General features: G+C 45.3%; 1 protein-coding gene across 1 annotated transcript; it reads right to left on the minus strand.

The window, feature by feature from the left end:
• Positions 1 to 8,350: 8,350 nt before the first annotated feature.
• Positions 8,351 to 44,380, minus strand: LOC148151801 (BTB/POZ domain-containing protein 9-like). Its single transcript, XM_087984839.1, has 3 exons — positions 44,212 to 44,380; positions 32,838 to 33,041; positions 8,351 to 14,966 (listed from the first exon to the last, which is right to left on the minus strand). Exons 2-3 carry the CDS (start codon positions 33,020 to 33,022, stop codon positions 14,594 to 14,596), a joined length of 558 nt encoding a protein of 185 aa, XP_087840965.1. The 5' UTR covers positions 33,023 to 33,041; positions 44,212 to 44,380; the 3' UTR covers positions 8,351 to 14,593.
• Between the last annotated feature and the right edge of the window lie 27,709 nt (positions 44,381 to 72,089).

Genomic DNA, 72,089 nt, shown 5'->3' on the forward strand with positions numbered 1-72,089 from the left:
AAGACACACACACACACCAGACACACACACACACACCCCAGACACACACCAGACACACACACACACACACCAGACACACACACACACAAGACACACACACACACAAGACACACACACACACACACCAGACACACACACACACACCAGACACACACACACACCAGACACACACACACACCAGACACACACACACACACACACACCAGACACACACACACACACCCCAGACACACACCAGACACACACACACACACCCCAGACACACCCCAGACACACACACACACACCCCAGACACACACACACACACACCCCAGACACACACACACACACACACCAGACACACACACACACACACACCAGACACACACACACACACCAGACACACACACACACACACACCAGACACACACACACACACACACCAGACACACACACACACACCAGACACACACACACACACACACCAGACACACACACACACACACACCAGACACACACACACACACACCAGACACACACACACACACCAGACACACACACACACACCAGACACACACACACACACACACCAGACACACACACACACACACCAGACACACACACACACACACACCAGACACACACACACACACACACCAGACACACACACACACACACCAGACACACACACACACACCAGACACACACACACACACCAGACACACACCAGACACACACACACACACACCAGACACACACACACACACACACACACCAGACACACACACACACACCAGACACACACACACACACACACCAGACACACACACACACACACACCAGACACACACACACCAGACACACACACACCAGACACACACACACACACACACCAGACACACACACACACACACACCAGACACACACACACACCAGACACACACACACACCAGACACACACACACACCAGACACACACACACACACCAGACACACACACACACACACACCAGACACACACACACACACACACCAGACACACACACACACACCAGACACACACACACACACCAGACACACACACACACACCAGACACACACACACACAAGACACACACACACACCAGACACACACACACACACCCCAGACACACACCAGACACACACACACACACACCAGACACACACACACACAAGACACACACACACACAAGACACACACACACACACACCAGACACACACACACACACCAGACACACACACACACCAGACACACACACACACCAGACACACACACACACACACACACCAGACACACACACACACACCCCAGACACACACCAGACACACACACACACACCCCAGACACACACCAGACACACACACACACCCCAGACACACCCCAGACACACACCCCAGACACACCCCAGACACACACCCCAGACACACACACACACACACCCCAGACACACACACACACACACACCAGACACACACACACACACCAGACACACACACACACACACACCAGACACACACACACACACACACCAGACACACACACACACACACACCAGACACACACACACACACACCAGACACACACACACACACACCAGACACACACACACACACACACACCAGACACACACACACACACACACACACCAGACACACACACACACACACACACCAGACACACACACACACACACACCAGACACACACACACACCAGACACACACACACACCAGACACACACACACACCAGACACACACACACACACACCAGACACACACACACACACCAGACACACACACACACACACCAGACACACACACACACACACCAGACACACACACACACACACCAGACACACACACACACACACCAGACACACACACACACACACCAGACACACACACACACACACCAGACACACACACACACCAGACACACACACACACCAGACACACACCAGACACACACACACACACCAGACACACACACACACACCAGACACACACCAGACACACACACACACACACACCAGACACACACACACACCAGACACACACACACACACACACCAGACACACACACACACACACACCAGACACACACACACACACACACCAGACACACACACACACACACACCAGACACACACACACACACCAGACACACACACACACAAGACACACACACACACCAGACACACACACACACACCCCAGACACACACCAGACACACACACACACACACCAGACACACACACACACAAGACACACACACACACACACCAGACACACACACACACACCAGACACACACACACACCAGACACACACACACACCAGACACACACACACACACCCCAGACACACACCAGACACACACACACACACCCCAGACACACCCCAGACACACACACACACACCCCAGACACACACACACACACACCCCAGACACACACACACACACACCCCAGACACACACACACACACACACCAGACACACACACACACACACACCAGACACACACACACACACCAGACACACACACACACACACACACCAGACACACACACACACACACACCAGACACACACACACACACACCAGACACACACACACACACACCAGACACACACACACACACACACCAGACACACACACACACACACCAGACACACACACACACACACACCAGACACACACACACACACACACCAGACACACACACACACACACCAGACACACACACACACACCAGACACACACACACACACCAGACACACACCAGACACACACACACACACACCAGACACACACACACACACCAGACACACACACACACACACACCAGACACACACACACCAGACACACACACACACACACACCAGACACACACACACACCAGACACACACACACACCAGACACACACACACACCAGACACACACACACACCAGACACACACACACACCAGACACACACACACACACCAGACACACACACACACACACACCAGACACACACACACACACACACCAGACACACACACACACCAGACACACACACACACCAGACACACACACACACCAGACACACACACACACCAGACACACACACACACCAGACACACACACACACACCAGACACACACACACACACCAGACACACACACACACACACCAGACACACACACACACACACACACACCAGACACACACACACACACACACCAGACACACACACACCAGACACACACACACACACACCAGACACACACACACACACCAGACACACACACACACACACCAGACACACACACACACACACACACCCGACACACACACACACCCGACACACACACACACCCGACACACACACACACCCGACACACACACACACCCGACACACACACACACCCGACACACACACACACCCGACACACACACACACCCGACACACACACACACCCGACACACACACACACCCGACACACACACACACCCGACACACACACACACCCGACACACACACACACCCGACACACACACACACCCGACACACACACACACCCGACACACACACACACCCGACACACACACACACCCGACACACACACACACCCGACACACACACACACCCGACACACACACACACCCGACACACACACACACCCGACACACACACACACCCGACACACACACACACCCGACACACACACACACCCGACACACACACACACCCGACACACACACACACCCGACACACACACACAGACACACACGGATAATTGGTGTTCGGATAATTGCATTCCTCTGTACTTGGGTAGTACAAATGGCTGGAACAGCAGATGAAGAATAGGAAGATTCCACAATCATCAAACTTTCCTTGCCATTGGAAATGGATCGTCCTTCTGTTCAGGACTATGTGCCTGCTGATGTGTGACAGCATTCCCACATTAATAGCTGTCCTGCATAGGGTATTTATTTAGATAAATTCAAACCCCCCCCCTACACACAATTGGCAAGAGGTGATGGGGACAGGATTAAGAGATCTAGAAATGCCTAGCTTCGGACCAGTATGTAGATGATGGAATTTGATTCCATCATTTCGCTGTTGAATTAGGAACAGGACAGCGTTACACAGAACATTACAGCACAGTACAGGCCCTTCGGCCCTCGATGTTGTGCCGACCTGTGAAACCAATCTGAAGCCCATCTAACCTACACTATTCTATTGTCCATATGCCTATTCAATGACCATGTCAATGCCCTGAAAGTTGGTGAGCCTGCTCCTGTTATCGACAGATGGCAGTAACTTGGCAGTTATGGCCAGCTTTCTTCACGACAGAGCAGCCCTTTTCAGGATCCATTCCACTCACCCCGCAGGGAAAGGGGCAAGGAAAGGTGCCCAAAAAGACACTATTCCATCATCAACCTGGCTGAAAAACTGCAACCAGCAGGGCTCATCTGCCTGCAGTCTGAAAACCAAAGTCAAATTCAATCTCAGAACCTGGAATGCACATGGACAATGAGCAAAACAATCATCTGGAATGGAGAATTGCCCTTGTTCCCGTGAACTCAAGTACTTAATATTGACACCTCTGATCTACAGACGACTCAAGGTGCAGGCAATAGGCAGCTGAAAGAAGACCATAGAAAGGTACAGCACAGAACAGGCCCTTAGGCCCACGATGTTGTGCCGAGATTTAATCCTCATGTAAAATATAGTAACTTAACCTACACACCCCTCAACTCACTGCTATCCATGTGCATATCCAACAGTCACTTAAATGTCCCCAATGACTCTGCTTCCACCACCACCGCTGGCACCGCATTCCATGTATTCACAACTCTCTGCGTAAAGAACCTTCCTCCTAATATCTTCAAACTATGACCCCTCGTACCAGTCAATCCTGCCCTGGGGAAAAGTCTCTGGCTATTGACTCTATCCATCCCTCTCATTACCTTGTATACCTTGATCAGGTCTCCTCTCTTCCTCCTTCTCTCCAGAGAGAAAAGTCTGAGCTTAGTCAACCTTTCTTCATAAGGCAAGTCCTCCAGTCCAGGCAGCATCCTGGTAAACCTTCTTTGCACCCTCTCCAAAGCCTCTGTATCTTTCCTATAGTAGGGCGACCAGAACTGGACACAATATTCCAAGTGTGGTCTCACCAGGGACTTGTAGAGCTGCAGCAAAACCTCGCGGCTCTTAAACTCAATCCCCCTGTTAATGAAAGCCAAAACACCATATGCTTTCTTAACAACCCTATCCACTTGGGTGGCAACTTTGAGGGATCTATGTACTTGCACACCCAGATCCCTCTGTTCCTCCACACTGTCAAGAATCCTGTCTTTAATCCTATATTCAGCATTCGAGTTCAATCTTCCAAAATGCATCACTTTGCATTTATCCAGGTTGAACTACATCTGCCATTTCTCAGCCCAGCTTTGCATCCTGTCTATGTCACGCTGCAGCCTGCAATAGCCCTCTATACTATCGATGACACCTCCAACCTTTGTGTGATCTGCAAATTTCCTAACCCACCCCTCAACCTCCTCATCCAAGTCATTTATAAAAACTACAAAGAGCAGAGGCCCAAGAACAGAGCCCTGCGGGACCCCACTCAACACTGACCTCCAGGCAGAACACTTTCCATCTACAACCACTGTCAGCCAGCCAATTCTGAATCTAAGGTGGTTACATCTGGTTACATCCCCTTCTGGAGAGGAAAACCCAAGATCAACCCGAAACGTTTGAATTGGACTCTCCATCAAGAAAAACAATTCGCCAACCGACTCCTGAGGCTCCCTGCTGGCATCAACAATCGTCTCATGATTCACTGTCTACAACTTGCCAAGAACCAGCAGGTAACAGTCAGGAATACCCATGCTCCAACCCTAGATGCTACAGCTGAGTCCAAAACTCACCTTGGACACCATCCTCACCAACATCCCTAAGGAAGATGAAATTATCCTCCTTGGAACTTCAATGCAAAGGTTTGAAAGAATGTCAAATGCTGAAAATGAATCGTCAGAAAGGAAGGTGTTGGGAATCGCAACTCCAACGGGATTCTCTTGCTCATCAAATCTACGCAATAATTGTTAGTCATGAACATGCAACCTAAAAGACACGGTCATGACTTATTGGAGGGATCTATGAACAAAGCACTAGCACATGATCAGCTATGACATCACTTGATCCCCCAAGACCAAGACAGGATTCCAGAGAATTTCAAACTTGAAGAAGCAGAGCTTACCCATCATCTCTATCATTCTTTCCTCATAAATTTGGGACAAAGAAGAAATTTCTGCTAATCATCCCCATCTTCAAGAAAGGAGACAATGTGGAATATGGAAACTACTGATGAACCTCCCTATTCTCCGCTGCCAGGAAGATCATTGCCCAAATCCTCATTAGGTGCCTTCTCTCAGTCTCTGAGAAAATCATTCCTGAAAGCCAGTGTGGCTTTCAACCAAACTGTGGAATTACACTCATAATTTCCACTGCTTGGCAGCTGTAAGAGAAACACCAGTAACAACAACCATTCTCCCTGACCTTCATCGATCTGACCGAGGCTTTTGTTCAGTCAGATATGGAGGATCCTGTCAAAGGCCAGCTATCCAACAAAACTCATCAACATCCTCCATCTCCTCTACATATGTTGATGATGACTCTAACCAATGGGAATATGATTGAATCACTTGAAGTCAAGGCAGGATACATCATTGCCCCATCACTTTACAGAGTCAGACAGCACAGAAACAGACTCTTCAATCCAACCAGTCCACGCTAACGTTCCAAACTGAACTAGTCCCACCTGCCTGCACTTGGCATATATCGCTCCATGTACATTTGTTATTCTGTACTTATCTAAATGTCTTTTAAATGTTGTAACTGTACCCATACCCACCATTTCCAATGCAGGTTCATTCCATTCATGAACCACTCTCTATGTACAGTAATAAAAAACTGCCCCTCATGTCTTTTTAAAATCTTTCTCCTCTCACCTTAAAAATATGCCGCCTCATCTTGAAACCGCCGACTCGAGGGAAATGACACCTGCCATTCACCTTTACTATACCACCACAATTATTTTAGAAACCTCTACAAGGTCTACTCTCAACCTCCCAAGCTCCAGTGAAAGACGTCCCAGCCTATCCAGCTTCTCCTTATAACTTAAACCCTCCATTCCCAGCAACATCCTGGCAAACATCTTCTGAACCCGCTCCAACTTAATAACATTCTTCCTATAATGGTGACCAGAACTGGACCAGTACTCCAGAAGAGGCCTAAACAACCACCTACAGCTTATCAAGAACAAGCTTCCCAATAGTTTTGACATTATTTACTGGATGGACAGAAACGTTATCAACTTCAAGCATTTGGATTCCAAGAAGTAAATAACACCAACTTCACTTGTACAACTTCAGGACTTGGATGATAATGTCATCGCCATTCTCTCAGAAAAAAAATCTTCCAAACCTAGCTTAGCACCTTCGCAGAGGTGTACCAAAGAATTGTTCTTAGTCTCAATCTGAAGAACACTCACCAGCGACTCACCTGAGGAACCCATTACCAACCTATCCCAGGTCAAGCTGAAAATGTGTTGCTGGAAAAGCGCAGGTCAGGCAGCATCTAAGGAGCAGGAGAATCGACGTTTCAGGCTTAAGCCCTTCTTCAGGTTTCCTGAAGAAGGGCTTATGCCCGAAACGTCGATTCTCCTGTTCCCTGGATGCTGCCTGACCTGCTGCGCTTTTCCAGCAACACATTTTCAGCTCTGATCTCCAGCATCTGCAGACCTCACTTTCTCCTATCCCAGGTCAAGTTCTAGTCTATCCCTCCATTAAGATCAATGGAGAAAACTTCCCAACATGCAACATTCCCCTTACCTGGGAAGCTACCTTTCATCTAAAGATGACATTGATGTAGAGATTTAACATTGCATCCAATCTGCAAGCACCACCTTCGGATGCCGAAAAACTAGAGTCTTCAACAACGGGGACATCCATGCCAATACCTTGTCATAGAGATGACTCCAAACTTTGACCTATCTATAGACATCACCTCAAGACCCTTGAAGTACCATCAATGCGGTTTGAGATGGATTCTCTGCATCAGCTGGGAGAACAGATATACCTAACATCGGTGTCTTTGAAGCAGATAACAGTACTAGCTATTATAATCATCCCATATCATCCATTTTGGGAAAGCAAATCTTAGCAGGACTTATACACTTCATGGGAAGGTCCTAGGGAGTGTTGCTGAACAAAGAGACCTTGGAGTGCAGGTTCATAGCTCCTTGAAAGTGGAGTTGCAGGTAGATAGGATAGTGAAGAAGGCGTTTGGTATGCTTTCCATTATTGGTCAGAGTATTGAGTATAGGAGTTGGGAGGTCATGTTACGGCTGTACAGGACATTGGCTAGGCCACTGTTGGAATATTGCGTGCAATTCTGGTCTCCTTCCTATCGGAAAGATGTTGTGAAACTTGAAAGGGTTCTGAAAAGATTTACAAGGATGTTGCCAGGGTTGGAGGATCTGAGCTACAGGGAGAGGCTGAACAGGCTAGGGCTGTTATCCCTGGAGCGTCGGAGGCTGAGGGGTGACCTTATAGAGATTTACAAAATTATGAGGGGCATGGATAGGATAAATAGACAAAGTCTTTTCCCTGGGGTCAGGGAGTCCAGAACTAGAGGGCATAGGTTTAGGGTGAGAGGGGAAAGATATAAAAGAGACCTAAGGAGCAACTGTTTCACACAGAGGGTGGTGTGTGTATGGAATGAGCTGCCAGAGGATGTGGTGGAGGCTGGTACAATTGCAACATTTAAGAGGCATTTGGATGGGTATATGAGTAGGAAGAGTTTGGAGGGATATGGGCCGGGTGCTGGCAGGTGGGACTAGACTTGGCGGCACGGTGGCACAGTGGTTAGCACTGCTGCCTCGCAGCGCCAGAGACCCGGGTTCAATTCCCGACTCAGGCGACTGACTGTGTGGAGTTTGCACGTTCTCCCCGTGTCTGCGTGGGTTTCCTCCGGGGGCTCCTGTTTCCTCCCACAGTCCAAAGATGTGCAAGTCAGGTGAATTGGCCATGCTAAATTGCCCGTAGTGTTAGGTAAAGGGGTAAATGTAGGGGTATGGGTGGGTTACGCTTCGGCGGGTCGGTGTGGACTTGTTGGGCCGAAGGGCCTGTTTCCACACTGTAAGTAATCTAATCTAATCTAATCTAATCTAGATTGAGTTGGGATATCTGGTCAGCATGGACGGGTTGGACCGAAGGGTCTGTTTCCGTGCTGTACATCCCTATGACTCTATATGCCACTGGCTTAGGAAGCCGGAGTTCCAACTGTCAAAAAAATCTTCCTCACCCAACTCAAGGAAGGCACTTGAATGAGAGGAAGACAAAGGAAGCATTTCGATGACTCCTTCAAGGTGACCCTCAAGAAATGTAATATAGATATAAATGTATGGAAGACCTTCCTTCACGAGAAGCCAACTTGGAGTAAACCCTTGTATAAAGGAACACAATTCTTTGAAAACAACCATTGGCAAGAGGAAATACAGAACAGGAGAAAGAAACGCCAACAGTCTCAAAACCAAGGACCATTTCCACCTCACGGGAAATACCTGCTAAATATATGATCAGAGATGTGGCTTTAGAATCAGGTTCATCAGCCATGCAAGGACCTACAGAACCCAAGATCAGTGACAGTTTTTAATTCATTCATGGGATGCGGGAGTCAGTGCCCATCGCTAATTGCCCAGAGGGTAGTTAAGAGTCAGTCACATTGCTGTGGTCTGGAGTCACATGTAGGCCAGACCAGGTAAAGTTGACAGTTTCCTTCCTAAATAGACATTAGAGAACCAGATTTTTTTTTTTATCTCTCTGACAATCGACAATGGATTTATGGTCAATTGGACTCTTAACTTTAAATTTTTACTGAATTCAAATTCCACCCTCTGCAGTGACAGGATTTGAACTCAGATCCCCAGGACATTACCTGAGTTTCTGGATCAATAGCCTAGGGATAATACCACTCGGCTACCGCCTCCCCTTTCTATGTGGACAATCGCACTCGATAGTGAACAGTTGCGAACAACATTACAAAGGGAGCAAAGTAACAGAGGCCCTTACAGGAATATTGAAAGTGCACAGTGATATTAAAGAATGCAATTATGAGGGAAACAGCAGTCATGAAAATATACTAGTAGACAAGATTAGGGAGAATCCTGAGACATTCTCCAAGTACATCAAGGGGGAGAGAATAACCAGAGAAGGAGTAGGGCCCATTAGGGACCAAGAGGGAAATCTGTGTGTGAATTCAGAAGACATGGTACGGTTTCAAATGAATACTTCACATCTGTCTTGACTCGGAAAAAGGAGGATGCCAGTACAGAATTCAAGACAATAAACTGGAAAGTTATTGAGCAAAATGAGAAAAGATGCACAGTGGCTCAGTGGTTAGCACTGCTGCCTCACAGCGCCAGGGACCCAGGTTCAATTTCAGCCTCAGGCAAACGTCTGTGTGGAGTTTGCACATTCTCCCCGTGTCTGCGTGGGTTTCCCCGGGTGCTCTGGTTTCCTCCCACAGTCACAAAGATGTGTAGGTCAGGTGAATTGACCATGCTAAATTACCCCATAGTGTCAGGGATGTGTAGGTTAGGTGCATTAGTCAGGGGAAATGTGGAGTAATAGGGCAGGAGAATGGGTCTGGGTGGGTTTGTCTTTGGAGGGGCGGTGTAGACTGAAGGGCCTATATCGACAATGTAGAGATTCTATATTAAAAAAAGCAGAAGTATTCGAGGTTTTGGTAGGTTTAAAGTGGACAAGTCCCCAGATCTGGACGAGTTGTATTGCAAGCTATTGTAGGAGATGAAGGAAAAAATACTAGGGACCCTGAGCCAGATTTTTAAAGCATCTCTAGCCATAGGGAAGGTGCACAGAGGACTGGAGGACAGTTAATGAGGTTCTACTTTACAATAAAGTTGGTGGAGATAGACCAGTGAGTCTCACATCAGTGGTAGGGAAACCATTGGAGAAAATACTGAATGCGAAAATTAATCTCCATTTAGACAGTCAAGGTTTGATCAGGGATAGTCAGCATGGCTTTGGCAGTAGGTCATGCCGAATAAATCTGGTTGAATTTTTCAAGAAGGTGACCAAGTGTTTGGCTGAAGATAGCCCAGCTGATATATTCTATATGGATTACAGTAAAGTCCCACATGGAATCCAGGGTAACTTGGCAAGTTTGATCCAAAATTAACTTTGTGACAAGAGACAGAGGGTAGTGGTAGAAGATTGAGAGACTAGAGTCTGGTGTGCTGTGGCAGATCACAGGGATCGGTTCTGGGTCCTTTCTTCTTTGTGATATTCATAAATGATGGAGCTGAGAATGTGGGGAAGATAATACATAAGGAGGCACTTGGGGCCTGCAAGCTAGAAATTCAGAAATTGACGTAAAGAGCGGTCTGGCATGTTGACCTCTACATTGTGGAGGCTGAGGGCCAATTCTCAGATACCTCTTCACATCTCCCCTGGACCGTAACCCCACAAAGGAATACCAGGCCATTGTGTCCACAGTGGTCATTAACCTAATTTCATCCAGTGATCTCTACCCCCACTGCCTCCAAGTTCATAATCCCCCAACCTCGCACAGTCCACTTCTACCTCCTTCCCAAAATCAAACAGAACTGCTCAGACAGACCCATCGTTTCTGCCTGGTTCTGTAGAACAAAACTCGTCTCTTCCTGACACTTTTTTTGTTTTCCCTTGTCTAATGCCTTACTACTTACATTCGTAATTACTCTAACACTTTATATCAGTTTCAGAATCCCAGGTCATGGGCCCAGGCCTCTGCCTCTTTATCAAAGACATACAATCCCTTTACACATCAGGATGGACCAGGGTTGTCTGCTTCACCCTGGAAAAAAGGCCTGAACCATACCCCATCACGGTCACCTTCCTCAGCTTGGCCAAGCTCGTCATCATTTTGAACAACTTGTTTAACTCATCTCAATTCCTTCAGGTCAAAGGGATGGTCATGGGTGCCTGCATGGTCCAGTTATGCCCACCTCATTGTGGGAAAACTGGTACATTCCTTGATCCAATCCTACTCCACTCCCCACTCACAACACGTTCTGCAGTACATCAACGACATCATCGGTGCTGCTTCCCTCTCTCGGCTGGAATTGGAAAAATGCATCAATTTTGCTTCCAATTTCCACACCACTCCCACCTTTGTCTGACTCATCTTTGACTCCTCCTTTCCCTTCCTCAACATCTGTGTTTCCAGTTACCTCAATTGTACATCTTTGCACCCTGCTTCCTGGAGAAACTACTCCATTCTCCCGATCCGCCGATTCCATCTCAGCTGTTCTGATGATGCCACGTTCGTCAAGGGGGCCTTTGAAATGTCCACTGAGGATTTCCCCAGTACCGTAGTTGACAGCGCCCTCATCCAGGTCTGCCCCATCTCCTATACTTCGGTCCTCACCCTCTTTTGCTCCTACCACAACAGCGATAGGGGCTCCCTTGCCCTCACCTACCATCCTATCCGCATCCGCATCCGCATCCAAAAGATCATAAGTCACCATTTCCACCACCTCCAGTGAGATGCCATCACCAGACACATTCCCCTGCCCTCCTTTCCTTGTCAGACTTCTGCAGAAACCATTCCCTCCAGGACACCCTTGTCTGCAACTCCTCCACTCCTAATGCTTCCGCCACATCCCAACATCACCTTTACACACATTTGCACCTGCCTGTTTGCTTCCTCTCTCCTCACTATCCAACACTGCAGTCATACATTCCAGGTGAAGCAGCAATTTACCTGCACTTCACTCAATCTAGTCTACTGTGTTCGCTGTTCAAACTATGGTCTCCTCTTTGCTGGTGAGAAGTGCAGACTGGCTGACCACTTTGGTAAACACCTATATTCTGTCTCCAAAAATGACCCTGAATTTCTGGTTGCCTGCCATTTCAATACGGGGTGGAAATGTGTTGCTGGAAAAGCGCAGCAGGTCAGGCAGCATCCAGGGAACAGGAGAATCGACGTTTCGGGCATAAGCCCTTCTTCAGGAATGCCATTTCAATACACCATTGTATTCCATGGACAACATCTCTGTTACAGACTTGCTGCAGTGCTCCAGAGAGACTCAATACAAACTGGAAGCTCATTTCCCAATTGGGAACCCTGCAACCTTCTGAACCCGATATTGAGTTCAATAATTTTATGGCTTGACCATCTTTTCCCACGTCCTTATGCCAACCCCCATATACCTGACCTTGTCATATCAGTTGCTACCACAAACAACCCATTGTCAGCCACTAACGGCTATTCATTCATCCACTCCTTTATCTGACCAACTGCTTCTCTTTCCTTCTGGGCTCCATCTCTACCTATCGTTTACGCCTTTCCCATTCCTCTGCCCCTTTTCCTGTATATACACACACCAACGTTTTCCTAGTTACAATCAATTCTAAAGGGAGGTCACTGGACCTGAAAAATCAACTCTGCTTTCTCTCCACAGATGCTGCCAGGCCTGCTGAATTTTCCAGGGTCCCTCTGATCCTCAGTGCTGTGAAATCTGTAGAATATCCCAGAACATGGTGGACCTGGACACAGCTTACATTTAGGAGGATATGGACAGATTTTTAATTATTAAAGGTTGAAAGGTTATGGAAAGAAGGCAGGAAAGAGGCCAAGATAAGAACTGCTATGATCATATCAAATGGAGGAGCAGAATGGAGGGCTCCTAGCTCTTATGAAAATGCTCTTGTGGAGAGCCAGTACAGAAATGAGTGGTTGAATGGCCTCCTCCTGGACGATAACACTTTCTGATTCTATGTCTCCAGTGATAACAGTGCATGTGATTCCCTGGCCATGCCTGGTAGTCATTAATAGTGAGGAGGATTGTTATGCTACAGAAGTTCTGGTTGCCATACAATTGGAATCATAGGACTGCAGAGGAGGTTAACCAGCCCAAGATGGAAAGTTTTAGTTATGAGGAGAGACTGGATAGGCTGGGTTTGTTTTCCTTGAAGCAGAGAAGGCTGAGGCGGGATATGATTGAGGGATGCAAAATGAGAGGCATAGACAGGATAGGTTGTGTAAAAGTTTTCCCCATTGCAAACTTGCTTGAGGTGGCTAAGTGGTGTTTAGAGAAGACCTGAGGAAACATGTTTTTACTCAGAAGGTGGTAGAAGTGCATAGCGTGCTGCCTCAGGGGGTGGTAGAGGCAGGTACTCTCACAGCTTTGAAGATGCATCTGGATGAGCACTTAACATACCAGGGCATGATATGGTTGTGGATCAAGTGCAGGAAAATGGGATTAGGGTAATTTTGTGTTTGTTGGTCAGCTGTAAGGTACCTGTTTCTATTCTGTATGACTCTAGGTAATGTTACTGACAGAAAGTTTCATTTGGTAAATTTGGTAAAAGTTCAAGCAGCTCCAGTGATTCAATGACAACATGAAGGTGAAAGTTTTGAAACAGACTCTCCTCAGCATTTTCAGCGAGAGTCTGAAATTCCAATATGAGTACTATTTAGCAGACACATGGGAGATTTAGGGTTTGATCAAAACTGAAATATAATTTTACTGCTCATTAGCTTACCTTAGAGAGAGATAGGAAGCCCTCACTACTGAGAACTGCCTTTGCATTCCTGTCCATGTACAGACAGCAGGTACTGGAAAGTTTGTGTAGACAGTAAAGACTGGCCACATCATAAACCATACAGACATTATTAATACTGAGGATGGTACACAGATACTCTGATGTGGCATCTTCCAGCTCTGGGAATCCATATTTATGGGCAAGACTGAGGAAGTCCAACAATATTTCTTCTTTTTCATTACTGAGTGTGACTTGGCCTGTGTAAATATACTTCAGGAGCATTGTAAATGCCTCTGCTGGGGTATCCTCCAATGGGATTTCAGCCTGCGAATGTGCCTCACGCATTCCACCATATAATAACGCCCTAGACAGAGAGAGGTGCAAGGTCAGCTGCAAAGACACTTGCGTCATTAAACACTATTATGTAACCAAAACAACAGCTTATATTGATACAGTAAAACAACATTAGCAAGCAAGGAATGAGACTGAGCCATTAGATAAAATTAAGGCAAGTTACCGAAAACATGGCCAAAGAGGGAGGCTTTAAGGAGCATCTTAGAGAAGGAAAGTGGCTTAAAAATGTGGAGAAGTATACGGAGTGAATGTCAGAGCATCGAAATGAGGAAAGTGAAAGCACAGACACCAACACCCAAGAGGTCAGAATTAGGAAAGCACATTATTCTCAAGAGGCTTGCACTGCCTGGAGGAGAGGGAGGGGCGAGACACATTGAAAGCAAGGATAAAAATTTTAAAGCGTTTTTTTCTAAATTCATTCATGAGATGAGGGCATCACCAACAATTGCCCTAAGAGTAAACCACATTGCTGTGGATTTGGAGTCACAGTAGGCCAGATAAGACCATAACATATAGCAGCATATGTTAGGCTACTGTATCATGACTGATAAGTTTCGCAATCCCATTCTTCCACTTCCTCCCTGTAACCCTTTATCCCCTTGACAATCAAGAACCTATCTATCTCAGTCTCAAGTACACTCAATCACCTGGCCACCACAGCCTTCTGTGACAATGAATTCCATAGATTCACCATTCTCTGGCTGAACAAGTTTCTCCTTATCTCCGTTCAGAAGGCATGCAGTATGCTTTCCTTTATTGGTCAGAGTATTGAGTACAGGAGTTGGGAGGACATGTTGCGGCTGTACAGGACATTGGTTAGGCCACTGTTGGAATATTGTGTACAATTCTGGTCTCCTTCCTATCGGGAAAGACGTTGTAAAACGTGAAAGGGTTCAGAAAAGATTTACAAGGATGTTGCCAGGGTTGGAGGATTTTAGCGATATAGAGAGACTGAACAAGCTGGGGCTGTTTTCCCTGGAGCGTTGGAGGCTGAGGGGTGACCTTATAGAGGTTTACAAAATTATGAGGACCATGGATAGGATAAACAGGCAAGTCTTTTCCCTGGGGTCGGGGAGTCCAGAACTAGAGGGCATAGGTTTAGGGTGAGAGGGGAAAGATATAAAAGAGACCTAAGGGGCAACTGTTTCACACAGAGGGTGGTACGGGTATAGAATGAGCTGTCAGAGGATGTGGTGGAGACTGGTACAATTGCAACATTTAAGAGGCATTTGGATGGGTATATGAATAGGAAGGGTTTGGAGGGATATGGGCCGGGTGCTGGCGGGTGGGACTAGATTGGGTTGGGATATCTGGTCGGCATGGACGGGTTGGACTGAAGGGTCTGTTTCTGTTTCTTTTACCTTACTCCCTTTTTAAACAGGGCTGTCACACTAGTGACTTTCCTGTCCTCTGGGACCCTCCCTGATTCTAGCGATTACTGAAAGATCACCACTAACGCCTCCACTATCTCGTCAGCTATCTCCTTTACACTCCTATGGAGTGAAATCCATCTGGTCCAGGTAATTTATCCACCTTCAGGCCATTCAGTTTTTCTAGCACCTTCTCCTTGGTGATGGTCATATTCAACTCTGTCCCTTCACTCTTGAATTTTTGGGATATTACTCATGTCTTCCACCGCGAAGACTGAAGCAAAGCTCCTCAGCCATTTCCTTGTTCCTCACTGTCTCTCCTGCATCATTTCCCAGCAGCCCAATGTCCACTTTTGTTTCTCTTTTGCCCTTTATATACTAAAAGAAACTCTTGCAGTCTTCCTTTATATTACTGGCTAGCTTACCCTCACATTTAATCTTCTCCCTCTTTATTTCTTGTCTTGTTGCCCTCTGTTGATCTTTGGCTTCCTACTGCCCTGCACCACATTATACTCTTTCTCTTTTGTTTTTATACTATCCCTGACTTCCCGAGTCAGCCGGGGTTACCCCATCCTCCCTGTACCATGCTTCCTTTTCCTCGGAATGAAGCTCTGCTGTGTCTCCTGAATTACTCTCAGAAACCCCTGCCAGTGCTGTTCCACTGTCCTTCCTGCTAGGCTCCTCTCCCAGTCAATTCTCCCCAGCTCCTCCCTCATGCCTCTGTAGTTGCCTTTATTCAGCTGTAATACTGTTACCTCTGATTTGATCTTCTTCTCTCAAATTGAAGAGTAAATTCAATCATATTCATCTTAAACTCCCTTATCAGTCTGCCTATTGCACAACACTAAATCCAGTATTGCCTGTTCCCTAATGGGCTCCAACACAAGCTGCTCCAGAAAGCCATCTCATAGACATTACGTAAATTCCTTTCCTTGCAATCCACTACCAACCTGATTTTCCAAGTCCACCTACATGTTGAAATCCCCCATGATCACTATAGCTTAGCCTTTTTTATCTCCTGGTGTATCGCACGCCCCAGCCCCAGCCCCAGCCTGTACAGAACTCCATTTATGGTTTCTTTACCTTTGCGATTTCTCAATTCGACACAGACAGATTCTACGTCATCTGACCCCACTTTGTTTCTTAATATTGATTTAATTTCATTTCTTACTAATAAGTCAACCCCAGCCACTCTGTCAACCTGCCTGTCTTTACAATAGGATGTGAATATTCAGCTCTCAATCCTAATCCCATTGCAGCCACATCTCCATGATTCCGACCATGTCATACCTACCAATTTCAACCTGCACCACCAGCCCAGTTACTTTATTCCTTACACTGCGTGCATTCAGATACAACACCTTCAGTCCTGGGTCAATCGTCCCTCTTCTCATTGCCATACGTTTGTCCAGTGTGTTTGAAGTTTGATTGCTAACCTTTTCCATACACGCTGTCCTATTTGTGTCCATGCTTAATAACCTCTCCTGAGTTCTGAACTCTAAACACCCTTCCGTGCCCCATTTAGTTTAAAGCTCTGTCTATGGCCCTAGTTATGCGATTTGCTCAGACTTTGGTCCCAGCACGGTTCAGATGAAGACCGTGCCATTGGAACAGGTCCCTTCTTCCCCAGTACTGGTGCCAATGTCCCACAAATCCATGGTGAATAATAGGGCTGTAAGGAGTGTCATGGAACCGAGTGATCTTGGACTTCAGCATCACAGTTCTCTGAACGTAGAGTCACATGTAGACAGGGCAGTGAAGAAGGCTTTTGACACACTGGCCTTCATCAGTCAGGGCATTGAGAATAGTTGGGAAGTTATATTGCAGTTGTACAGGATGTTGGTGAGGCCGCACTTGACGTATTGTGCTCAGTTTTGGTCAACTGGCTATAAGAAGGATATTATTAAACTGGAAAGAGTGCAGAAGAAATTTACAAGAATGTTGCCGAGACTCAAGGATGTGAGTTAGAATAGAATAGATTGTTCCAGCACAGTACAGGCCCTTTGGCCCTCGATGTTGCACCAACCTGTGAAACCAATCTGAAGCCCATCTAACCTACACTATTCTATTCTCGTCCATATGCCTATTCAATGACGATTTAAATGCCCTTAAAGTTAGCGAGTCTACTACTGTTACAGGCAGTGCGTTCCACGCCCCTACTACTCGCTGAGTAAAGAAACTACATCTGACATCACACAAAGGCGGCCTTTGTGAGGAGCTGAAGGAGATGGGGCAGACACTGAGCATTTTGCATCAGTATTTACTGTGGAAAAGGACATGGAAAATATAGACTGTAGGGAAATAGATGGTGACATCTTGAAAAATGTCAGATTACAGAGGAGTAAGTGCTGGATGTCTTAAACGCATAAAAGCAGATAAATCCCCAGGACCTGATCAGGTGTACCCAAGAACTCTGTGGGAAGCTAGAGAAGTGATTGCTGGGCCTCTTGCTGAGATATTTGTATCAGCGATAGTCACAGGTGAGGTGCCGGAAGACTGGAGGTTGGCTAACGTGGTGCCACTGTTTAAGAAGGGTGGTAAGGACAAGTCAGGGAACTACAGATCGGTGAGCCTGACCTCGGTGGTGGGCAAGTTGTTGGATGGAATCCTGAGGGACAGGATGTACATGTATTTGGAAAGGCAAGTACTGATTAGAGATAGTCAACATGGCTTTGTGCGTGGGAAATCATGTCTCACAAACTTCATTGACTTTTTTGAAGAAGTAACAAAGAGGATGATAAGGGCAGAGCGGTAGATGTCTTCTATGTGGTCTTCAGTAAGGTGTTCGACAAGGTTCCCCATGGGAGACTGGTTAGCAAGGTTAGATCTCACGGAATACAGGGAGAACTGGTTCAAAGGTGGAAGACAGAGGGTGATGGTGGAGAGTTGATTTTCAGACTGGAGGCCTGTGACCAGTGGAGTGCCACAAGGATCGGTGCTGTGTCCACTACTTTTCATCATTTATATAAATGATTTGGATGCGAGCATAAGAGGCATAATTAATAAGTTTGCAGATGACACCAAAATTGGAGGTGTAGTGGACAACGAAGAGGATTACCTCAGATTACAACAGGATCTGGACCAGATGGGCCAATGGGCTGAGAAGTGGCAGATGGAGTTTAATTCAGATAAATGCGAGGTGCTGCATTTTGGGAAAGCAAATCTTAGCAGGATTTATACACTTAATGGGAAGGTCCCAGTGAGTGTTGCTGAACAAAGAGACCTTGGAGTGCAGGTTCATAGCTCCTTGAAAGTGGAGTCGCAGGTAGATAGGAAAGTGAAGAAGGTGTTTGGTATGCTTTCCTTTATTGGTCAGAGTATTGAGTACATGAGTTGGGAGGTCATGTTACAGCATGTACAGGATATTGGTTAGGCCATTGTTGGAATATTGCGTGCAATTCTGGTCTCCTTCCTATCAGAAAAATGTTGTGAAACTTGAAAGGGTTCAGAACAGATATGCAAGGATGTTGCCAGGGTTGGAGGGTTTGAGGTATCGGGAGAGGTTGAACAGGCTGGGGCTGTTTTCCCTGGAGCGTCAGAGGCTGAGGGGTGATCTTATAGAGGTTTATAAAATTATGAGGAGCATGGATGGGATAAATAGACAAAGTCTTTTCCCTGGGGTGGGGGAGTCCAGAACTAGAGGGCATAGGTTTAGGATAAGAGGGGAAAGATATAAAAGAGACCCAAGGGGCAACATTTTCACTTAGAGGATGGTACGTGTATGGAATGAGCTGCCAGAGGATGTGGTGGAGGCTTGGACAATTGCAATATTTAAGAGGCATTTGGATGGATATATAACTAGGAAGGGTTTGGAGGGATATGGGCCGGGCACTGGCAGGTGGGACTAGATTGGGTTGGAATATCTAGTCAGCATGGACGGGTTGGACCGAAGGGTCTGTTTCCGTGCTGTACATCTCTATGACTCCATGATATCTATCACCCCTCAATTTAAAGCTCTGTCCCCTTGTACTAGCCATCACCATCTGAGGAAAAAGGCTTTCACTGTCCACCCTAGCTAACGCTCTGATTATCTTATATGTCTCAATTAAGTCACCTCTCAACATTCATCTCTCTAAGAAAAACAGCCTGAAGTTCCTCAGCCTTACCTCGTAAAACCTTCCCTCCATACCAGGCAACATCCTTGTAAATCTCCTCTGAATGCTTTCCAAAGCTTCCACATCCTTCTTATAGTGCGCTGACCAGAACTGTATGCAATACTCCAAGTGCGGCCGCACCAGAGTTTTGTACAGCAGCAGCATGATCTCATGGTTCCGAAACTCAATCCTTCTACCAATAAAAGCTAACACACCGTATGCCTTCTTAAAAACCCTATCAACCTAGGTGGCAACTTTCAGGGATCTGTGTACCTGAACACCGAGATCTCTCTGCTCATCTACACTGCCAAGAATCTTACCATTTGTCCAGTACTCTGCATTCCTGTTACTCCTTCCAAAGTCAATCACCTCACACTTTTTCGCATTAAACTCCATTTGCCACCTCTCGGCCCAGCTCTGCAACTTATCTATGTCCCCCAGAGGCCTGCAACATCCTTCCACACTGTTCACAACTCCACCGATCTTAGTGTCATCTGCAAACTTACTAACCCATCTTTCTATGCCCTCATCCAGGTCGTTTATAAAAATGACAAACAGCAGTGGCCCCAAAACAGATCCTTGTGGTACACCACTAGTAAGTGATCTCTAGGATGAACATTTCCCATCAGCCACCACCCTCTGTCTTCTTTCAGCTAGCCAATTTCTGATCCAAACCGCTAAATCATCCTCAATCCTATGCCTCCGTATTTTGTGCAATAGCCTACCATGGGGAACCTTATCAACATCTTACTGAAATCCATATACACAACATCAACCGCTTTACCTTCGTCTACCTGTTTTGTCACCTTCTCAAAGAACTTAATGAGGTTTGAGGCATGACCTACCCTTCACAAAACCGTGTTGACTATCCCTAATCAAATTATTCCTCTCTAGATGATTATAAATCCTATTTCATATAACCGTTTCCAACAGTTTACCCTCAACTGAAGTAAGACTCACTGGTCTATAATTTCCAGGGCTGTCTCTACTCCCCTTATTGAACAGGGGAACCACATTTGCTGTCATCCAGTCTTCTGGTACTGTTCCTGTAGACAATGTCGATGTAAAGATCAAAGCCAAAGGCTCGGCAATCTCCTCCCTGGCTTCCCAGGGAATGCTAAGATAAATCCAATCCAGGCCAGGGGACTTATCTATTTTCACACTTTCACGAATTGCTAACACATCTCCCTTGTGAACCTAATTTACTGTAGTCATTCTTTTATTCCTGATATACCTGTAGAAAGCCTTAGGGTTTTCCTTGATCCTATCCGCCAACAACTTCTCATGTCCCCTCCTGGCTCTTCTTAGCTCTCTCTTTAGGTCTTTCCTGGCTAACGTGTAACTTTCAAGCACCCTATCTGAGCCATCACATCTCATCCTAACCACGGTTCCCACGCTCAACAACTTCCTCCCTGCCTGACAGGTACACACTTATCAATGATCCACAGTGCCTGTTCCTTGAATAAGGTCTACATTTCAATTGTGCCCAACCCCTGCAGTTTCCTTCCCCATCCTATGCATCCTAAATCTTACCTAATCGCATCATAATTGCCTTTCCCCAAGCTGTAACTCTTGTCCTGTGGTATATACCTATCCCTTTCCGTCGCAAAAGTAAACATAACAGAATTGTGATCACTATCACCAAAGTGCTCACCAACCACCAAATTTAATACCTGGCCTGGTTCATTACCCATTACCAAATCTAAAGTGGCTTCACCCCTTGTTGGTCTGGCTACATACGGTGTCAGGAAAACCTCCTGCACACATCGGACAAAAACTGACCCATCTAAAGTACTTGAACTATCATATTTCCAGTCAATATTTGGAAAAGTTAAAGTCCCCTGTAACAACTACCCTGTCACTCTCGCTCCTATCCAGGAACATCTTTGCGATCCTTTCCTCTACATCTCTGGAAATATTCAGAGGCTTATAGAAAACTCCCAACAGGGTGACCTCTCCTTTCCTGTTTCTAACCTCAGTAGACGAGTCCACAAACATCCTTTTTGCAACTGTAATACTGTCCTTGACTAACATTGCACCCCCTGCCCCATTTTACCATTTTCTCTATTCTTACTGAAACATCTAAATCCTAGAACCTACAATTATCATTCCTGGTTATGGGAGAGGTTGGATAAGCTATGATATTTTTCTTTAGAGCGTAGGAGAGGGTGGACCTCAGAGAGGTGTATAAGATCATGAGAGGCATGGACAGGATGAATGCACTCAGTAATTTTCCCAGGCTGGGGAATTAAGGACTTGAGGGCATCAGTCTAAGGTTAGAGGGGAAAGAATAAAGGGGGACCTGAGGGGCAATCTTTTTACACAGAGGGTGGTACGCATATGGAATAAGCTGCCAGCAGAAGTGGTTGAGGCAGGTACATTCACTACATTTAAAAGGCATTTGGACAAATACATAGATAGGATTAGAAGGAAATGGGCCAAGTGCAGTCAACTGGTTACCGTGGATGGATATTTTGGTAGGCATGGACCAGTTTGGGCCAAAGGGCCTGTCTCTGTGCTGGAGGACTCTATGATTCTCTACGACTTCAAACCCATTCCTCCCACACCGTTCTTTGAGCCACACATTTACCTTCCAATCTTATTGACCCTGTGCCAATTAGCTCGTGGGTCAGGTAGTAATCCAGAAATTACTTCCTTTTGGTTCTGCTTTTAAATTTAGCCCAGTGTGACAGAAATATGGAATGCGCTGCCTGAAGTGATAGTGGAGGCAAGTACTCTCACAACATTTAATAAGCATTTGAACAAGAACTTAAAATGTTGGGACATAGTACGTTATGGATGAAGGTAAATGGGATTAGTAAATTTGGAGTTTGTTGTTTAACAGAAGGATTGGGTTTTTTTAAATACTGTATGACTGTGACTTTTTTACTTTTAAAAGGGCTGCTGGAAGGGACACCTGAAGGCTTTTGTACACAAATATTCAACAGTGAGAGTACAGTTGAACAAAACACAGGAAATGGGAGCAGGCCACTCAGCCCATCAAGCTTGTTCCACCATTCGGTAAGATCATGGCTGATCATTATGGCTCAGTTTCACCATCCTCCCTGTCCTCCATTGTCCACAACTCTCTCTTGATCAAAATTCTATTCCGGTCAGCATTGAATATAGTGAACAACTCTGCTTCATCTAATGATCGCCAGAAATATCCTTTGCTTCATTCCTTCACAGTATTAGTGCTGTAAACAGATAAAATCCAGCACAGAAGACCACAAAATATAAGAGCAGAATTTGGCCACTGAGCCATTCGACCCATCAAGTCTATACCAACCCTCTGAAGAGTATCCTGCTCAGACCCACCCCCTACCCTATCCCTGTAACCCTGCATTTATCATAGCTAATCCACCCTGACCTGCACATCTTTGGACTGTGGGAGGAAACCCATGCAGACACGGGGAGAATGTGCAAACTCCACACAGGGAGTTGTCAGAGGGTGAAATCAAACCTGGGTCCCTGACGCTGTGAAGAAACCGTGCAAACCACTGTGCCACCCTATGCCAGTACCTTGCACCCAAGTTTACGGGCTCTTATCTTGTTTAGGAACCTACGCTGCTGCATGCTGTTGAAGGCCTTCTGGAAATGCAAACAAATCCGTGTCCACTGGCTCTCCTTTGTCTAACCTGCTCGATACCTCCTCAAAAAATTCAAAGAATTTGTCAGACATGACCTCCCTTTGATGAAGCCATGTTAACTCAGCCCTACTTTACCATGCACCTCCAAGTACCCTGAATCCTGTTGCCCTCCACTAATGCCACCTTGCTGAACCAAACATGACTCATTTATACCTCATTCCTGTTTAGTTAACCAATCCTCTATCAATGACAATATGGTACACAACACTGAAGTTTGTGTAGTAACCTTTTACGTTGCTCTTTATTGAATGCCTTTTGAAATTCAATAGACAATAGACAATAGACAATAGGTGCAGGAGTAGGCCATTCGGCCCTTCGAGCCTGCACCGCCATTCAATATAATTATGGCTGATCATTCCTAATCAGTATCCTGTTCCTGCCTTATCTCCATAACCCTTGATTCCACTATCTTTGAGAGCTCTATCCAACTCTTTCTTAAATGAATCCAGAGAGTGGGCCTCCACTGCCCCCTGTGGCATTCCACACAGCCACCACTCTCTGGGTGAAGAAGTTTCTCCTCATCTCTGTCCTAAATGGTCTACCCCGTATTTTTAAGCTGTGTCCTCTGGTTCGGCACTCGCCCATCAGTGGAAATATGTTTCCTACTGCCAGAGTGTCAAATCCTTTCATAATCTTATACGTCTCAATCAGATCCCCTCTCAATCTTCGAAACTCAAGGGTATACAAGCCCAGTCGCTCCAGTCTTTCAGTGTAAGGTAATCCTGCCATTCCAGGAATTGACCTCGTGAACCTACGCTGCACTCCCTCAATAGCCAGAATGTCTTTTCTCAAATTTGGAGACCAGAACTGCACACAGTATTCCAGACGTGGTCTCACCAGGGCCCTGTACAGCTGCAGAAGCACCTCTTTGCTTCTATACTCAATTCCTCTTATTATGAAGGCCAGCATGCTGTTAGCCTTCTTCACTACCTGCTGTATCTGCATGCTTGCCTTCATTGACTGGTGTACAAGAACACCCAGATCTCTCTGTACTGCCCCTTTACATAAATTGATTCCATTTAGGTAGTAATCTGCCTTCCTGTTCTTGCTACCAAAGTGGATAACCATACATTTATCCACATTAAACTGCATCTGCCATGCATCTGCCCACTCACCTAACTTGTCCAGGTCACCCTGTAATCTCTTAACATCCTCATCACTTTTCACTCTGCCACCCAGCTTTGTATCATCAGCAAATTTGCTAATGTTATTGCTGATACCATCTTCTATATCATTAACATATATTGTAAAAAGCTGTGGTCCCAGCACGGATCCCTGCGGTACCCCACTGGTCACTGCCTGCCATTCCGAAATGGAGCCGTTTATCACTACCCTTTGTTTCCTATTAGCCAACCAATTTTCAATCCAATCTAGTACTTTGCCCCTAATACCGTGCGCCCTAATTTTACTCACTAACCTCCTGTGTGGGACTTTATCAAAAGCTTTCTGAAAGTCCAGGTACACTACATCTACTGGATCTCCCTCGTCCAACTTCATAGTTACATCCTCAAAAAATTCAAGAAGATTAGTCAAGCATGATTTCCCCTTCATAAATCCATGCTGACTCTGTCCTATCCTGTTACTGCTGTCCAGGCGTGCAGTAATTTCATCCTTAATAATAGACGCCAGCATCTTTCCCACCACTGAGGTCAGACTAACTGGTCTATAATTACCTGCTTTCTCTCGCCCACCTTTCTTAAAAAGTGGTATAACATTTGCCACCCTCCAATCCTCAGGAACCGACCCCGAATCTATTGAACTCTGGAAAATAATCACCAACGCATCCACTATTTCCCAAGCCACCTCCTTCAGTACCCTGGGATGTAGACCATCAGGCCCTGGAGACTTATCAACTTTCAGACCTAACAGCTTCTCCAACACCAAATCCTGGCAAATATAAATTCCCTTAAGTTCAGGTCCTTCAGCCACTGTTACCTCAGGGAGATTGCTTGTGTCTTCCCAAGTGAACACAGATCTGAAGTACCCATTTAATTCCTCTGCCATTTCTTTGTTCCTAGTAATATATTCCCCTGTTTCTGTCTTCAAGGGGAAAGTGAGGTCTGCAGATGCTGGAGATCAAAGTTGAAACTTTATTGCTGGAACAGCACAGCAGGTCAGGCAGCATCCAGGGAACAGGAGATTCGACGTTTCGGGCACAGGCCCTTCTTCAGGAAGGGCATGTGCCCGAAACGTCGAATCTCCTGTTCCCTGGATGCTGCCTGACCTGCTGTGCTGTTCCAGCAATAAAGTTTCAACTCTGTCTTCAAGGGCCCAATTTTTGTCCTAACCATTTTTTTGCCTTACACATACCTAAAAAAGCTTTTACTATCCTCCTTAATATTCTTGGCCAGTTTACCTTTGTACCTCATTTTTCCTCTGCGTATTTCCTTCTTAGTAATCCTCTGTTGCTCTTTAAAAGCTTCCCAGTCCTCAGTTTTCCCACTTATCTTAGCTATGTTATACTTTTTCTCTTTTAACTTTATATGTTTCTTTACTTCCCTCGTCAGCCACGGCCGCCCATGCCTCCTCCTGGGATCTTTCTTCCTTTTAGGAATGAACTGATCCTGCAACTTCTGCATTATACACAGAAATATCCGCCATTGTTCCTCCACGGTCATCCCTGCTAAGGTATTGCACCAATGAACTTTGGCCAGCTCCTCCCTCATAGCTCCATAATTCCCTTTATTCAACAGAAGTACTGTCACTTCCGACTGTACCCTCTCCCTCTCAAATTGCAGATTGAAGCTTATTGTATTATGGTCACTACTTCCCAATGGCTCCTTCACTTCGAGGTCTCTGACCAATTCTGGTTTGTTACACAATACCAGATCCAGAATTGCCTTCTCCCTGGTCGGCTCCAGCACCAGCTGCTCTAAGAATCCATCTCTGAGGCACTCCACAAAGTCTCTTTCTTGTGGCCCAATACCATCCTGATTCTCCCAGTCTACCTGCATGTTAAAATCCCCCATAACAACTGTAGTAACATCTTTGCGACAGGCCAATTTCAGCTCCTGATTTAACTTACATCCGACATCCAGTTCTCCTAGTGGGCGGCACGGTGGCACAGTGGTTAGCACTGCTGCCTCACAGCGCCAGAGACCCGGGTTCAATTCCCGCCTCAGGCGACTGACTGTGTGGAGTTTGCACGTTCTCCCCGTGTCTGCGTGGGTTTCCTCCGGGTGCTCCGGTTTCCTCCCACAGTCCAAAAATGTGCAGGTCAGGTGAATTGGCCATGCTAAATTGCCCATGCTAAATTGCCCATAGTGTTAGGTAGGGGGTAAATGTAGGGGTATGGGTGGGTTTCGCTTCGGCGGGTGGGTGTGGACTTGTTGGGCCGAAGGGCCTGTTTCCACACTGTAAGTAATCTAATCTAATCTAATCTACTGTTTGGGGGCCTGTAGATGACTCCCAAGAGGGTCTTTTTACCCTTGGTATTTCGAAGCTCTATCCACACTGACTCTACATCTCCTGACTCTAGGTCCCCCCGCGCAAGGGACTGAATATCATCCCTTACTAACAAGGCCACCCCACCCCCTCTGCCCGTCAGTCTGTCCTTACGATAACACGTGTATCCTTGAATATTCATTTCCCAGGCCCTGTCCACTTGAAGCCACGTCTCAGTTATCCCCACAATATCGTATCTGCCAATTTCCAAAAGAGCCTCAAGCTCATCCATCTTATGTCTAATGCTTCGTGCATTCATGTATAGTATTTTTAATTTGTTACTGCTCTCACCCTTCCCATCAACCCTTATTTCACTCAACCTTACAGCATGATGCCTTTCCGAGTTTTCTGCCTCATTAATACAGTTGTCTTTCTTGACTTCTCTTGTTCTAACTTTCCCTTCAATTTCCTTTTTAAACATCCAGCTTGTCCCCTCCCCCCTGCTACTTAGTTTAAATGTAGCGGTGTTGCAGTAGAAAACCTGCCTGCCAGAATACTGGTCCCTAACCTATTTAGGTGCAAGCCGTCTCTCTTGTAGAATTTATGTTTACCACAGAATATACCCCAGTGATCCAAGAACTTGAATCCTTGCTTCCTGCACCAGTTCCCCAACCACACGTTCAAGTCCATTATCTCCCTGTTTCTGGCCACACTAGCCCGAGGAACTGGAAGCAAACCGGAGATAACCACCTTGGAAGTCCTGCTTTTCAGCCTTCTTCCTAGTTCTCCGAAGTCTCGCTGTAGTATGTTCCTCCTCTTCTTCCCGACATCATTTGTGCCGACATGTACCACCACCTCTGGCTCTTCACCCTCGTCCTTGAGGATTTCCTGCACTCTGTCCGCGATGTCTTTCACTCTAGCACCAGGAAAGCAACACACAATCCTTAAATCCCGTCTGCTGCCACAAAAACCCCGGTCAGTTCCTCTCACGATGGAGTCCCCTATTACCACGGCTCTGTGCGTTGTCCGACTCTTCCGCTCTGCCTCTGCGGCAACTTTTGATTGACAAACGTGGCCGCCTTGCGAACTGGCAGTGTCATCAGTCTCTGCTTCCAAAAGCTTCAACTTGTTCCTGACAGGTACTTCCCCCCGGGGTCTCTTGCACCTGTCTCCTCTCTGCCTTCCTCATCATTTGCTCTCTTCTGCTCTCTTCTGGCATGATTGGTGTAACAACATCGCTGAAGGTCTTGTCCAGAAAGATCTCGTTCTCTCGGATGAGCCTAAGGTCTTCGAGTTCTTTCGTCAGCGCTGCAATATGCTCGAGGAGAAAGTGAGGTCTGCAGATGCTGGAGATCAGAGTTGGAAATGTGTTGCTGGAAAAGCGCAGGTCAGGCAGCATCCAGGGAACAGGAGAATCGACGTTTCGGGCATAAGCCCTTCTTCAGGAATATGCTCGGTCAATTGCTGAATGTGCACACACTTTCCATACATGTACGAGCCAGACACACCAGAGTCGTTGACCTCCCACATCAAGCACGTAGCACACTGAACCAGCTGGGCAGTCATGTCTTCACCCTCTTCAACTGTGGTGTAATCACTTCACTCAACCTCCTTGTCAAAGAGTCCTGAGATGAAGCCTCACTCCTCGATCTAAACTTCCTTAGACCCTCTTTTTGTGGCACGTCTGTGGACTCTTAATTAAGGTTAGAGGAGGAGGGAGGGAGGGAGACCCTACTTTGTAGGACCTGGGGTTTAGAACACACCCACTCTTATAGTAATCACTTACCTTCCCGACCAGCTTTGCGCTCCGTCTGAACTTCCGCCCAGCTCCCGCTGCTCTCTGTTGCGAAAAATTCATCACATATACAGTTTCCCTCTATCCAGCCTGCCTGCTACTTCCCAAAATTGAACTCAAATAAATTATCCACATGATTTTCCTTTCACAAAACCAAACTGACTCTGCCTGACTCCATTATGACTTTCAAAGTGCCCTGCTATAGTCTGCTTATAATTTGATGAGAGGGGAGTTTGGTGACAAGGGGAGACACAAATGCTCTTTATCCTTTTCTTTCTCCATCTTCAGTCTCAAGGAAACCGGGAGTTCAAAAGCTGAAGAGTGCGAGGATGAGTTTTGAAAATATCCAAGAGTACCATTGGGAATAAAATAAGTTTATAACGTGTGAGACCAGGAGCTAACACAGGAAGAGTGACAACCTTGGTAACTGAGGCTAGGTCAGCATTTCCACTGTCCAGTCTTGAAACTAAAAATTGCTTTTTTGTTGACAATAAAACTGTTTGAAGTACAGTAGCGCCTTGACATATGAACGACCCCGTTCACAAACAAATCGGTTTACGAACAGGATTGTACGTAAAATTTTGCTTCAATGTACGTACGAAATTCAAGGTGCGAACGAAGGTACGAACGCAAAAAGCCCGTGTGCGACCATGTGGTTTCATTGTTTTGCTTTGCTACGCGCTTGTTGAACGCAAAAGCTCTCGGGCCCTGCGTGACCTCATTCAGTTCGCCTTTGGCGCGTGCGCTGTGAACAGCAAGCATTCTTACGCTATCCAGGACCAGGGATCAAACAATGGGAAAAATTGATTCAGTTCGCGAACCGGGTCCCAGAACGGATTAAGTTCGTAAGTTGAGGCGCTACTGTACAAGGAATATGGGGAATTCAGTGCTAAGTATGTACTGATTTTTCTAATCAAATGGTTAGGGAAGAGACGGTTATGGACCATGTGCAGGCAGATGGCATCATGTTGGCACAGTCACGGTGGGCCAAAGGGCCAGTTCCTGCACTATACTGTTCTGTGATCTAGTGACTCTGGTTTCCAGCATCTGCAGTCATTGTTTTTACCTGTTCTGTGATCTATGTTTAACTAGAGGAAGTAAACAGAGAGAGAATACTTTAAGTCACAAGATAAGTCATGGCAAGACAGCTCTGTGCAATAGAATGCTCTTCCAATACAACCTGGGAATAAAGAGACACCTCCAGTCTCCAGGTGACCATAAGCGCAGGATGGGACTCTAGCGGCACCTACTGGAAATCTGTGTTTCATATCTGAAGTACCTGCAAGTGAGGTGGTCACACTGCAGAGACGTGTATACAGGAAAAAAGGAATGAGTGACCACCAGGCAGATAGTGCAGGAGTCCCCTGGGACATCTTCACTAAGATATTTCTGTGGCAACACCAGAAATGGTATACTGCCCCCACCCCACCTCCCGGTGCCAGGATAAAGGATGTCACTGAACACCTGTAAGATATTCTGAACAACATCAGTGAATCGAGGGATGGAGTCTGATGAGCAGAATGTAGGAACTAGGAAATAAATTAAAAAGCAGACTCCAAAGATAGAAACCTCAGGATCACACTCAATGCCAGTCCTGAAAAAAAGTTAACTCCTGTGCTCTCTGTGAAAACTCTGAATTCATCCAGGCCAGAATCTGCTGAGTTTCCTCAGCAATTTCTGTTTTGTTCGTTTTACTCTCAAATAGATGGGCTAACAAGATCAGGAAAAAGCAAATAGACAACTAAAAGTGAGACTGAAGAGATGGCATCATTGAGAGGAATATGGATTCTCGAGGCACTGGGACCAATTCTGGGAAGATGGAACCTGCACAAGCTAAATGGGTTGCATCACTAAAGGACCTGGACCAACAGCCTCAAAGGGCCATTCACCGGGTCTGTAACGGGGGGTTAAACTGGAGTTGCAGAGGGAAGGGAATGTGAGCCAAGAGGCAAGCCAGGAGAGTAACAGATTTGGAAATGAAAACACATAAGACAAAGGAAACAAGGACTAGCAGCAATGTATTACACAAGGTCATCACAGATTTATGAAATAAAAGTTGCATTTGACAAACCTACTGGACTTTCTGAGGACTTAACAAATAGAATATATGAGGGAAAACCACTGGATGCGATGTATTTGGACTTTCAGAAATTCTCTGATCAAGTTGCACTGATACGCCTTGCTAGGGTAGCACACTGGAATTCAAGTCCTACTATTCCCAGAGTAATTGCACAAATTAAAGATTTTAACAAAATATACAAAACTACCAAATTTACCTCTCAATTTAGACCCTGGTGAACAAAGAAGGTTTCCGCACTTAACAATAATTACTATTTACAGTATTACAAATAAATAGGTTTCGTCTACAGGTAAATAATTATGAACTGTCAAAATATAACTCTACTAGATAAAGCTTTGACCCCCTTATAAAACTTCACACACAAGCATACACACACATACACACAAAAATGGTGACATGGTTTGAGGGCAAACTGCAGAGGCAGTTCAACAGTCCCTGTCCACAGGGTTGGCTGAGCTGATCCTCCTGGCACTCAAGGATTTAATATTCATTGATCCATCTCTTCTCTTGGTCTACTCACTTGCTTCCAGGAAGCAGACAACAACTGGTTCACAACTTGTTTCAATCATTAATGGGATGTGGCCATCGCTGACTGGCAGCGTTTATTGCCCATCCCTAGTTGCCCTTGAGTTGTGTTCCTGAACTGCTGCTTATGCTGTAGGTAGACCCACAATGCCATCAGGGAGAGTGTTTTGGGATCTTGACCCATTGACACTGAAGGGACAGCAATATATTTCCAAGTCAGGATGATGAGTGTTCAAGGGGAGCTTGCAGGGTTGGTGTTCCCAGGGGTCTGTTGTTCCCGTCCTTCTAGATGATGGTGGTTGTGGGCATGGAAGATACTATAGCACAAATGTGACCTGGCACTCGTTAGCCCAGGTTTAACTGCATACAACCATAATTTGCTAGAGTATCTGAGGAGTCACAAATGACACTGAAGATTGAGCAGCTATGAGTGAACATTCCCACTTCTGATCTTACAATGGAAGGTCGGTCATTTAGGGACCTGTGAAAGATGACTTGGCATAGGATACTGTGCTGAGGACCTTCTACAGTGATGGATTGAGGTGACTGAACTCCAACAATCACAACCACGTTTTGTGCTACATATAACTACCAAACAATGGAGAGATTTGCCTAATTCCCATTAACTCCAGCTCAACTGGGGTTCCATAATGGGCACTACATCCAGAAACATTCACTCTTTCCACTACTGGCAGAGTAGCAGCATTTACATTTTGCCATTTATTCTGATGGTGAGTAAATCTTTGCATTTGTCTCTCCCAAAGGGATGCAAACACTTGTTCATTGACTGTATTTAAGACAAAGATGGAAAAATGTCTGTTCTCAGAGAATCCAGGATACAATGAATGGGTGATGGTGAGGAGGAATATCAACAAGCAAGTATTAAATGGAAGTATGAAGGTTTCAAGGACAGAATTATATACTCCAGCTCTGATTATGTGAGACAGTGGGTGAATTATTAATAACTAATACTGGAAATTTACCTGAAATACTGACAACGAGCAGCCAGAATCACTCGATGGGCTGTAAATTGTTTCTTCTCCACGAGGAATGTGACATCGCTATACTCCTCACGGTGTATCAAAGCTCCAACATGTTCAGACAGAATGTGAACATGATTAATTTCACCTATTGAAGTGTATGGCCGCAACTGGTGCCTGTTGCTCATGGTGGCAAGAAGTCTCAACCTAAAATCAGAAAATAATTCAGAGAGATTGATATAGTGCACTGGACAGTGTCTGTCTACCTCTTGTTGCCTATCCCTCATTATTAGTCCTTCTCTTTCTGTCTCTGTCTCACACTCTTGCTGACCCTCACTGCCTGCCTGTCTGTCTGTTTCCTTGTTTCTCTGTCACTGTCCAATAACATCTACATACCAACAAATAAGAAAAATTCTAAGGCCCGAACCGAGTCATCCTTGATTAATGAAAAAGGTCAGAGCCAATGCCAAACTCAAATAATGATATAGGAGAAAATGAGGACTGCAGATGCTGGAGATCAGAGCTGAAAATGTGTTGCTGGAAAAGGGCAGCAGGTCAGGCAGCATCCAAGGAGCAGGAGAATCGACGTTTCGGGCATGAGCACTTCTTCAGGAATCTTTCATATATGAAAGTTAGCCAAAAGTATTAAAACATAGAAAAAGCTTCTTCAGATTTGTTTTTAGTCAACAAAATAAATGTTTTCCTTTCGAAAATGAATCTGGGGATTGGGTAATGGGAGGATAAAAATATGGCAGACAAATTGAACAGCCACTTTTCGTCAGTCTTCACTGCAGAGAATTCCAGGAGCATCCTGGAAATAGCTGTGAACCAGGAACTGAAAAGGGGGGAGCAGCTAAAAAAAATTACAACTGCCAGGAATGTGTAAATTGGTGAAACTGCAAGTTCACAAATCCCTGGGCCCATAAGACCACAAAGTATTGGAGTAGAATTAGGCCATTCGGGTCGAGTCTGCTCCGTCATTTCATCATAAGGTTAAATGTTCTAAGAGATAGGATTTATAATCCTCTAGAAAGGAATAAATTGATTAGGAATAATCAACATGGTTTTGTGAAGGGTAGGCCATGCCTCACAAACCTTACTGAGTTCTTTGAGAAGGTGACCAAGCATGTGGATGAGGTTAAAGCGGTTAATGTGGTGTAAATGGATTTCAGTAAGGCATTTGATAAGGTTCCCCACGGTAGGCAACTGCACAAAATACAGAGACATGGGATTGAGGCTGATTTAGCGGTTTGGATCAGAAATTGGCTAGCTGCAAGAAGACAGAGGGTGGTGGATGATGGGAAATTTTCATCTTGGAGTTCAGTTACTAGTTTACTATAGGCCCCCCAATAGCAGCAGAGATGTGGAGAAACAGATTGGAAAACAGATTTTGGAAAGGTGCAGAAGCACAGGGTGGTAGTCATGGGTGATTTCAACTTCCCAAACATTGATTGGGGAAGCTCTTTAGATCAAGTAGATTGGATGGGGCGGTGTTTGTGCAGTGTGTACAGGAAGCTTTTCTAACTCAGTATGTAGATTGTCCGACCAGAGGGGAGGCCATATTGGATTTGGTACTCGGTAATGAACCAGGACAAGTGATGGGCTTGTTAGTGGGTGAACATTTTGGTGATGGTGACCACAATTCGGTGACTTTCACCTTGGTTATGGAGAGAGATAGGTGCATGCAACAGGGTAGGTTTTACAATTGGGGGAAGGGTAATTACGATGCTGCAAGACAGGATCTGAGGAGCATAAGTTGGGAGCATAGGCTGTCAGGGAAGGATGTCGTTGAAATGTGGAAATTTTTTAAGGAACAGATACGACGTGTCCTTGATATGTATGTACCTGTCAGGCAGGAAAGAGATGGTCGTGTGAGGGAACCTTGGTTGACGAGAGAGGTTGAATGTCTTGTAAAGAGGAAGAAGGAGGCTTACATAAGGTTGAGGAAACAAGGTTCAGACAGAGCGTTGGAGGGATACAGGATAGCCAGAAGGGACCTGAAGAAAGGGATTAGGAGAGCTAAGAGAGGGCATGAAAAATCGTTGGCGGATAGGATCAAGGATAACCCCAAGGCCTTTTATACGTATGTGAGAAACATGAGAGTGACGAGAACGAGGGTAGGTCCGATCAAGGACAGTAGTGGGAGACTGTGTATTGAGTCGGAAGAGATAGGAGAGGTCTTGAATGAGTACTTTTCTTCAGTATTTACAAATGAGAGGGACCGTATTGTTGAAGAGGAGAGTGTGAAACGGACTGGTAAGCTAGAGGATATACTTGTTAGGAAGGAAGATGTGTTGGACGTTTTGAAAAACTTGAGGATAGACAAGTCCCCCGGGCCTGACGGGATATATCCTAGGATTATGTGGGAAGCAAGAGAGGAAATTGCAGAGCCGTTGGCAATGATCTTTTCGTCTTCACTGTCAACGGGGGTAGTACCAGGGGACTGGAGAGTGGCGAATGTTGTGCCCCTGTTCAAAAAAAGGAATAGGGATAACCTCGGGAATTACAGGCCACTTAGTCTTACTTCGGTGGTAGGCAAAGTAATGGAAAGGGTACTGAGGGATAGGATTTATGAGTATCTGGAAAGACACTGCTTGATTAGGGACAGCCAGCACGGATTTGTGAGGGGTAGGTCTTGCCTTAAAAGTCTTATTGAATTCTTTGAGGAGGTGACCAAGCATGTGGATGAGGGTAGAGCAGTGGATGTAGTATACATGGATTTTAGTAAGGCATTTGATAAGGTTTCCCATGGTAGGCTTATGCGGAAAGTCAGGAGGCATGGGATAGTGGGAAATTTGGCCAGTTGGATAGAGAACTGGCCAACCGGTCGAAGTCAGAGAGTGGTGGTAGATGATAAATATTCAGCCTGGAGCCCAGTTACAAGTGGAGTTCCGCAGGGATCAGTTCTCGGTCCTCTGCTGTTTGTAATTTTTATTAATAACTTGGAAGAGGGAGTCGAAGGGTGGGTCAGTAAATTTGCAGACGATACGAAGATTGGTGGAGTTGTGGATAGTGAGGAGGGCTGTTGTCGGCTGCAAAGGGACTTAGATATGATGCAGAGCTGGGCTGAGGAGTGGCAGATAGAGTTCAACCCTGTCAAGTGTGAGGTTGTCCATTTTGGAAGGACAAATAAGAATGTGGAATACAGGGTTAACGGTAGGGTTCTTAGTAAGGTGGAGGAGCAGAGGGATCTTGGGGTCTATGTTCATAGATCTTTGAAAGTTGCCACTCAGGTAGATAGAGCTTGTAAGAAGGCCTATGGTGTATTAGCGTTCATTAGAAGAGGGATTGAATTCAAGAGTCGTGAGGTGATGTTGCAGCTGTATAAGACCTTGGTAAGGCCACATTTGGAGTACTGTGTGCAGTTCTGGTCGCCTCATTTTAGGAAAGATGTGGAAGCTTTGGAGAGGGTGCAGAGGAGATTTACCAGGATGTTGCCTGGAATGGAGAATAGGTCGTACGAGGATAGGTTGAGAGTGCTAGGCCTTTTCTCATTGCAACGGCGAAGGATGAGAGGTGACTTGATAGAAGTTTATAAGATGATCAGCGGAATAGATAGAGTAGACAGTCAGAAACTTTTTCCCTGGGTACAACAGAGTGTTACAAGGGGACATAAATTTAAGGTGAAGGGTGGAAGGTATAGGGGAGATGTCAGGGGTGGGTTCTTTACCCAGAGAGTGGTGGGGGCATGGAATGCGCTGCCTGTGGGAGTGGCAGAGTCAGAATCATTGGTGACCTTTAAGCGGCAATTGGATAGGTACATGGATGGGTGCTTAAGCTAGGACAAATGTTCGGCACAACATCGTGGGCCGAAGGGCCTGTTCTGTGCTGTATTGTTCTATGTTCTACTGCAAGGCTCTGTTCTGGGGCAACTGCTATTTATAATTTTTATAAATGACCTGGATGAGGGTGTAGAAGGGTGGATTAGTAAATTTGCAGATGAGACTAAGGTCGGTGGAGTTGTGAACAGTGTGGAAGGATATTGCAGGCCTCTGAGGGACATAGATAAGCTGCAGAGCTGAGCCGAGAGGTGGCAATGGAGTTTAATACGAAAAAGTGTGAGGCAATTGACTTTAGAAGGAGTAACAGGAATGCAGAGTACTGAGCTAATGGTAAGGTTCTTGGTAGTGTAGATGAAGAAGGGCGGCACGGTGGCACAGTGGTTAGCACTGCTGCCTCACAGCGCCAGAGACCCGGGTTCAATTCCCGCCTCAGGCGACTGACTGTGTGGAGTTTGCACGTTCTCCCCGTGTCTGCGTGGGTTTCCTCCGGGTGCTCCGGTTTCCTCCCACAGTCCAAAGATGTGCAGAGTCAGGTGAATTGGCCATGCTAAATTGCCCGTAGTGTTAGGTAAGGGGTAAATGTAGGGGTATGGGTGGGTTTCGCTTCGGCGGGGCGGTGTGGACTTGTTGGGCCGAAGGGCCTGTTTCCACACTGTAATATAATCTGATCTAAGAAAGAGATTCCCAATGTCCATGTACACAGATCCTTGAAAGTTGCCATCCAGGTTGATAGGGTTGTTAAGAAGGCGTACAGTGTGTTAGCTTTTATTGGTTGAGATATTGAGTTTCGGAGCCACGAGGTCATGCTGCAGCTGTACAAAACTCTGTTGTGGCCATATTTGGAATATTGTGTACAGTTCTGGTCACCGCATTATAGGAAGGGTGCGGAAGCTCTGGAAAGAGTTCAGAGGAGATTTACTAGGATGTTGCCTGGTATGGAGAGAAGGTCTTACGAGGAAAGGCTGAGGGACTTGAGGCTGTTTTTGTTAGAGAGAAGAAATTGAGAGGTGACTTAATTGAGACATATAAGATAATCAGAGGGTTAGATAGGGTGGACAGTGACAGCCTTTTTCCTAGATAGGGATGGCTAGCACAAAGGGACATAACTTTAAATTGAAGGGTGATAGATATAGGACAGATGTCAGAGGTATTTTCTTTACTCAGAGTAGTAGGGGCGTGGGACACACTGCCTGCAACAGTAGTAGACTCGCCAACTTTAAGGGCATTTAAATCGTCATTGGATAGACATATGGATGAAAATGGAATAGTGTAGGTTAGATGGGCTTCAGATTGTTCCACAGGTCGGCACAACATCGAGGGCCGAAGGGCCTGTACTACATTGTAATGTTCGATGTTCTATCAGGGCTGATATATTTCTCAACCCATTCTCTTGCCTTCCTCCTGTAACCCTTGATTCCCTCTCTAATCCAGAATCTCTCTCTGTCTTAAATACACTCGATGACTCAGCCTCCACTGCCCCCTGTGGAAGATTGTACAGATTCACTATTTGCTGGCTGAACAAATCCCTCCTTATCTTCGTTCTAAAGGATCATGCCTTCACTGAGGCACAGTCCCGGGGTCCGAGACTCTCCTACAAATGGAAACATTTTCTCCATGCCCACTCTATCCACACCTCTCAGTATTCTGTGCATTTCAAAAAGATTCAAACAGTTTTAGAATGATACAACAATAATTATTGAGGATTCAGATAATGATCACTTTGTGATATTTACTATTATTTGAAATTATGAAAGTTATGCGAGGATAGTATGATAATGATGAAGGATCCTGATGATGACCTTTTACATTAAATGTACAAATTTATGATCGATATAGGATGGCATTACTGAGGACTTTATTAACATTTGTCACATATAATATTATACTACATCTTGATGATTATATCGTGACATTACTATAATTTGAGGGGACTGTGGCAATGACCTCTGTTCCATTATGAAATATAAAATATTACAGTTGTAGGCTGATATTACTGTAATTAACCAGGATTCTGACATTGATCTCTGTTACATTACTACATATTATTCCATGGTAGTTATAGGGTCATATACTGAAATTCACCAAGACTCTGACAAGGAGTCATTGGGGACATTTAAGCGACTGCTGGACATTCACATGGATAGCAATGAGTTGACAGGTGCATAGGTTAAGTTACTATATTTTACATTATGATAAATCTTGACACAACATCGTGGGCCAAAGGGCCTGTTCTGTGCTGAACTTTTCTATGGTCTAAGGAACAATTTCATTATTAAATATAAGGCAATATCATCAGAGAAAATCACCACAATCGCTGAATTACAGTAATATCCAGCAACCATCAAAACACATTACAATTAACATGGTGCACTAGAGAGATTGTCACAAGAATTGACAGCAATTGCGATATTATCCTATAACATCATAAAATGATTAATATTGAGATGGTTATTGACACCTGACCCCCCTCCTCTCCCTGTGCCTGCACCGACCCCTGAACCCCCTTCTCTCCCTGAGCCTGCACCGACCCCTGACCCCGGACCCCCTCCTCTCCCTGTGTCTGTACTGACCCCTGACCCCCCTCCACTCCCTGTGCCTGCACCGACCCCTGACCCCGGACCCCCTCCTCTCCCTGTGTCTGTACTGACCCCTGACCCCCCTCCACTCCCTGAGCCTGCACCGACCCCTGACCCCGGACCCCCTCCTCTCCCTGTGTCTGTACTGACCCCTGACCCCCCTCCACTCCCTGTGCCTGCACCGACCCCTGAACCCCTCCTCTCCCTGTGCCTGTACTGACCCCTGACCCCCCCTCCTCTCCCTGTGCCTATACCGACCCCTGACCTCCCCACCTCTCCCTGTGCCTATACCGACCCGAGCCCCCTCCTCTCCCTGTGCCTGTACCGACCCCTGACCCCCCTCCTCTCCCTGTGCCTGTAGCAACCCCTGAGCCCCTGCCTCTTCGTGCCTGTACCGACCCCTGACCCCTCTCCTCTCCCTGTGCCTGCACGGACCCCTGACCCCCCCTCCTCTCCCTGTGCCTATACCGACCCCTGACCTCTTCCTCCTCTCCCTGTGCCTATACCGACCCCTGACCCCCTCATCTCCCTGTGCCTGTACCGACCCGAGCCCCTTCCTCTTCGTGCCTGTACCGACCCCTGACCCCCCGCTTCTCCGTGCCTGCACCGACCCCTGACCCCCCCTCCTCTCCCTGTGCCTATACCGACCCCTGAACCCCCTCCTCTCCCTGTGCCTGCACCGACCCCTGACCCTCCTCCTCTCCCTGTGTCTGCACCGACCCCTGACCCCCCGCTTCTCCGTGCCTGCACCGACCCCTGACCCCCCTCCTCTCCCTGTGCCTGTACTGACCCCCGACCCCCCTCCTCTCCCAGTGTCTGTACTGACCCCTGACCTCCCCTCCTCTCCTCTCCCTGTGCCTATACCAACCCCTGAGCCCCTTCCTCTTCGTGCCTGTACCGACCCCTGAGCCCCTTCCTCTTCGTGCCTGTACCGACCCCTGACCCCCCGCCTCTCCCTGTGCCTATACCGACCCCTGACCTCCCCTCCTCTCCCTGTGCCTATACTGACCCCCTGACCCCCTCCTCTCCCTGTGTCGGTACTGACCCCTGACCTCCCCTCCTCTCTCTCCCTGTGCCTATACTGACCCCTGACCGCCCTCCTCTCCCTGTGCCTGTACCGACCCCTGAACCCCCTCCTCTCACTGTGCCTGTACCGACCCCTAAGCCCCTCCTCTCCGTGCCTGTACCGACCCCTGACCCCCTCCTCTCCCTGTGTCTGTACTGACCCCTGACCCCCTCCTCTACCTGTGTCTGTACTGACCCCCTGACCCCCCCTCCTCTCCGTGCCTGTACCGACCCCTGACCCCCGTCCTCTCCCTGTCTGTACTGACCCCTGACCCCCTCCTCTCCCTGTGTCTGTACTGACCCCTGACCCCCTCCTCTCCCTGTGTCTGTACTGACCCCTGAACCCCTCCTCTCCCTGTGTCTGTACTGACCCTTGACACCCCTCCTCTCCCTGTGTCTGTACTGACCTCCTGACCCCCTCCTCTCCCTGTGTCTGTACTGACCTCCTGACCCCCTCCTCTCCCTGTGTCTGTACTGACCCCTCCTCTCCGTGTCTGTACTGACCCCTGACCCCCTTCCTCTCCCTGTGCCTGTACTGACCCCCCTCCACTCCCTGTGCCTGTACTGACCCCTAACCCCACTCCTCTCCCTGTGTCTGTACTGACCCCTGACCCCCCTCCTCTCCCTGCGTCTGTACTGACCCCTGACCCCCCTCCTCTCCCTGTGCCTGTACTGACCCCTGACCCCCCTCCACTCCCTGTGCCTGTACCGACCCCTGACCCCCCTCCTCTCCCTGTGCCTGTACCGACCCCTGACCCCCCTCCTCTCCCTGTGCCTGTACTGACCCCTGACCCCCCTCCTCTCCCTGTGCCTATACCGACCCCTGACCTCCCCTCCTCGCCCTGTGCCTATACTGACCCCCTGACCCCCTCCTCTCCCTGTGTCTGTACTGACCCCTGACCTCCCCTCCTCTCCTCTCCCTGTGCCTATACCGACCCCTGATCCCCTTCCTCTTCGTGCCTGTACCGACCCCTGACCTCCCCTCCTCTCCCTGTGCCTATACTGACCCCCTGACCCCCTCCTCTCCCTGTGTCGGTACTGACCCCTGACCTCCCCTCCTCTCCTCTCCCTGTGCCTATACCGACCCCTGAGCCCCTTCCTCATCGTGCCTGTACCGACCCCTGACCCCCCTCCTCTCCGTGTCTGTACTGACCCCTGACCCCCCTCCTCTCCCTGTGCCTGCACTGAGCCCTGACCCACCCTCCTCTCCCTGTGTCTGTACTGACCCCTGAACCCCTCCTCTCCCTGTGTCTGTATTGACCTCCTGACCCCCTCCTCTCCCTGTGTCTGTACTGACCTCCTGACCCCCTCCTCTCCCTGTGTCTGTACTGACCTCCTGGTCCCCTCCTCTCCCTGTGTCTGTACTGACCCCCTCCTCTCCGTGTCTGTACTGACCCCTGACCCCCTTCCTCTCCCTGTGCCTGTACTGACCCCCCTCCACTCCCTGTGCCTGTACTGACCCCTAACCCCACTCCTCTCCCTGTGTCTGTACTGACCCCTGACCCCCCACCTCTCCCTGCGTCTGTACTGACCCCTGACCCCCCTCCACTCCCTGTGCCTGTACTGACCCCTGACCCCCCTCCTCTCCCTGTGCCTGTACTGATCCCTGAGCCCCCTCCTCTCCCTGTGCCTGCACCAACCCCTGAGACCCTTCCTCTTCGTGCCTGTACCGACCCCTGACCCCATGCTTCTCTGTGCCTGCACCGACCCCTGACCCCCCCTCTCCTCGCCCTGTGCCTGTGCCGACCCCTGACCCCCCTCCTCTCCGTGCCTGCACCGACCCCTGACCCCCCTCCTCTACCTGTGTCTGTACTGACCCCCCTCCTCTCCCTGTGCCTATACTGACCCCCTGACCCCCTCCTCTCCCTGTATCTGTACTGACCCCCTGACCCCCCTCCTCTCCCTGTGCCTGTACTGACCCCTGACCGCCCCTTCTCTCCCTGTGCCTATACCGACCCCTGAGCCCCCCTCCTCTCCCTGTGTCTGTACTGACCCCTGACCCCCTCCTCTCCCTGTGTCTGTACTGACCCCTGACCCCCCTCCTCTCCCTGTGTCTGTACTGACCCCTGACCCCCTCCTCTCACTGTGCCTGTACTGACCCCTGACCCCCTCATCTCCCTGTGCCTGGAGCGACCCCTGAGCCCCTTCCTCTTCGTGCCTGTACCGACCTCTGACCCCCTCCTCTCCCTGTGCCTGTACTGTCCCCTGACCCCCTCCCCTCCCTGTGCCTGTACTGACCCCTGACCCCCCTCCTCTCCCTAAGTCTGTAATGACCCCTGACCCCCTCCTCTCCCTGTGTCTGTACTGACACCTGAACCCCTCCTCTCCCTGTGTCTGTACTGACCCCTGATCCCCTCCTCTCCCTGTGTCTGTACTGACCCCTGACCCCCCTCCTCTCACTGTGCCTGCACTGAGCCCTGACCCCCTCCTCTCCCTGTGCCTGAACTGACCCCTGACCCCCCTCCTCTCCCTGTGTCTGTACTGACGCCTGACCCCCTCCTCTCCCTGTGTCTGTACTGACCCCCCTCCTCTCCCGATGTCTGTACTGACCCCTGACCCCCTCCACTCCGTGTCTGCACTGACCCCCCTCCTCTCCCTATGTCTGTACTGACCCCTGACCCCATCCTCTCCCTGTGTCTGTACTGACCCCTGACCCCCCTCCTCTCCCTGTGCCTGTACTGACCCCTGACCCCCTCCTCTCCCTGTGTCGGTACTGACCCCTGACCCCCCTCCTCTCACTGTGCCTGCACTGAGCCCTGACCCCCTCCTCTCCCTGTGTCTGTACTGACCCCTGACCCCCCTCCTCTCCCTGTGTCTGTACTGACCCCTGACCCCCTCCTCTCCCTGTCGGTACTGACCCCTGACCCCCTCCTCTCCCTGTGTCTGTACTGACCCCTGACCCCCTCCTCTCCCTGTGTCTGTACTGACCCCCCTCCTCTCCCGATGTCTGTACTGACCCCTGACCCCCTCCACTCCGTGTCTGCACTGACCCCCCTCATCTCCCTATGTCTGTACTGACCCCTGACCCCATCCTCTCCGTGTCTGTACTGACCCCTGACCCCCCTCCTCTCCCTGTGCCTGTACTGACCCCTGACCCCCCTCCTCTCCCTGTGTCGGTACTGACCCCTGACCCCCCTCCTCTCACTGTGCCTGCACTGAGCCCTGACCCCCTCCTCTCCCTGTGTCTGTACTGACCCCTGACCCCCCTCCTCTCCCTGTGTCTGTACTGACCCCTGACCCCCTCCTCTCCCTGTGTCTGCACTGACCCCTGACCCCCTCCTCTCCCTGTGCCTGTACTGACCCCTGACCCCCTCCTCTCCCTGTCTGTACTGACCCCTGACCCCCTCCTCTCCCTGTGTCTGTACTGACCCCTGACCCCCTCCTCTCCCTGTGTCTGTACTGACCCCTGACCCCCCTCCTCTACCTGTGTCTGTACTGACCCGACACCCCTCCTCTCCCTGGGCCTGTAATGACCCGACCCCCCTCCTCTCCCTGGGCATGTACTGACCCGAACCCCCTCCTCTCCCTGTGCCTGTACTGACCCCCTCCTCTCCCTGTGTCTGTACTGACCCCTGACCCCCCTCCTCTCCGTGTCTGTACTGACCCCTGACCCCCCTCCTCTCACTGTGCCTGCACTGAGCCCTGAGCCCCTCCTCTCCCTGTGTCTGTACTGACCCCTGACCCCCTCCTCTCCCTGTTTCTGTACTGACCCCTGACCCCCCTCCTCTCACTGTGCCTGCACTGAGCCCTGACCCCCTCCTCTCCCTGTGTCTGTACTGACCCCTGACCCCCTCCTCTCCCTGTGCCTGTACTGACCCCTGACCCCCCTCCTCTCCCTGTGCCTGTACTGACCCCTGACCCCCCTCCTCTCACTGTGCCTGCACTGAGCCCTGACCCCCTCCTCTCCCTGTGTCTGTACTGACCCCTGTCGCTGGTGACAGTGAAATCTCTGACCTTTCACACTGACGGAGAATTATACACCTGGCGGTAGTTTGACGGTTGTTCGGCGGTTACTCGGCGGTAGTTTGGCGGTTACTCGGCGGTTGTTTGGCGGTTACTCGGCGGTTGTTTGACGGTTGTTCGGCGGTAGTTTGACGGTTGTTCGGCGGTAGCGGCCGGGCCTGCGGCCGGTCCCTCTCCGTTTCCTCCGGGTGAAAGTTCGGCGTCTGACGTCACCGCGCAAGCGCCGCAGCGTCAGCGCCGTGCCGACAGCGGCCAATCAGAGCACAGACTGGAATGTGACCCTGTGACCTGTCAAACGTCACGTGGTGCTCTTTGTCATCTGTCACAACACAGGCGTCTCAGAGCTGAAACTGCACCCTCAGTCAGACAGGACACTGTGCACCAAATCATATATCACACTGTGCACCAAACCATATATCACACTGTGCACCAAACCATACATCACACTGTGCTCCAAACCATATATCACACTGTGCTCCAAACCATATATCACACTGTGCACCAAACCATACATCACACTGTGCTCCAAACCATATATCACACTGTGCTCCAAAACATATATCACACTGTGCACCAAAACATATATCACACTGTGCACCAAACCATATATCACACACTGCTCCAAACCATACACCACACTGTGCTCCAAACCATATATCACACTGTGCTCCAAAACATATATCACACTGTGCACCAAACCATATATCACACTGTGCTCCAAACCATATATCACACTGTGCTCCAAACCATATATCAGACTGTGCTCCAAACCATATATCACACTGTGCTCCAAACCATATATCAGACTGTGCTCCAAACCATATATCACACTGTGCTCCAAACCATATATCACACTGTGCTCCAAACCATACACCACACTGTGCTCCAAACCATATATCACACACTGCTCCAAAACATATATCACACTGTGCACCAAACCATATATCACACACTGCTCCAAAACATATATCACACTGTGCACCAAACCATATATCACACTGTGCTCCAAACCATATATCACACTGTGCACCAAACCATACATCACACTGTGCTCCAAACCATATATCACACTGTGCTCCAAACCATATATCAGACTGTGCTCCAAACCATATATCACACTGTGCTCCAAACCATATATCAGACTGTGCTCCAAACCATATATCACACTGTGCTCCAAACCATATATCACACTGTGCTCCAAACCATACACCACACTGTGCTCCAAACCATATATCACACTGTGCACCAAACCATATATCACACACTGCTCCAAAACATATATCACACTGTGCACCAAACCATATATCACACTGTGCTCCAAACCATATATCACACTGTGCACCAAACCATACATCACACTGTGCTCCAAACCATATATCACACTGTGCACCAAACCATATATCACACTGTGCTCCAAACCATATATCACACTGTGCTCCAAACCATATATCACACTGTGCACCAAACCATATATCACACACTGCTCCAAAACATACATCACACTGTGCACCAAACCATACATCACACTGTGCTCCAAACCATATATCACACTGTGCACCAAACCATATATCACACTGTGCTCCAAACCATATATCACACTGTGCTCCAAACCATATATCACACTGTGCACCAAACCATATATCACACACTGCTCCAAAACATATATCACACTGTGCACCAAACCATATATCACACACTGCTCCAAAACATACATCACACTGTGCACCAAACCATACATCACACTGTGCTCCAAACCATATATCACACTGTGCACCAAACCATATATCACACTGTGCTCCAAACCATATATCACACTGTGCTCCAAACCATATATCACACTGTGCACCAAACCATATATCACACACTGCTCCAAAACATATATCACACTGTGCACCAAACCATATATCACACTGTGCTCCAAACCATATATCACACTGTGCTCCAAACCATATATCACACTGTGCACCAAACCATATATCACACACTGCTCCAAAACATATATCACACTGTGCACCAAACCATATATCACACTGTGCTCCAAACCATATATCACACTGTGCACCAAACCATATATCACACTGTGCTCCAAACCATACATCACACTGTGCTCCAAACCATATATCACACTGTGCTCCAAACCATACATCACACTGTGCTCCAAACCATACATCACACTGTGCTCCAAACCATATATCACACTGTGCTCCAAACCATACATCACACTGTGCTCCAAACCATACATCACACTGTGCTCCAAACCATATATCACACTGTGCTCCAAACCATACATCACACTGTGCTCCAAACCATATATCACACACTGCTCCAAAACAATATATCACACTGTGCTCCAAACCATATATCACACTGTGCTCCAAACCATATATCACACTGTGCACCAAACCATATATCACACACTACTCCAAAACATATATCACACTGTGCACCAAACCATATATCACACTGTGCTCCAAACCATATATCACACTGTGCTCCAAACCATATATCACACTGTGCACCAAACCATATATCACACTGTGCTCCAAACCATACATCACACTGTGCTCCAAACCATACATCACACTGTGCCCCAAACCATATATCACACTGTTCTCCAAACCATATATCACACTGTGCACCAAACCATACATCACACTGTGCTCCAAACCAAACATCACACTGTGCTCCAAACCATATATCACACTGTGCTCCAAACCATATATCACACTGTGCTCCAAACCATATATCACACTGTGCTCCAAACCATATATCACACACTGCTCCAAAACATATATCACACTGTGCTCCAAACCATATATCACACTGTGCACCAAACCATATATCACACTGTGCTCCAAACCATACACCACACTGTGCTCAAAACCATACATCACACTGTGCTCCAAACCATACATCACACTGTGCTCCAAACCATATATCACACTGTGCTCCAAACCATACATCACACTGTGCTCCAAACCATACATCACACTGTGCTCCAAACCATATATCACACTCTGCTCCAAACCATACACCACACTGTGTTCAAAACCATACATCACACTGTGCTCCAAACCATACATCACACTGTGCTCCAAACCATACATCACACTGTGCTCCAAACCATATATCACACTGTGCTCCAAACCATATATCACACTGTGCTCCAAACCATATATCACACTGTGCATCAAACCATACATCACACTGTGCTCCAAACCAAACATCACACTGTGCTCCAAACCATATATCACACTGTGCTCCAAACCAGACATCACACTGTGCTCCAAACCATATATCACACTGTGCTCCAAACCATATATCACACTGTGCACCAAACCATATATCACACTGTGCTCCAAAGCATATATCACACACTGCTCCAAAACATATATCACACTGTGCTCCAAACCATATATCACATTGTGCACCAAACCATATATCACACTGTGCTCCAAACCATACACCACACTGTGTTCAAAACCATACATCACACTGTGCTCCAAACCATACATCACACTGTGCTCCAAACCATATATCACACTGTGCTCCAAACCATACATCACACTGTGCTCCAAACCATATATCACACTGTGCTCCAAACCATACATCACACTGTGCTCCAAACCATATATCACACTGTGCTCCAAACCATATATCACACTGTGCTCCAAACCATACACCACACTGTGTTCAAAACCATACATCACACTGTGCTCCAAACCATACATCACACTGTGCTCCAAACCATATATCACACTGTGTTCAAAACCATACATCACACTGTGCTCCAAACCATACATCACACTGTGCTCCAAACCATATATCACACTGTGCTCCAAACCATACACCACACTGTGTTCAAAACCATACATCACACTGTGCACCAAACCATATATCACACTGTGCTCCAAACCATACATCACACTGTGTTCAAAACCATACATCACACTGTGCTCCAAACCATACATCACACTGTGCTCCAAACCATATATCACACTGTGTTCAAAACCATACATCACACTGTGCTCCAAACCATACATCACACTGTGTTCCAAACCATATATCACACTGTGCTCCAAACCATACACCACACTGTGTTCAAAACCATACATCACACTGTGCTCCAAACCATATATCACACTGTGCTCCAAACCATACATCACACTGTGCTCCAAACCATATATCACACTGTGCTCCAAACCATACATCACACTGTGTTCAAAACCATACATCACACTGTGCTCCAAACCATACATCACACTGTGCTCCAAACCATATATCACACTGTGCTCCAAACCATACACCACACTGTGTTCCAAACCATATATCACACTGTGCTCCAAACCATACATCACACTGTGTTCAAAACCATATATCACACTGTGCTCCAAACCATATATCACACTGTGCTCCAAACCATACATCACACTGTGCTCCAAACCATTCATCACACTGTGCTCCAAACCATTCATCACACTGTGCTCCAAACCATTCATCACACTGTGTTCCAAACCATACATCACACTGTGTTCAAAACCATATATCACACTGTGTTCCAAACCATATATCACACTGTGCTCCAAACCATACACCACACTGTGCTCCAAACCATATATCACACTGTGTTCCAAACCATACATCACACTGTGCTCCAAACCATACAGCACACTGTGCTCCAAACCATATATCACACTGTGCTCCAAACCATACATCACACTGTGCTCCAAACCATACATCACACTGTGCTCCAAACCATATATCACACACTGCTCCAAACCATATATCACACTGTGCTCCAAACCATATATAACACACTGCTCCAAAACATATATCACACTGTGCTCCAAACCATATATCACACACTGATCCAAACCATATATCACACTGTGCTCCAAACCATATATCACACACTGCTCCAAACCATATATCACACTGTGCTCCAAACCATATATCACACACTGCTCCAAACCATATATCACACTGTGCACCAAACCATATATCACACTGTGCACCAAACAATATATCACACCGTGCTCCAAACAATACATCACACTGTGCTCCAAACCATACATCACACTGTGCTCCAAACCATATATCACACTGTGCTCCAAACCATACATCACACTGTGCTCCAAACCATTCATCACACTGTGCTCCAAACCATATATCACACTGTGCTCCAAACCATACATCACACTGTGCTCCAAAACATATATCACACTGTGTACCAAACCATATCTCACACTGTGCTCCAAAACATATATCACACTGTGTACCATACCATATATCACACTGTGCTCCAAACTAAACATCACACTGTGCTCCAAACCATACATCACACTGTGCTCAAAACCATATATCACACTGTGCTCCAAACCATATATCACACTGTGTTCCAAACCACACATCACACTGTGTTCCAAACCATATATCACACTGTGCTCCAAACCATATATCACAATGTGCTCCAAACCATACATCACACTGTGCTCCAAACCATATATCACACTGTGCTCCAAACCATATATCACACTGTGCTCCAAACCATACATCACACTGTGCTCAAAACCATATATCACACTGTGCTCCAAACCATACATCACACTGTGCTCAAAACCATATATCACACTGTGCTCCAAACCATACATCACACTGTGCTCAAAACCATATATCACACTGTGCTCCAAACCATATATCACACTGTGCTCCAAACCACACATCACACTGTGTTCCAAACCATACATCACACTGTGCTGAAAACCATACATCACACTGTGCTCCAAAACATACATCACATTGTGTTCCAAACCACATATCACACTGTGCTCCAAACCATATATCACACTGTGTTCCAAACCATACATCACACTATGCTCCAAACCATACATCACACTGTGCTCCAAACCATACATCACACTGTGTTCCAAATATATATATATATCACTGTGTTCCAAACCATACATATCACACTGTGTTCCAAACCATACATCACACTGTGTTCCAAACCATATATCACACTGTGTTCAAAGCCATATATCACACTGTGTTCTAAATATATATTTCACACGATGTTCCAAATATATACATATATCACACTGTGTTCCAAACCATACATCACACTGTGCTCCAAACCATATATCACACTGTGCTCCAAACCATACATCACACTGTGCTCCAAACCATATATCACACTGTGCTCCAAACCATACATCACACTGTGTTCAAAACCATACATCACACTGTGCTCCAAACCATACATCACACTGTGCTCCAAACCATATATCACACTGTGCTCCAAACCATACACCACACTGTGTTCCAAACCATATATCACACTGTGCTCCAAACCATACATCACACTGTGTTCAAAACCATATATCACACTGTGCTCCAAACTATACATCACAATGTGTTCTAAACCATACATCACACTGTGCTCCAAACCATATATCACACTGTGTTCCAAACCATACATCACACTGTGTTCCAGACCATACATCACACTGTGCTCCAAATCATACATCACACTGTGCTCCAAACCATACATCACACTGTGCTCCAAACCATATATCACACTGTGCTCCAAACCATACATCACACTGTGCTCCAAATCATACATCACACTGTGCTCCAAACCATATATCACACTGTGCTCCAAACCATACATCACACTGTGATCCAAACCAAATATCACACTGTGTTCTAAACCATACATCTCACTGTGTTCAAAACCATTTATCACACTGTGTTCCAAACCACACATCACACTGTGTTCCAAACCATATATCACACTGTGTTCTAAACCATACATCACACTGTGTTCCAAACCATAAATCACACTGTGTTCCAAACCACACATCACACTGTGTTCCAAACCATATATCACACTGTGTTCAAAACCATATATCACACTGTGTTCTAAACCATACATCACACTGTGCTCCAAACCATATATCACACTGTGCTCCAAACCATATATCACACTGTGCTCCAAACCATATATCACACACTGCTCCAAAACATATATCACACTGTGCTCCAAACCATATATCACACTGTGCACCAAACCATATATCACACTGTGCTCCAAACCATACACCACACTGTGTTCAAAACCATACATCACACTGTGCTCCAAACCATACATCACACTGTGCTCCAAACCATATATCACACTGTGCTCCAAACCATACATCACACTGTGCTCCAAACCATACATCACACTGTGCTCCAAACCATATATCACACTGTGCTCCAAACCATACACCACACTGTGTTCAAAACCATACATCACACTGTGCTGCAAACCATACATCACACTGTGCTCCAAACCATACATCACACTGTGCTCCAAACCATATATCACACTGTGCTCCAAACCATATATCACACTGTGCATCAAACCATACATCACACTGTGCTCCAAACCAAACATCACACTGTGCTCCAAACCATATATCACACTGTGCTCCAAACCAGACATCACACTGTGCTCCAAACCATATATCACACTGTGCACCAAACCATATATCACACTGTGCTCCAAACCATATATCACACACTGCTCCAAAACATATATCACACTGTGCTCCAAACCATATATCACATTGTGCACCAAACCATATATCACACTGTGCTCCAAACCATACACCACACTGTGTTCAAAACCATACATCACACTGTGCTCCAAACCATACATCACACTGTGCTCCAAACCATATATCACACTGTGCTCCAAACCATACATCACACTGTGCTCCAAACCATATATCACACTGTGCTCCACACCATACATCACACTGTGCTCCAAAAAATATATCACACTGTGCTCCAAACCATATATCACACTGTGCTCCAAACCATACACCGCACTGTGTTCAAAACCATACATCACACTGTGCTCCAAACCATACATCACACTGTGCTCCAAACCATATATCACACTGTGTTCAAAACCATACATCACACTGTGCTCCAAACCATACATCACACTGTGCTCCAAACCATATATCACACTGTGCTCCAAACCATACACCACACTGTGTTCAAAACCATACATCACACTGTGCACCAAACCATATATCACACTGTGCTCCAAACCATACATCACACTGTGTTCAAAACCATACATCACACTGTGCTCCAAACCATACATCACACTGTGCTCCAAACCATATATCACACTGTGTTCAAAACCATACATCACACTGTGCTCCAAACCATACATCACACTGTGTTCCAAACCATATATCACACTGTGCTCCAAACCATACACCACACTGTGTTCAAAACCATACATCACACTGTGCTCCAAACCATATATCACACTGTGCTCCAAACCATACATCACACTGTGCTCCAAACCATATATCACACTGTGTTCCAAACCACACATCACACTGTGTTCCAAACCATATATCACACTGTGCTCCAAACCATATATCACAATGTGCTCCAAACCATACATCACACTGTGCTCCAAACCATATATCACACTGTGCTCCAAACCATATATCACACTGTGCTCCAAACCATACATCACACTGTGCTCAAAACCATATATCACACTGTGCTCCAAACCATATATCACACTGTGCTCCAAACCATACATCACACTGTGCTCAAAACCATATATCACACTGTGCTCCAAACCATACATCACACTGTGCTCAAAACCATATATCACACTGTGCTCCAAACCATATATCACACTGTGCTCCAAACCACACATCACACTGTGTTCCAAACCATACATCACACTGTGCTCAAAACCATACATCACATTGTGCTCCAAAACATATATCACACTGTGCTCCAAAACATACATCACATTGTGTTCCAAACCATATATCACACTGTGCTCCAAACCATATATCACAGTGTTCCAAACCATACATCACATTGTGTTCCAAATCATGTATCACACTGTGTTCCAAACCATACATCACACTGTGCTCCAAACCATATATCACACTGTGTTCCAAACCATATATCACACTGTGTTCCAAACCATACATCACACTATGCTCCAAACCATACATCACACTGTGCTCCAAACCATACATCACACTGTGTTCCAAATATATATATATATCACTGTGTTCCAAACCATACATATCACACTGTGTTCCAAACCATACATCACACTGTGTTCCAAACCATATATCACACTGTGTTCAAAGCCATATATCACACTGTGTTCTAAATATATATTTCACACGATGTTCCAAATATATACATATATCACACTGTGTTCCAAACCATACATCACACTGTGTTCCAAACCATACATCACACTGTGCTCCAAATCATACATCACACTGTGCTCCAAACCATACATCACACTGTGCTCCAAACCATACATCACACTGTGCTCCAAACCATATATCACACTGTGTTCTAAACCATACATCACACTGTGCTCCAAACCATATATCACACTGTGTTCCAAACCATACATCACACTGTGTTCCAGACCATACATCACACTGTGCTCCAAATCATACATCACACTGTGCTCCAAACCATACATCACACTGTGCTCCAAACCATATATCACACTGTGCTCCAAACCATACATCACACTGTGCTCCAAATCATACATCACACTGTGCTCCAAACCATATATCACACTGTGCTCCAAACCATACATCACACTGTGTTCCAAACCAAATATCACACTGTGTTCTAAACCATACATCTCACTGTGTTCAAAACCATTTATCACACTGTGTTCCAAACCATATATCACACTGTGTTCAAAACCATATATCACACTGTGTTCCAAACTATACATCACAATGTGTTCCAAACCATACATCACACTGTGCTCCAAACCATACATCACACTATGTTCCGAACCATATATCACACTGTGCTCCAAACCATATATCACACTGTGCTCCAAACCATATATCACAATGTGCTCCAAACCATACATCACACTGTGCTCCAAACCATATATCACACTGTGCTCCAAACCATATATCACACTGTGCTCCAAACCATACATCACACTGTGCTCAAAACCATATATCACACTGTGCTCCAAACCATACATCACACTGTGCTCAAAACCATATATCACACTGTGCTCCAAACCATACATCACACTGTGCTCAAAACCATATATCACACTGTGCTCCAAACCATATATCACACTGTGCTCCAAACCACACATCACACTGTGTTCCAAACCATACATCACACTGTGCTCAAAACCATACATCACATTGTGCTCCAAAACATATATCACACTGTGCTCCAAAACATACATCACAATGTGTTCCAAACCATACATCACACTGTGCTCCAAACCATATATCACAGTGTTCCAAACCATACATCACATTGTGTTCCAAATCATGTATCACACTGTGTTCCAAACCATACATCACACTGTGTTCCAAACCATATATCACACTGTGTTCCAAACCATACATCACACTATGCTCCAAACCATACATCACACTGTGCTCCAAACCATACATCACACTGTGTTCCAAATATATATATATATCACTGTGTTCCAAACCATACATATCACACTGTGTTCCAAACCATAGATCACACTGTGTTCCAAACCATATATCACACTGTGTTCAAAGCCAGACATCACACTGTGTTCTAAATATATATTTCACACGATGTTCCAAATATATACATATATCACACTGTGTTCCAAACCATACATCACACTGTGTTCCAAACCATACATCACACTGTGCTCCAAACCATATATCACACTGTGATCAATACCATACATCACACTGTGTTCCAAACCATATATCACACTGTGTTCCAAACTATATATCACAATGTGTTCTAAACCATACATCACACTGTGCTCCAAACCATATATCACACTGTGTTCCAAACCATACATCACACTGTGTTCCAGACCATACATCACACTGTGCTCCAAATCATACATCACACTGTGCTCCAAACCATACATCACACTGTGCTCCAAACCATATATCACACTGTGCTCCAAACCATACATCACACTGTGCTCCAAATCATACATCACACTGTGCTCCAAACCATATATCACACTGTGCTCCAAACCATACATCACGCTGTGTTCCAAACCAAATATCACACTGTGTTCTAAACCATACATCTCACTGTGTTCCAAACTATACATCACAATGTGTTCCAAACCATACATCACACTGTGCTCCAAACCATACATCACACTGTGTTCCAAACCATATATCACACTGTGTTCTAAACCATACATCACACTGTGTTCCAAACCACACATCACACTGTGTTCCAAACCATATATCACACTGTGTACAAAACCATATATCACACTGTGTTCCAAACTATACATCACAATGTGTTCCAAACCATACATCACACTGTGCTCCAAACCATACATCACACTATGTTCCGAACCATATATCACACTGTGCTCCAAACCATATATCACACTGTGCTCCAAACCATATATCACACTGTGTTCCAAACCATACATCACACTGTGTTCCAAATCATATATCACAGTGTGTTCTAAACCATACATCACACTGTGTTCCAAACCATATATCACACTGTGTTCCAAACTATACATCACAATGTGTTCCAAACCATACATCACACTGTGTTCCAAACCATATATCACACTATGTTCCAAACCATATATCACACTGTGCTCCAAACCATATATCACACTGTGCTCCAAACCATATATCACACTGTGTTCCAAACCATACATCACACTGTGTTCCAAATCATATATCACAGTGTGTTCCAAACCATACATCACACTGTGTTCCAAATCATACATCACACTGTGTTCCAAATCATACATCTCACTGTGTTCCAAACCATATATCACACTGTGTTCCAAACCACACATCACACTGTGTTCCAAACCATAAATCACACTGTGTTCCAAACCATACATCACACTGTGCTCCAAACCATACATCACACTATGTTCCAAACCATATATCACACTGTGCTCCAAAACATATATCACACTGTGCTCCAAACCATACATCACACTGTGCTCCAAACCATACATCACACTGTGCTCCAAACCATACATCACACTGTGTTCCAAACCATACATCACACTGTGCTCCAAACCATATATCACACTGTGTTCCAAACCATACGTCACACTGTGTTCCAAACCAGTTATCACACTGTGTTCCAAACCATACATCACACTGTGTTCCAAACCATATGTCACACTGTGTTCCAAACCATACATCACACTGTGTTCAAAACTATACATCACACTGTATTCCAAACCAAATATCACACTGTGCTCCAAACCATACATCACACTGTGTTCCAAACCATATATCACACTGTGTTCAAAACCATACATGACACTGTGTTCCAAGCCATATATCACACTGTGTTCCAAACCATATATCAGTGTTCCAAATAATATATCACAGTGTACCAAACCATACATCACACGGTGCTCCAAACCATACATCACACTGTGCTCCAAATCATACATCACACTGTGCTCCAAAACATTTATCACACTGTGTTCCAAACTATATATCACACTGTGCTCCAAATCATACATCACACTGTGTTCCAAACAATACATCACACTGTGCTCCAAACCATACATCACACTGTGTTCCAAACCATACATCACACTGTGCTCCAAACCATATATCACACTGTGTTCCAAACCATACATCACACTGTGTTCCAAACCACACATCACACTGTGTTCCAAACCATACATCACACTGTCTTCCAAACCATACATCACACTGTGTTCCAAACCATATATCACACTGTGCTCCAAACCGTATGTCACACTGTGTTCCAAACCATATATCACACTGTGCTCCAAACCATGCATCACACTGTGCTCCAAACCATATATCAGTGTTCCAAATCATATATCACAGTGTTCCAAACCATACATCACACTGTGTTCCAAACCATATATCACACTGTGCTCCAAACCATACACCACACTGTGTTCAAAACCATACATCACACTGTGCACCAAACCATATATCACACTGTGCTCCAAACCATACATCACACTGTGTTCAAAACCATACATCACACTGTGCTCCAAACCATACATCACACTGTGCTCCAAACCATATATCACACTGTGCTCCAAACCATATATCACACTGTGCTCCAAACCATATATCACACTGTGCATCAAACCATACATCACACTGTGCTCCAAACCAAACATCACACTGTGCTCCAAACCATATATCACACTGTGCTCCAAACCAGACATCACACTGTGCTCCAAACCATATATCACACTGTGCTCCAAACCATATATCACACTGTGCACCAAACCATATATCACACTGTGCTCCAAACCATATATCACACACTGCTCCAAAACATATATCACACTGTGCTCCAAACCATATATCACATTGTGCACCAAACCATATATCACACTGTGCTCCAAACCATACACCACACTGTGTTCAAAACCATACATCACACTGTGCTCCAAACCATACATCACACTGTGCTCCAAACCATATATCACACTGTGCTCCAAACCATACATCACACTGTGCTCCAAACCATATATCACACTGTGCTCCACACCATACATCACACTGTGCTCCAAACCATATATCACACTGTGCTCCAAACCATATATCACACTGTGCTCCAAACCATACACCGCACTGTGTTCAAAACCATACATCACACTGTGCTCCAAACCATACATCACACTGTGCTCCAAACCATATATCACACTGTGTTCAAAACCATACATCACACTGTGCTCCAAACCATACATCACACTGTGCTCCAAACCATATATCACACTGTGCTCCAAACCATACACCACACTGTGTTCAAAACCATACATCACACTGTGCACCAAACCATATATCACACTGTGCTCCAAACCATACATCACACTGTGTTCAAAACCATACATCACACTGTGCTCCAAACCATACATCACACTGTGCTCCAAACCATATATCACACTGTGTTCAAAACCATACATCACACTGTGCTCCAAACCATACATCACACTGTGTTCCAAACCATATATCACACTGTGCTCCAAACCATACACCACACTGTGTTCAAAACCATACATCACACTGTGCTCCAAACCATATATCACACTGTGCTCCAAACCATACATCACACTGTGCTCCAAACCATATATCACACTGTGTTCCAAACCACACATCACACTGTGTTCCAAACCATATATCACACTGTGCTCCAAACCATATATCACAATGTGCTCCAAACCATACATCACACTGTGCTCCAAACCATATATCACACTGTGCTCCAAACCATATATCACACTGTGCTCCAAACCATACATCACACTGTGCTCAAAACCATATATCACACTGTGCTCCAAACCATATATCACACTGTGCTCCAAACCATACATCACACTGTGCTCAAAACCATATATCACACTGTGCTCCAAACCATACATCACACTGTGCTCAAAACCATATATCACACTGTGCTCCAAACCATATATCACACTGTGCTCCAAACCACACATCACACTGTGTTCCAAACCATACATCACACTGTGCTCAAAACCATACATCACATTGTGCTCCAAAACATATATCACACTGTGCTCCAAAACATACATCACATTGTGTTCCAAACCATATATCACACTGTGCTCCAAACCATATATCACAGTGTTCCAAACCATACATCACATTGTGTTCCAAATCATGTATCACACTGTGTTCCAAACCATACATCACACTGTGCTCCAAACCATATATCACACTGTGTTCCAAACCATACATCACACTGTGTTCCAAATCATACATCACACTGTGTTCCAAATCATACATCTCACTGTGTTCCAAACCATATATCACACTGTGTTCCAAACCACACATCACACTGTGTTCCAAACCATAAATCACACTGTGTTCCAAACCATACATCACACTGTGCTCCAAACCATACATCACACTATGTTCCAAACCATATATCACACTGTGCTCCAAAACATATATCACACTGTGCTCCAAACCATACATCACACTGTGCTCCAAACCATACATCACACTGTGTTCCAAACCATACATCACACTGTGCTCCAAACCATACATCACACTGTGTTCCAAACCATACATCACACTGTGCTCCAAACCATATATCACACTGTGTTCCAAACCATACGTCACACTGTGTTCCAAACCAGTTATCACACTGTGTTCCAAACCATACATCACACTGTGTTCCAAACCATATGTCACACTGTGTTCCAAACCATACATCACACTGTGTTCAAAACTATACATCACACTGTATTCCAAACCAAATATCACACTGTGCTCCAAACCATACATCACACTGTGTTCCAAACCATATATCACACTGTGTTCAAAACCATACATGACACTGTGTTCCAAGCCATATATCACACTGTGTTCCAAACCATATATCAGTGTTCCAAATAATATATCACAGTGTACCAAACCATACATCACACGGTGCTCCAAACCATACATCACACTGTGCTCCAAATCATACATCACACTGTGCTCCAAAACATTTATCACACTGTGTTCCAAACTATATATCACACTGTGCTCCAAATCATACATCACACTGTGTTCCAAACAATACATCACACTGTGCTCCAAACCATACATCACACTGTGTTCCAAACCATACATCACACTGTGCTCCAAACCATATATCACACTGTGTTCCAAACCATACATCACACTGTGTTCCAAACCACACATCACACTGTGTTCCAAACCATACATCACACTGTCTTCCAAACCATACATCACACTGTGTTCCAAACCATATATCACACTGTGCTCCAAACCGTATGTCACACTGTGTTCCAAACCATATATCACACTGTGCTCCAAACCATGCATCACACTGTGCTCCAAACCATATATCAGTGTTCCAAATCATATATCACAGTGTTCCAAACCATACATCACACTGTGTTCCAAACCATAAATCACACTGTGCTCCAAACCATACACCACACTGTGTTCAAAACCATACATCACACTGTGCACCAAACCATATATCACACTGTGCTCCAAACCATACATCACACTGTGTTCAAAACCATACATCACACTGTGCTCCAAACCATACATCACACTGTGCTCCAAACCATATATCACACTGTGCTCCAAACCATATATCACACTGTGCTCCAAACCATATATCACACTGTGCATCAAACCATACATCACACTGTGCTCCAAACCAAACATCACACTGTGCTCCAAACCATATATCACACTGTGCTCCAAACCAGACATCACACGGTGCTCCAAACCATATATCACACTGTGCTCCAAACCATACATCACACTGTGCACCAAACCATATATCACACTGTGCTCCAAACCATATATCACACACTGCTCCAAAACATATATCACACTGTGCTCCAAACCATATATCACATTGTGCACCAAACCATATATCACACTGTGCTCCAAACCATACACCACACTGTGTTCAAAACCATACATCACACTGTGCTCCAAACCATACATCACACTGTGCTCCAAACCATATATCACACTGTGCTCCAAACCATACATCACACTGTGCTCCAAACCATATATCACACTGTGCTCCACACCATACATCACACTGTGCTCCAAACCATATATCACACTGTGCTCCAAACCATATATCACACTGTGCTCCAAACCATACACCGCACTGTGTTCAAAACCATACATCACACTGTGCTCCAAACCATACATCACACTGTGCTCCAAACCATATATCACACTGTGTTCAAAACCATACATCACACTGTGCTCCAAACCATACATCACACTGTGCTCCAAACCATATATCACACTGTGCTCCAAACCATACACCACACTGTGTTCAAAACCATACATCACACTGTGCACCAAACCATATATCACACTGTGCTCCAAACCATACATCACACTGTGTTCAAAACCATACATCACACTGTGCTCCAAACCATACATCACACTGTGCTCCAAACCATATATCACACTGTGTTCAAAACCATACATCACACTGTGCTCCAAACCATACATCACACTGTGTTCCAAACCATATATCACACTGTGCTCCAAACCATACACCACACTGTGTTCAAAACCATACATCACACTGTGCTCCAAACCATATATCACACTGTGCTCCAAACCATACATCACACTGTGCTCCAAACCATATATCACACTGTGTTCCAAACCACACATCACACTGTGTTCCAAACCATATATCACACTGTGCTCCAAACCATATATCACAATGTGCTCCAAACCATACATCACACTGTGCTCCAAACCATATATCACACTGTGCTCCAAACCATATATCACACTGTGCTCCAAACCATACATCACACTGTGCTCAAAACCATATATCACACTGTGCTCCAAACCATATATCACACTGTGCTCCAAACCATACATCACACTGTGCTCAAAACCATATATCACACTGTGCTCCAAACCATACATCACACTGTGCTCCAAACCATACATCACACTGTGCTCCAAATCATACATCACACTGTGTTCCAAACCATACATCACACTATGCTCCAAACCATACATCACACTGTGCTCCAAACCATACATCACACTGTGTTCCAAATATATATATATATCACTGTGTTCCAAACCATACATATCACACTGTGTTCCAAACCATACATCACACTGTGTTCCAAACCATATATCACACTGTGTTCAAAGCCATATATCACACTGTGTTCTAAATATATATTTCACACGATGTTCCAAATATATACATATATCACACTGTGTTCCAAACCATGCATCACACTGTGTTCCAAACCATACATCACACTGTGCTCCAAATCATACATCACACTGTGCTCCAAACCATACATCACACTGTGCTCCAAACCATATATCACACTGTGTTCTAAACCATACATCACACTGTGCTCCAAACCATATATCACACTGTGTTCCAAACCATACATCACACTGTGTTCCAGACCATACATCACACTGTGCTCCAAATCATACATCACACTGTGCTCCAAACCATACATCACACTGTGCTCCAAACCATATATCACACTGTGCTCCAAACCATACATCACACTGTGCTCCAAATCATACATCACACTGTGCTCCAAACCATATATCACACTGTGCTCCAAACCATACATCACACTGTGTTCCAAACCAAATATCACACTGTGTTCTAAACCATACATCTCACTGTGTTCAAAACCATTTATCACACTGTGTTCCAAACCATATATCACACTGTGTTCAAAACCATATATCACACTGTGTTCCAAACTATACATCACAATGTGTTCCAAACCATACATCACACTGTGCTCCAAACCATACATCACACTATGTTCCGAACCATATATCACACTGTGCTCCAAACCATATATCACACTGTGCTCCAAACCATATATCACAATGTGCTCCAAACCATACATCACACTGTGCTCCAAACCATATATCACACTGTGCTCCAAACCATATATCACACTGTGCTCCAAACCATACATCACACTGTGCTCAAAACCATATATCACACTGTGCTCCAAACCATACATCACACTGTGCTCAAAACCATATATCACACTGTGCTCCAAACCATACATCACACTGTGCTCAAAACCATATATCACACTGTGCTCCAAACCATATATCACACTGTGCTCCAAACCACACATCACACTGTGTTCCAAACCATACATCACACTGTGCTCAAAACCATACATCACATTGTGCTCCAAAACATATATCACACTGTGCTCCAAAACATACATCACAATGTGTTCCAAACCATACATCACACTGTGCTCCAAACCATATATCACAGTGTTCCAAACCATACATCACATTGTGTTCCAAATCATGTATCACACTGTGTTCCAAACCATACATCACACTGTGTTCCAAACCATATATCACACTGTGTTCCAAACCATACATCACACTATGCTCCAAACCATACATCACACTGTGCTCCAAACCATACATCACACTGTGTTCCAAATATATATATATATCACTGTGTTCCAAACCATACATATCACACTGTGTTCCAAACCATACATCACACTGTGTTCCAAACCATATATCACACTGTGTTCAAAGCCAGACATCACACTGTGTTCTAAATATATATTTCACACGATGTTCCAAATATATACATATATCACACTGTGTTCCAAACCATACATCACACTGTGTTCCAAACCATACATCACACTGTGCTCCAAACCATATATCACACTGTGATCAATACCATACATCACACTGTGTTCCAAACCATATATCACACTGTGTTCCAAACTATATATCACAATGTGTTCTAAACCATACATCACACTGTGCTCCAAACCATATATCACACTGTGTTCCAAACCATACATCACACTGTGTTCCAGACCATACATCACACTGTGCTCCAAATCATACATCACACTGTGCTCCAAACCATACATCACACTGTGCTCCAAACCATATATCACACTGTGCTCCAAACCATACATCACACTGTGCTCCAAATCATACATCACACTGTGCTCCAAACCATATATCACACTGTGCTCCAAACCATACATCACACTGTGCTCCAAACCATTCATCACACTGTGCTCCAAACCACACATCACACTGTGTTCTAAACCATACATCTCACTGTGTTCAAAACCATTTATCACACTGTGTTCCAAACCACACATCACACTGTGTTCCAAACCATATATCACACTGTGTTCTAAACCATACATCACACTGTGTTCCAAACCACACATCACACTGTGTTCCAAACCATATATCACACTGTGTACAAAACCATATATCACACTGTGTTCCAAACTATACATCACAATGTGTTCCAAACCATACATCACACTGTGCTCCAAACCATACATCACACTATGTTCCGAACCATATATCACACTGTGCTCCAAACCATATATCACACTGTGCTCCAAACCATATATCACACTGTGTTCCAAACCATACATCACACTGTGTTCCAAATCATATATCACAGTGTGTTCTAAACCATACATCACACTGTGTTCCAAACCATATATCACACTGTGTTCCAAACTATACATCACAATGTGTTCCAAACCATACATCACACTGTGTTCCAAACCATATATCACACTATGTTCCAAACCATATATCACACTGTGCTCCAAACCATATATCACACTGTGCTCCAAACCATATATCACACTGTGTTCCAAACCATACATCACACTGTGTTCCAAATCATATATCACAGTGTGTTCCAAACCATACATCACACTGTGTTCCAAATCATACATCACACTGTGTTCCAAATCATACATCTCACTGTGTTCCAAACCATATATCACACTGTGTTCCAAACCACACATCACACTGTGTTCCAAACCATAAATCACACTGTGTTCCAAACCATACATCACACTGTGCTCCAAACCATACATCACACTATGTTCCAAACCATATATCACACTGTGCTCCAAAACATATATCACACTGTGCTCCAAACCATACATCACACTGTGCTCCAAACCATACATCACACTGTGTTCCAAACCATACATCACACTGTGCTCCAAACCATACATCACACTGTGTTCCAAACCATACATCACACTGTGCTCCAAACCATATATCACACTGTGTTCCAAACCATACGTCACACTGTGTTCCAAACCAGTTATCACACTGTGTTCCAAACCATACATCACACTGTGTTCCAAACCATATGTCACACTGTGTTCCAAACCATACATCACACTGTGCTCCAAACCATACATCACACTGTGTTCCAAACCATATATCACACTGTGTTCAAAACCATACATGACACTGTGTTCCAAGCCATATATCACACTGTGTTCCAAACCATATATCAGTGTTCCAAATAATATATCACAGTGTACCAAACCATACATCACACGGTGCTCCAAACCATACATCACACTGTGCTCCAAATCATACATCACACTGTGCTCCAAAACATTTATCACACTGTGTTCCAAACTATATATCACACTGTGCTCCAAATCATACATCACACTGTGTTCCAAACAATACATCACACTGTGCTCCAAACCATACATCACACTGTGTTCCAAACCATACATCACACTGTGTTCCAAACCATATATCACACTGTGTTCCAAACCATACATCACACTGTGTTCCAAACCACACATCACACTGTGTTCCAAACCATACATCACACTGTCTTCCAAACCATACATCACACTGTGTTCCAAACCATATATCACACTGTGCTCCAAACCGTATGTCACACTGTGTTCCAAACCATATATCACACTGTGCTCCAAACCATGCATCACACTGTGCTCCAAACCATATATCAGTGTTCCAAATCATATATCACAGTGTTCCAAACCATACAACACACTGTGTTCCAAACCATATATCACAGTGTTCCAAACCATACATCACACTGTGTTCCAAACCATATATCACACTGTGTTCCAAACCATACAACACACTGTGCTCCAAACCATACATCACACTGTGTTCCAAACCATACATCACACTGTGCTCCAAACCATACATCACACTGTGTTCCAAACCATACATCACACTGTGCTCCAAACCATATATCACACTGTGTTCCAAACCATACATCACACTGTGCTCCAAACCATATATCACACTGTGTTCCAAACCGTATATCACACTGTGTTCCAAACCATATATCACACTGTGCTCCAAACCATGCATCACACTGTACTCCAAACCATATATCAGTGTTCCAAACCATATATCACAGTGTTCCAAACCATACATCACACTGTGTTCCAAACCATATATCAGTGTTCCAAACCATACATCACACTGTGATCCAAATCATATATCACACTGTGTTCCATAACATACAACACACTGTGCTCCAAACCATACATCACACTGTGTTCCAAACCATATATCACACTGTGCACCAAACCATACATCACACTGTGTTCCAAATATATATATATATATATATATCACTGTGCTCCAAATATACATATCACACTGTGTTCCAAACCATACATCACACTGTGTTCCAAATCATATATCACACTGTGCTCCAAACCATATATCACACTGTGTTCCAAATATATATATCACACGATGTTCCAAATCATATATCACACTGTGCTCCAAACCATACATCACACTGTATTCCAAACCATACATCACACTGTGTTCCAAACCATAAAACACACTGTGTTCCAAACCATACATCACACTGTGTTCCAAATCATATATCACACTGTGTTCCAAACCATACATCACACTGTGTTCCAAACCATACATCACACTGTGTTCCAAATCATATATCACACTGTGCTCCAAACCATACATCACACTGTGTTCCAAACCATACATCACACTGTGCTCCAAACCATATATTACGCTGTGTTCCAAACCATATATCACACTGTGTTCCAAACCATATATCACACTGTGTTCCAAACCATACATCACGCTGTGTTCCAAACCATATATCACACTGTGTACCAAACCATATATCACACTGTGTTCCAAACCATACATCACACTGTGTTCCAAACCATACATCACACTGTGCTCCAAACCATACATCACACTGTGTTCCAAACCATACATCACACTGTGCTCCAAACCATACATCACACTGTGTTCCAAACCATACATCACACTGTGCTCCAAACCATACATCACACTGTGTTCCAAACCATACATCACACTGTGCTCCAAACCATACATCACACTGTGTTCCAAACCATACATCACACTGTGCTCCAAACCATATATCACACTGTGTTCCAAACCATACATCACACTGTGTTCCAAACCATTTATCACACTGTGTTCCAAACCATACATCACACTGTCTACCAAACCATACATCACACTGTGTTCCAAACCATATATCACACTGTGTTCCAAACCATACATCACAATGTGCTCCAAACCAGATATCACACTGTGTTCCAAACCATACATCACACTGTGTTCAAAACCATACATCACACTGTATTCCAAACCAAATATCACACTGTGCTCCAAACCATACATCACACTGTGTTCCAAACCATATATCACACTGTGTTCCAAACCATACATGACACTGTGTTCCAAACCATATATCAGTGTTCCAAACCATACATCACACTGTGCTCCAAACCATACATCACACTGTGCTCCAAACCATTCATCACACTGTGTTCCAAACCATACATCACACTGTGTTCAAAACCATATATCACACTGTGTTCCAAACCATATATCACACTGTGCTCCAAACCATACACCACACTGTGCTCCAAACCATATATCACACTGTGTTCCAAACCATACATCACACTGTGCTCCAAACCATACACCACACTGTGCTCCAAACCATATATCACACTGTATTCCAAACCATACATCACACTGTGCTCCAAACCATACATCACACTGTGCTCCAAACCATATATCACACACTGCTCCAAACCATATATCACACTGTGCTCCAAACCATATAGAACACACTGCTCCAAACCATATATCACACTGTGCTCCAAACCATATATCACACACTGATCCAAACCATATATCACACACTGATCCAAACCATATATCACACTGTGTACCAAACCATATCTCACACTGTGCTCCAAAACATATATCACACTGTGTACCAAACCATATATCACACTGAGCTCCAAACTAAACATCACACTGTGCTCCAAACCATACATCACACTGTGCTCCAAACCATATATCACACTGTGCTCCAAACCATATATCACACTGTGCGCCAAACCATACATCACACTGTGCTCAAAACCATATATCACACTGTGCTCCAAACCATATATCACACTGTGTTCCAAACCACACATTACACTGTGTTCCAAACCATATATCACACTGTGCTCCAAACCATATATCACAATGTGCTCCAAACCATACATCACACTGTGCTCCAAACCATATATCACACTGTGCTCCAAACCATATATCACACTGTGCTCCAAACCATACATCACACTGTGCTCAAAACCATATATCACACTGTGCTCCAAACCATACATCACACTGTGCTCAAAACCATATATCACACTGTGCTCCAAACCATACATCACACTGTGCTCAAAACCATATATCACACTGTGCTCCAAACCATATATCACACTGTGCTCCAAACCACACATCACACTGTGTTCCAAACCATACATCACACTGTGCTCAAAACCATACATCACATTGTGCTCCAAAACATATATCACACTGTGCTCCAAAACATACATCACATTGTGTTCCAAACCATATATCACACTGTGCTCCAAACCATATATCACAGTGTTCCAAACCATACATCACATTGTGTTCCAAATCATGTATCACACTGTGTTCCAAACCATACATCACACTGTGCTCCAAACCATATATCACACTGTGTTCCAAACCATATATCACACTGTGTTCCAAACCATACATCACACTATGCTCCAAACCATACATCACACTGTGCTCCAAACCATACATCACACTGTGTTCCAAATATATATATATATATCACTGTGTTCCAAACCATACATATCACACTGTGTTCCAAACCATACATCACACTGTGTTCCAAACCATATATCACACTGTGTTCAAAGCCATATATCACACTGTGTTCTAAATATATATTTCACACGATGTTCCAAATATATACATATATCACACTGTGTTCCAAACCATACATCACACTGTGTTCCAAACCATACATCACACTGTGCTCCAAACCATATATCACACTGTGTTCAATACCATACATCACACTGTGTTCCAAACCATATATCACACTGTGTTCCAAACTATACATCACAATGTGTTCTAAACCATACATCACACTGTGCTCCAAACCATATATCACACTGTGTTCCAAACCATACATCACACTGTGTTCCAGACCATACATCACACTGTGCTCCAAATCATACATCACACTGTGCTCCAAACCATACATCACACTGTGCTCCAAACCATATATCACACTGTGCTCCAAACCATACATCACACTGTGCTCCAAATCATACATCACACTGTGCTCCAAACCATATATCACACTGTGCTCCAAACCATACATCACACTGTGTTCCAAACCAAATATCACACTGTGTTCTAAACCATACATCTCACTGTGTTCAAAACCATTTATCACACTGTGTTCCAAACCACACATCAAACTGTGTTCCAAACCATATATCACACTGTGTTCTAAACCATACATCACACTGTGTTCCAAACCACACATCACACTGTGTTCCAAACCATATATCACACTGTGTTCAAAACCATATATCACACTGTGTTCCAAACTATACATCACAATGTGTTCCAAACCATACATCACACTGTGCTCCAAACCATACATCACACTATGTTCCGAACCATATATCACACTGTGCTCCAAACCATATATCACACTGTGCTCCAAACCATATATCACACTGTGTTCCAAACCATACATCACACTGTGTTCCAAATCATATATCACAGTGTGTTCCAAACCATACATCACACTGTGTTCCAAATCATACATCACACTGTGTTCCAAATCATACATCTCACTGTGTTCCAAACCATATATCACACTGTGTTCCAAACCATATATCACAGTGTTCCAAACCATACATCACATTGTGTTCCAAATCATGTATCACACTGTGTTCCAAACCATACATCACACTGTGCTCCAAACCATATATCACACTGTGTTCCAAACCATATATCACACTGTGTTCCAAACCATACATCACACTATGCTCCAAACCATACATCACACTGTGCTCCAAACCATACATCACACTGTGTTCCAAATATATATATATATCACTGTGTTCCAAACCATACATATCACACTGTGTTCCAAACCATACATCACACTGTGTTCCAAACCATATATCACACTGTGTTCAAAGCCATATATCACACTGTGTTCTAAATATATATTTCACACGATGTTCCAAATATATACATATATCACACTGTGTTCCAAACCATACATCACACTGTGTTCCAAACCATACATCACACTGTGCTCCAAACCATATATCACACTGTGTTCAATACCATACATCACACTGTGTTCCAAACCATATATCACACTGTGTTCCAAACTATACATCACAATGTGTTCTAAACCATACATCACACTGTGCTCCAAACCATATATCACACTGTGTTCCAAACCATACATCACACTGTGTTCCAGACCATACATCACACTGTGCTCCAAATCATACATCACACTGTGCTCCAAACCATACATCACACTGTGCTCCAAACCATATATCACACTGTGCTCCAAACCATACATCACACTGTGCTCCAAATCATACATCACACTGTGCTCCAAACCATATATCACACTGTGCTCCAAACCATACATCACACTGTGTTCCAAACCAAATATCACACTGTGTTCTAAACCATACATCTCACTGTGTTCAAAACCATTTATCACACTGTGTTCCAAACCACACATCAAACTGTGTTCCAAACCATATATCACACTGTGTTCTAAACCATACATCACACTGTGTTCCAAACCACACATCACACTGTGTTCCAAACCATATATCACACTGTGTTCAAAACCATATATCACACTGTGTTCCAAACTATACATCACAATGTGTTCCAAACCATACATCACACTGTGCTCCAAACCATACATCACACTATGTTCCGAACCATATATCACACTGTGCTCCAAACCATATATCACACTGTGCTCCAAACCATATATCACACTGTGTTCCAAACCATACATCACACTGTGTTCCAAATCATATATCACAGTGTGTTCCAAACCATACATCACACTGTGTTCCAAATCATACATCACACTGTGTTCCAAATCATACATCTCACTGTGTTCCAAACCATATATCACACTGTGTTCCAAACCACACATCACACTGTGTTCCAAACCATATATCACACTGTGTTCCAAACCATACATCACACTGTGTTCCAAACTACACATCACAATGTGTTCCAAACCATACATCACACTGTGCTCCAAACCATACATCACACTATGTTCCAAACCATATATCACACTGTGCTCCAAAACATATATCACACTGTGCTCCAAACCATACATCACACTGTGCTCCAAACCATACATCACACTGTGTTCCAAACCATACATCACACTGTGCTCCAAACCATACATCACACTGTGTTCCAAACCATACATCACACTGTGCTCCAAACCATATATCACACTGTGTTCCAAACCATACGTCACACTGTGTTCCAAACCAGTTATCACACTGTGTTCCAAACCATACATCACACTGTGTTCCAAACCATATGTCACACTGTGTTCCAAACCATACATCACACTGTGTTCAAAACTATACATCACACTGTATTCCAAACCAAATATCACACTGTGCTCCAAACCATACATCACACTGTGTTCCAAACCATATATCACACTGTGTTCAAAACCATACATGACAGTGTGTTCCAAGCCATATATCACACTGTGTTCCAAACCATATATCAGTGTTCCAAATAATATATCACAGTGTACCAAACCATACATCACACGGTGCTCCAAACCATACATCACACTGTGCTCCAAATCATACATCACACTGTGCTCCAAAACATTTATCACACTGTGTTCCAAACTATATATCACACTGTGCTCCAAATCATACATCACACTGTGTTCCAAACAATACATCACACTGTGCTCCAAACCATACATCACACTGTGTTCCAAACCATACATCACACTGTGCTCCAAACCATATATCACACTGTGTTCCAAACCATACATCACAGTGTTCCAAACCACACATCACACTGTGTTCCAAACCATAC

This window comes from Chiloscyllium plagiosum, unplaced genomic scaffold (genome assembly GCF_037043375.1).
Source record: "Chiloscyllium plagiosum isolate Xiang-an unplaced genomic scaffold, Cpla_swu_hap1 HiC_scaffold_3, whole genome shotgun sequence".
NCBI lineage: Eukaryota > Metazoa > Chordata > Chondrichthyes > Orectolobiformes > Hemiscylliidae > Chiloscyllium > Chiloscyllium plagiosum.

Bases quoted from the DNA above. Each gene is read 5' to 3' on its own strand.
- LOC148151801 (XM_087984839.1), bottom strand. From the start codon at position 33,022: ATGAGCAACAGGCACCAGTTGCGGCCATACACTTCAATAGGTGAAATT. The intron at 14,967-32,837 runs GTAAATTTCCAG...CTCTCTGTCTAG, and splicing joins GCTCGTTGTCAGTATTTCAG to GGCGTTATTATATGGTGGAA.